This window comes from Daktulosphaira vitifoliae, unplaced genomic scaffold (assembly GCF_025091365.1).
Source record: "Daktulosphaira vitifoliae isolate Bord-2020 unplaced genomic scaffold, ASM2509136v1 Scaffold_1, whole genome shotgun sequence".
NCBI lineage: Eukaryota > Metazoa > Arthropoda > Insecta > Hemiptera > Phylloxeridae > Daktulosphaira > Daktulosphaira vitifoliae.
This window is the reverse complement of record NW_026099572.1, coordinates 32,123,249-32,195,337: the sequence shown is the minus strand read 5'-3', so window position 1 is coordinate 32,195,337 and position 72,089 is coordinate 32,123,249. Positions and strand designations below refer to the sequence as shown.

At 25.7% G+C, this 72,089-nt stretch overlaps 1 protein-coding gene across 2 annotated transcripts; it reads left to right on the top strand.

Annotated features, from left to right (window-relative positions):
- Window positions 1-19,846: 19,846 nt before the first annotated feature.
- On the top strand, window positions 19,847-65,520 carry LOC126895999 (lachesin-like). Of its 2 annotated transcripts, none has more exons than XM_050668389.1 (9): window positions 19,847-19,988; window positions 32,607-32,708; window positions 45,196-45,305; window positions 47,918-48,103; window positions 49,626-49,818; window positions 55,647-55,775; window positions 58,501-58,620; window positions 62,991-63,161; window positions 64,132-65,520. In XM_050668389.1, exons 2-9 carry the CDS (start codon window positions 32,651-32,653, stop codon window positions 64,341-64,343), a joined length of 1,179 nt encoding a protein of 392 aa, XP_050524346.1. In that variant the 5' UTR covers window positions 19,847-19,988; window positions 32,607-32,650; the 3' UTR covers window positions 64,344-65,520. The 2 variants fall into 2 exon arrangements, with proteins under 2 accessions (XP_050524346.1, XP_050524345.1); XM_050668388.1 differs by having other exon boundaries at window positions 64,123-65,520.
- Window positions 65,521-72,089: the final 6,569 nt, after the last annotated feature.

Sequence of the window (72,089 nt, the reverse complement as noted above, 5' to 3'; positions counted from 1 at the left end):
TTGTGTGGATCCATAAACTTTTCAATAAGTTATAGCATTATAAAGTTAAATATAATATAAATAATAAAATCGAGAATTTTCACACGAAATTAGCATTCAGTAGCCATTTTTGCCGCGAAGACAAGTCCAGAGGTCAAATTTTTTTTTCAAATTAAAGTATATTACATAAGCTTTAATTTAAGATATATATAAAAGTGTCAGACCTTCCGGAACACTTTCAAAAGTTAAGTTGAAAAAGTTCTACTTTCTATATGCATTTTAACTTTTTAAACTTAATTTTTGAATGTGTTCCGGAAATACTGACACTTTTATATATATTTTAAATTAAAGATAATGTAATATACTTTCTGATAGAAAAAAAAATTTTGAACTTTATTTTGTCTTCACCGTGAAAACGGCTACCAAATGCTATTTTTGTGTAAAAATTCTCGATTTTATACCTTACATTTTTTACTTTAAAATGCTATAACTTTTTAAAAAAATTTTGGATCAATACAATTTTTTCATGAAAAGTAGTATTTATATACATCTTTCATTTGGCATACTGATTTTTTAATTCGGACTATTTCCCTTAATACAGGGGGGTTCAAAACATAAAAATGCATATAGAAAGTAGAACTTTTTCAACTTAATTTTTGAAAGTGATCCGAAAATACTGACACTTTTATATATATATTAAATTAAAGCTTATGTAATATGTTTTAATATTAAAAAAAAAAAATTTTGGACTTTATTTTGTCTTCATGGTGACAATAGTTTCCGTATTCCAAAATATGATATTTTTGTGTTAAAATTCTTGGTTTTGTATTTTATTTTATTATAAGGGGTTTACACTGATTTTCATAAATATTATATCATTCTAATTGACATAGTATTAATAGTTAAACATATTTAAATTTTTTTGTTTCTTTGAAGTCGACAAAAATAACTTTAAAATTTGTTAGCTAAATTTCCATTTTTATTAAGTAACGAATGCGACGTACTGCTTCTGAAACAGTAACACTTGGGTTTTTCACGCCTGTGGCACTGAATTTTTTCTTAATTCTTTTTGAGTAAAAAAAAAATGTTTGACTCATTTGATTTTTATCTCATTTAGATTCAATAACTTCAATAAATATCAAGGATCCCATTACTGTAGTCTCCTCTCGTGAGAAGAAATTCATATATATATTATTTTACTATGTGGTTTTTTTTTTGTAGCTATCATTTATTTTCTCAGCTCTCACTTGATCTACATTTTTGACAAATTTTTTTTTTTTAAATTAAACACTATCTACAGATTTGCATCAAAGCGTTTTTTATGATAGTGATTTTAATCACTATAAGATATCATCTATACTGGACCCAACTATGCCACGACCCCACTGTGCTGGGTTTTTTTAATCTGCTATAACTTTATTTTAAAAACTCTGACTTTAATGAAATTTTAATAGAGTATAAAATAAACAAATATAATTCTTAAGGTACCCTTTTTATAAAAATGTATAAAAAAACTTTAGTACAGTAAGCGTTTGAAAAAGACTATCCATTCATGTAAGTTTTTTTCAACTCTATTTTTGAAAATGATCTGAACCAGTCGTTCAGACACATCTTTTAACCTCTATCAAATAAAAGCCTTTGATATGTACTACAATATTAAAAAACGGTAGCACAGTGGGGTCGCGGAACATTATGGAAGTGGCATAGTTTGGTAGATACCATAGATGACATCTGACAGTGATTAAAATCATTATTATAAGAAAGCTTCGATGCAAATCTGCAGATAGTGTTTAATTTTAAGAAATTGGACGATTATTTCAAAAGTAACAATAACTTTTATAATATATGAATAAATAATAATTATAGTAATTAAATTTAGTATGAAATTGATATTCAATAATTTAATATTGTAATTTTTACGGAGATATTAGAAAAATAATAAAGTAGTTGTATATTTCTTTACTTTTAACGCGTATAAAAATTTATAGGGCTTTATGCAATACTTTTCAAAAAAAAATGTTTGTTATTTATAACAAAGTTATAAGTTTTATACACTGTATTACAAGGAACTCTCATCAGAAACAAAAATATACTTTTCTAAATCAACTTTTTGCGATGTTTTCAAATGTGCAATTAGACTTTTTCTATCACTTCTAAGTTTTAATATTAATAATAATATTATTAAAAAATATGTATTTATATATAAAAAAATAATTAAGAACTAAAAAAATTGTTTTAAATTAATACTGATTTTGATTATTAATATGTTAAAAATAAGGAAAATGCACATATTTAACCTATTTTTTTAATCCTTTAAAGTTAATTTTTGTAAAAGTTTAAAGTAAAAAAAAATGTATTTATTACCATAACTTTTAGCTCAATTGGCAAGTTTGAAATTGTCATCATTAAATAGAAAATTTTATGAGAATTAAAAAAATTGTATCGTTAAGATTAATATACAGTCAGAAAGTTTTATAATTACTTTTTATAGTAAATTTATCAGAAAAGCTCAATATTTTTTTGCATTTTTATCGTAATAGATAACTTAAATAGAAATAGTAGTAATCTTTTCCAAGTAACTTTTGGTGTTAAAAAAGATTCTACAATTGAAATGTGAACTGAATAAATTTTAATGATTTATTTTAACTAAAATAACTAATCAAAAAAAAGATTTTAAAAAGTTCTAAAAATCTATTGTTTATTCAAGAGAAACTAACAATAATTTTTTTTAGAAATGATTTATATAGCAACATGTTAACAAAATAATTGGAATATTATAGTCTAGTAGCAGCACACACAAATAGAGTAAAAAAATTATTAAATTACAAAGTAAAATGATTAAATTTTGTAGTTGAAACCTAACATATCAAACTTAATTCGTCAATAAATATTTTGAAAACATTATAAATGGATGATTTTAATTGTCTGTATGGGAAACATGGGATAAGTAACTGTTTAATTGATAAATTAGAATTTTTTTTCAAGTTTTGAGGGTAATATCTTCAACTAGATACGAATTGTAATCATTTGACGTATCGTTGAAAAAAGTAGGTCAAGTTAGAGCAGAAAAAATAAATGATAGTCACAAAAAAATACCCTTTTAGCTTTGCATAGAAGCTAAAACCTAAAATATAGTAAAATAATTTTAATATGAATAAGAAATTTCTTCTTGAAATTTGATAAAAATTAAAAGAGTTTAAAATTAGTTCTAACTTAAAAAGAATTAAGAAAAAATGCAAAAAATTCATTGCCATACGCGGGTAGGAACCTTGTACCCCAAGCTACCTAAGATACAAGTGTTATCGACCGGCAACCATACATCGTTTTTGTCGACTGAAAAAATGGCAATTTAAGCTAGTTCAAATTTCAAAGTTATTTTTCTCGACTTAAAAAAAGCAAAAAAATTTAAATAAGTTTAACCTTCAGATATTTTAAAATAAAATAAAATACATACTCCAGAATTTTAACACAAAAATAGCATATTTTTAAATACGGTGGTCATTTTCACCATGAAGACAAATCTAGAGTTCAAATTTTTTTCAAATTAAAGTATTTTACATAACCTTTAATTTAAGATGTCTATAGAAGTGTCAGTATTTCCGGGACACTTTCCAAAATTAAATTGAAAATGTCCTAGTTTCAATACGCTTGTTTAAAGTTTTGACCCTCCTTGTATAAAGGGAATGATCCTATTTAAAAAAAAGTGTCAGATGAAAGAGGTATACAAAAATTATTTATAAAAAATAATAATATTGATCCATACATTTTTCCAAAAGTTATTGCAATATAAATTTAAAAATATAAAATATAAAATCGAGAATTTTTTCGCGGAAATCGTACGTTTTTTTTTAACTTTGGTGTCCGTTTTATCATAACGACAAGTCCAGAGTTCAAATTTCTTTTTTTCAAAATAAAGTATATTACATAAACTTTAATTTAAGGTATATATAAAAGGGTCAGTATTTCCGAAACATTTTCAAAAGTTAAGTTGAAATAGTTCTACTTTCCATATGTTATTTTAAAGGTTTGAACCCCCTTGTATTAAGGGAAATGGTCCGATTAAAAGAATGAAAGAGGTATATATAAAGTATTTATCATTAAAGAATAGAATTGATTCATGCATTTTTTAAAAAGTTATATTAACATAGTGTTAAAAAATATAAAAAATAAAATATAAAATATAAATAGCATATTTTTGCATACGGTAGTCATTTTCAAAAATTAAGTTTAAAAAGTTAATTCTTTGTGAAAAAGTTGCCATTTTGAAACCCTTCCTATGGGCTGGTAAGGGATCAAATGTTCAGAAAAATATATTAAAAAATAGATAAATACCTAAGGTATCTATAAAAAATTAAAAGTATATTTATTCGGTCATTTTTAAAAAAAGTTATGGCAGTTTTAAGTAAAAAAAAAATTGAAAAAATTAGCAATTTTTAAATTTGTAATTTTATGGGGAATATCCCCTTTTACGGGGAACGAGGGAATTTATTATAATTTTTGAGCGTAATGTCTTCGACTAGATATGATTTGTGATCTTTTGACGTATTGTTCATCAAAATCGGTCCAGCGAGAGCTGAGATTGAGCGTACAGATACGAAAAAATAAAAATAAAAAAAAAACACACATCATTATATAATTAATACCTTCTAAACATTGCATCGAAGCTAAAAAAATCAATCTACTATTATTCTTCTGTAAGAATTCGATCGTCAAAGTCAAACAAATTTTCTAGCGCTAATAGCTTATGATAAATTACAATTTCAATTTCATATTGATGAGTGTCAAACTAACCGAACTTATAATATAAGGGTGTTTTAATAAAACATTCTATATACAACTAATTTATAATTTTTATAATATCATCGTAAAAATTACAATACTAAGTTATTGAATATCAATACTAAATTAAATTTAGTTGCTGTAACTAAGTTATAGCAATTTGAGTAAGTAAGGAAACAGATAAATGTTTACAAACAATGAGAACAATAGAAACCCGTTTCCTTACTTACTTAAACCATATATATATTATAATTAGTCCTACATATTTAATTTATTAGATCATCCTTGAAAGTAGTAAATGTGTTGTTTTATACAATAAATATAAAAATTACATATAGTTCACCCAAATTTTTTCTTTCATAATGATATAAATTAAAGTTCACTTTTTGTGTTACTTTTGTTACGAAAGAGTTTAAATCATTTTTGTTCCTAATCGTTTTAGTTCGTTAAAACGCATATAGTTTTTATTTCTTACAAAAATATAATGTCTGCCTAAACATTTTGCAGTAAATTGGTATAAATATTACGTAGTTAATAAATCATATTTATGTGGACTTTATATATTTATGAGTTTTGATATAGTAATTAATTAATTTTTATTTACTTAATTATTTGACTTATATAAAGGAAAGTATGCTATTTCTATATTATTGAAGAAATAGCGAATCGGACCAATGCTATTCACAGGACAAAGTTTAATAACTGATAAAAAAGTATAATCAATTAAAATACTCTAATCTGATTATATTTAGCATATCCGAGAAGAGTTTGTGCGTTATATCTTGTTTGTTAATAGCCTATCGTATATTTTTCTATTTTTTTACAACATAACAAATATATACATTAAAATCAAACATTATTTGATCTTGAATTTTATTTAATTTAGGACAAGTTATTTTTTTTCGCAATCCTAGTCCTAGGTTCTCGTAGTTAAACAATCAATAATTTTAACAAACATCACTAATAAATAAAAACGTACAGTTTCTCGAGCCCATAATTCATTTTATTAATGAAGCTATACTTTATTTTTTTTAGTAAGGCAAACAAATGCATTCAAACATCTATCACTTATTTTGTTAATTATAAAATATCTACATCATAATTTATAATAATTGTCATTATGTACTAATACTATATTAATTATATTAATTTATATAGTAATATATTTTCCCTCTATTTAAAAAAAAAATATTTGCCGAACATAATAAATCTGGGGGTTCAATCGACACTGATATAAGTCAATTTTAATCATTTTTCATAAATATACAATGCACATTTTTTATATATTATACGATATTATGATTAAAAATATTACATTGATTTTGAACTTTCATTACATAATATGTATAAAATATATTATATTTTATCTAAAATTTAATGTTCACAGAATTGCAAATCATTAGTTTTGAATCATCTATTCTATTATTATATATTATTTGTGTTTTTTATCATCGGTAATAAAAGTATAAACTTAGGGTCGAATTGGTCAATATTATAAGGTCACTCTTAGTCAAATTTGATTAAATCACTTTTAAATAAAAATGGTTTTATATGATTCTGAAACTTTTTGTCTATAATTTTGAAAATGTAAAATGGGTATTCGGTCAAATATGAACCAAAAAAGTATCATATTGTCTCATGAGAATGGAAGGATAAATCAATCTAAAGAACAGATGTTAAACTTCACAAAAAGTAAGTAAAAGTACATATAATATTTAACTAGTAGAGGAAGGAGCTAACATAAATATCGGTAGACTTAATTCCTATATGCTAATTTTCATATATCCTTAGGATACTTCTATAAAATACAAAAAACAGTACACTATGTCAAGTAAAATTGGTAAATGCCCATTATTATATTAATTAATTAGATGTAAAATCTAAAATAACAAGATATTGACAGTAAAATGGTTCTGCCATGGGAGAGATAAAAAAATCAATTTAATAAAAATCATCATTGAAGTTATATCCATATTCCTTAGAGCTTTAATATCATTATATTTATTTACTATATCAACATATTATTATGGACTGCGAGGTATACATGAATTAATTTCTTCTATTAAGCCTATTTCAAATATTTAATTTAGAATAGTACTCCGTTGAATTTACCTGCGCATAAATATTAACCAAGATGTAAAATTTAATAGCCTAAATTTGTGGCATTAATAATTGTTTCATATTAATCACGCCCAAATAAATTATCCTATATAAATTTTCCATNGCCCAAATAAATTATCCTACATAAATTTTCCATAATATTGAATATATATAGTTGTACAAAAATGTTAATGGGGATTTATCACTTTAATCTCCTCCCATTTAACCGCTACAGCCACAAAATTAGGATTACTCATTATTTTTTTATTTAAGAAACTTTAGTCTTTAACAGCACAATCTACAAACAAAAAATAGCTTTTATTAAAAAAAATAAGTACAACTAGATCGAGCTGTAGTTCATGAAGTTAATTTTTTAAGGAAAGGTTCCAAACGGCAATATCTGTATAAATAGTATTATTTTCAACTATCTTCTATAAATAATCTAGTAAACCGGTATCTCTCAAACATCTCCATTTAAAACATTTGTAATAGGTTAACTTGTCTAAATATTGAACAATTAAGGACTTATTAAACTTCAAAATTAAATAACAGATTTATTATAACAAATTAACTTTTAATATCTGGATATAAAGTTAATAATTTTATGTACTCTAAAATTTAAATATTTTTAACGATATCAAATAAAAGTTCAAAAACCGACAGGGTTCTATAATTGAACGAATTTTTAAATGTCATAAGTGTTTTTTAATTTTTTCAAGTATATTAAATCAACAAAATTACTCAACTGATGCTTGATAATCAATATTTCAATCAATATTGATAGTGATCATTTATTGGGAATTTATTATTAACTGGGCCAGTTTCTTTATGCTTCATTACGAAAAAATTGTTATGCTTAATGTAGTAAAAAATCATATCATTTTTTTTTTTTTTTGTAAAGTTATACAGTCAATTATCTATAATAATAATATCTATTCTAGTATCCACTATCAGGGACTAAAATATATGTCATAAAAATGTGTCATCTGAGAAATAAAAATGTATTTTTTGAGTTAGAAATGTAAAAATCTTTATAAATTTTTCTCTTTCTTTCATGAAATAACACAATGCCGGCGAAAGAATTTACAGAGTCTAATGAAAACAACTTTTTTTTGTGAAGTTTTTAATAAAAAAAAAACCTTTTTTTAAACTTTTTAACTATGCTTAAAAGCACGAGGCCCTAACATTTGTATTAGTGGCTTTGCCCTTCTGTTGGCCATGCAACACTAAGAAATTAAAATAAATTACATGTAATTTTTGAAACAAACTATGTAACGTCATATATGAATAATTTAGTTCGATAGATTTCATTTTGACAATAATTTTAATATTTATATTACAATTCAAGAAGTCGTAAAAATTAATATTTTCAAATTAATCAATTTTTCAAATCTTTGAGCTCTAATTATTTTTATAATAATTTAAATAGTTTTACATTTTATTGAATAATGATTTAATTTAGTATGTTTGAAAAACATAAAATTGGAAGTGGTCCTTTAACAATTTTCATTATTTTTTTAATAGCATTTAATATAAAAGTAGAAAGTTTAATGGACTAATTAAAAGTCCTAATGACACGACAGCTATTATAAAATTGACTCATAAAAAAAGAAAAACGTCACGAATTAAAAAAAACCACATGTACAGAATAAAAAAGAGATGGGGAGGTTTTGTATTTCTGACTGGGTGACTCGACGGAAATTGTTTGAGAAAGGGTTGTTGCGTAATTAAAAAAGATTTACGACTGAAGGAAATATTTATCTTCTCTTTTTCTTCGACATATATTTCACAGACTTTCTATAGCTACGCAAAGCAAAATATATCTGCGACAAAAAAAAGTAAAAAAAAAACAAAACAAACCTTAGCATCCCGACTGTTTCTTTTTATTTTGAGCGCGATAAATCATATTTCGCTTTGACAAAACTTAACGCAGTAAACTAACCTTATAGTATTTATAAAAATAAAAGGACAATTTTTTATTTAACACTCTTATCGCTAGTATTGTTCTCTTTTATTGTTTGAGTTTGATACAGGTTACAGTAGAAACGAAGAGAACTACACAAAAGAAAATGTTTTACATAAACCTACAAGAATAACAGCACTTAATACTTATACCACTTGCTACATTCATCTAATTCACTTGAGCAAATACAACAAATACAACTATACGAATGAAAATATGAAGCGCTGTTATCATGTTGGTTATCTTTTTTACAAAGAAAAAATTATAGTCTTTATAACACTGAAATAGTTGTTATATGTATTTATTACTTACAACGAAAATTAAAATCCTTTTCGTCAACCTAATTTCTATTCAATAATGTAAAGCTAGTTTATTTATTGAGATTTTATTTTATCAAACAATTTTTACTATTTCAAATACACGGAAATGTAAATATGTATAAATGGTAGTGAAATTTAATTTATACTTTACGTGAAGTGATCTTGTGAATTTGTGTGATAATATTAAAAGCTCTTAACAAACTGTGTGTAATTAGCGATAATAGATCTCTATAGGTCAGTATCTTACTTAAATCAACAAATAACTCAGTACTTTAGTAGCTTAGTACATTATAAGTTATAAAAATAGATTCACCTTTACAATGATCAGTCGAAACTAGGCGTAAATACGATTGTAATGTTAACAACGCCTAATTAAGTAGATAGTTTAAAAATTCTTAAATGACTAAACATTTTTAATTTACATGATAAAATCATCGAATAGTATAAAATTATCTTTTAAAAATGTTTTGATTTTTATAAATTATTTCAAAAAATCAAATAGCTACTTTGTGTATGACTGCGATGAAATTCAGTTATACTCAGTGTTGACTCGTGGGTGCTGGTGGTGGGGGTGCGACTTTAAATATAAACCCGCTAGTCACGCCTAGGGGGTGGTTTTGGGGGTTCAAACCACTTTTAAATTGACTTTTTTAAATTTTAACCTTATTTTATCAAGAAGTAAAAATTATATATTATAGTACATTACAGTCACAGTGAAATAAAATTTTGTTTTTATAAGATTAAGTCTTCAAATGTGCTATTAATATTTGACAGTAGTATAAAAATTGTATGGGTTTTTATGAATACACTTGGGATAGTTTATTTTATACCTACTTATTTTAATGATATAATTGTAAATTTAATACTAACATCAAAAAATTAAAACCACATCCAAAACAAAATTCTAGGTACGGCCCTGCCACTAGTTATAGGTATAAAAAATTGTCAAATTAAATATAATAAAATAAATCACAATACACATATTGTTACTTTAAAGATCGCAGTAGAAAACATAAATGAAAATAATAATAATAGCGATTATACTAATATTACAATCGATAACGACAAGCAGATAATTCTAAAAATAAATGACCCAATATAATAATATACTAATGGACGACGGTGCCGGTCGTCCAAACACTGCTTGTGTGTATATGCGTACTCGCATATACTGAGGGAAACAACTTCAATCTTCGCACACGACAAATGTAGTATTGTATTATTGTACTATTTAAAAATTAGCACTTTTAATAAAAATGTAGAATTAAGAATATATAATTAATTGTCTTCTTTTAATTCATTTTAGTAGGGGGTGCGATCGTCCCGTCGTCCAAGCCACGAGTCGCCACTGGTTATGCCCTAAAGCTACAACCCCCAACATTGTCTTATCGAAAATTAAATTTATTAAAAACTCTAGTGAGTTATACAAATAATTATTAAATCACTTTAATTATATTTATTTAGAGTAATTATTAATCAGGCTTGATAGTAATTGGCATTACAAATATTAATAATATTGATGAAGCACTCAAAGAACAAAATATTTGTATTGAAATATAAAAATCTTTTTAATATCCGTACAGAATAAAACATCTCGGAACAACATATTAATACATTCATATGTTTTATTAATAATCAATACTTTGATGAACCTTTAGTGACATTAAAAACCAACAGTAAAAGTGTTGGCATACTGCACCATAACAACACTGATTTGAGATTACTACTTGTTGTAAAAAGTATAATTTATAACATATTAAATTTTAATAAAAATTGGAATATTTTTGAAGAAGTAAGTTGTTGATAAAACTGATTACTAGTATATATATATATTATGTTTTTTTATTGTATTATAATTTATGACATAAATTGTAATGTTATTGTAAGACATTTGTTGCAAAATATCAAGACGATATATAATACGGTTACCAGGATCATTAATCAAACTATGTTAATATTAAAGTTAACGTATCCAACATTAACAATTGGTCATTTTAAGGTACATAAGAATTGATAATTAATTTATATGGCTTATCATTTTAAATTATAACCTTACAAGTTGAAGAAAAACTTAAACATATAAAACACATATATGTCAAGGGATATGTATCACTTTAAGAAGAGGTGCTCTATATTATAATTGTTAAACTAAAATTTTTTTCTAAAATTCTGTAAAACTTTATTAAGTATATAATATAACTCTTAAATTATGAATTATTATAAAACCTTATAGTTATTTTTACTTTAAATTATCTTATAAAAAGTCAAATATAAAGTATTTGAAATCAACAATTTGAATTTACAAATTGTTGTTGCGACGTGTTCATAAATTAAGCCATGAAATAATAGTTTGCGATTGATAAATTTATCGACGTTTTAATAACTTGATGAAGCCTAGAGAGTATTTTTACTTACAAGGAACTCTAAATAGAGATCGACTCATCCTTAACTTGAGTTTGTGTCTCACTCATTTTTAATATATATAACCAGGCATGGATAAAGATTGTTGGGATGTTACAGAATCCCTCTGACCCATTGCCATTAAGTAAAAGATTAATGCTGAATAAAAAATTCAAAAGGATCCTAAATATTCGGGACAGAATTTTTTTTTTTTTGAACACCGGTTACGTTTTATAAAAAAAACTACTGTTTTCATTCAACGGCAGAATTCATAATTCTATTGAATAATGATTAATATTACTAAAATTATCATATAACTATAGGACATATAAAAAAATGGTGTAAAAAAAAATTTAATTTTAATCAATAACTGTACAAAAAAAGGGAACTTTATCATTAATAAAATTTGAGCTTAGTTAATGTTTTTTATAAAATTAAAAATAAGTTGATTAAAATTTAGCACTTGTCTTACAAAATTTGTCTTTACACTTGGATATGAATTATTAATTTTTTTTTACCTAAATTTATGAAATTCAATCAAGTAATTTGAATGGTTAACTTTTTTGATTAAAATTTTTTTTTATCCTGTTCTTATCTGCAAAACATTAAATTTTATAAGTCTTATTTTAATTTTAATTACTCGTTGATTGGACTATAAAAAGGTGACAGAACCATCTATGCACATAAAGATCCGTTGTTATAGTATTTTCTTGCTAGTTTCACATACCACCGCCGTCGCTGTTTGTTTTATGACTTGAATCGAAACGGGCTATAGTGTAGATACTTTTTTATTAACGACTGTTTTACTGTGCACGAGTCAGTAAAATATTTTACCGACATGTTCGTATAGAACAAAACGTGCCCTCGTATTTACTAGTAAACTAGTAAAATCCTCACTGTCAAAACATGGCTCGTAGAAATCTCAATAGTAACACCATGACGCTCCACTATAAAAAGTACTGTTGTGGGCTTTATTTATAGGTTAAGACGGTCTATCAGATTTTGAATTTTCGATAATTTTCAATAATGTTTGCTTTAGTTGGGAGAAAAAAACGGAAATTAATGATATACGTTTAACTGCAATAGAATATATTTTTGTGTATTTTTAAAATTGTTTTTTTGTGACGAAATCGTCTTAATCTACTATTGTAAGGGTCAAATAAAAAACGTGAAACTTTTTGCTCAGTGAATTGTTGGTGGACAGGTGTGGCCATTTTACGGATCGTTTAGACAACACATCACGGCAACACGCAATACATCATGATCAAGTCGACAGCACATAAGTCCTTTTACATTTGTGACGATTTTTTTCCATTTTCCAATTGTAAAACCATTATTTTTATTACTATTCGTTCCAAGCCATATGCTCCATTGGTTTCTCGCGGACACAACCGACCTCGTCTAAACTTTAACTACCGACCCTCATGGCTAACGTTTTTAATTGTCATTTTATTTCTTTTTCTTTTTGTTCTACACTCTTATTATATCCATCTTACCTTCTAGTTGGATTAGAGCTGTCATTACCGTGCATATAGGCTATTGTATGTAGGTACACCGTAGTTTAACGATAACTAATTTGTTAGTTGAGTACGGGTATCAGAATAAAACCCAGCCACAAAAACAGTATAATTGTTTTAATGTAACGTCATGTCAGTAATATTTTTAATTAATTACTTTGATTGAAGTTTAATTAATACTTGCATACCATACAGTAAGTGTATTTCGATAATCACGATGGAAGTTCTTTTAATTACCAATCGGATTTTTTTGGTTATTTTTTCTAATTAATACACAAATGTATCTGGACATGACAAGTGTATGATTAGGTTTTTTCTATATACTATTGAATAAAAAATAATTTTTTTTAATTACTTGATTTCACTATACGAAAATTCATGAATATTAACTTTTAGAGAAATTATGTTAAGCATTATTCATAAAATAACAACCAAAAAGAAGAATAATTTAGCAATTTATTTTAATTTTTACTTTTAAACTATCTACAATATTTAAACATACTTGAGTATAAATAATTATTTTTTAACGTGCTTATATAACAATATATTTTTTCTTATTTTCATTGTCAACATATATATGTTTTTTTGCTCTATCTAATGTTTAATATAATTACTTTAATATAGATACTCACTATGTGTTGCACAGTATCAAATTACATTTATTAACTTTTAAAAAGCTCATAGATAAGAATTGAAGATTCTATCTTTCGTTGGTAATTTTTGTTATGAATTAGTGTTGCATATTTATAGTTTAATGTTTGTTGTATAATTATATTTAATGTTATAAAATATTAAATCTGTACTAAAACATTTTCTTTTTCTGTATATAATAATGTTTATTACATGAATTATTCCTGTCTATTTTTAGTAAAGTTATAATTTAAAGACAATTGATATTGATTTTTACATAGTTTATTAGTCGTTTGTTGTAAATTCAGAGTTTTAATAATCACATAAATTTTATACTTGGAGACTTATTACAAAAGATAATTGAAATCATTAATTATAGCCTACTGTATTTATAAAACATATTTAATAGTAAATTATTATTGCAGAACTTAAACTGAAATTGAAAAAATTATTTAATTTCTAAATTAAATACAATTTATTCATAAATTTAATCAAAAAGTTTTATCTTAAAAAGCAATATTATACGAAATACTAAAATTACTCAAAACTAACTGGTCTACAAAGTTAATATTTCTCTTTTTATTTTAATAATAGGATATAATATTTATAATTTAGAAAAAATTTTTTTTACTTGGATATTTGCAATATATACAACAAATTGGTACTATAAGTAAATATGATGTTTAAAAGTTGATATTAACAATGACATGAATTATTAATGATAAGGAAATTAAAAAAAATTATACCACTTTTTCAAAAATATATTTTTAAATATACATAAATACATATGAACAATCAAATATATTTTGAAACCAATTTAATTGAAATTAATATTATTCACTTTTAATACTAAATGGTAAAAATTTGTTCAATTTTTATGGATATTTCATCTAAAACATTTTAGCTTAATACAAGAGAAAGAAGACTTATCCACTTGGGAAAAGCAGTGTTGTGTGTTATTTATATTGTTGTTTCAAGAACCTTCGTCAAGCATCCCAGTGTTTTAAGCATCTATAATGATTGCAAAAACCTTTTGTATAATGGAAGTCTTCGTTTAAAGTGCTATGGTGGTTTATCGATAAGACAAGATATCATAATGAAAAACTGTAAGTCCCTTATTCATCGCACGATTATGTAACGGACGCTAATGAGGCTATATTGTGTAAATTCTTGGCTTATATTTATTTTATTCTTTTGCCTTTAGTACACCTCTTTATGATGAATGCTTTGTTTTGCTCGTAGCTTAACGTTTCGCCGTCGTATTCCAATATACAAAAGGTTTTAAACTATAGAGTATGATACTCAGCTATTTTATCTCTTATTATTCATCCAGTAGCTCTGTTTATTTCTTATATGATGAATATAGTAGATTATTATGGTAAATCCATATTTAAATTATTTACTTTTTATATTATATTCTTTGAATGTATTTGTATGACGTCTAAAATTATTATGATTATTTGAACAAATAATTGCGTTACTCATAAAGTATGAATATTCAACATTTTTTGAAGAATACATATGCTTTAACAAATTCAGTATATGACAGTTTCTAACTAAGCCTGATCAATAAGTTTTAATTACTACTATAGTTGAAAATGCTAATAATATGGTGTATGTTATAAACTAAACTTTGAAAAGTCAAGATTTAAATTATGAATTTTTATTTATTTCATTTAGTATTTCAAAAAAAAATTTAATATTAAACTAGTTAAAGATTTTTATTTTTAAAATTGATATTCAACTTTGAAATGTTTTTGATTCAAAGTATTTTAATGCTTTAGCTGGAATAAATACTCTGTATGAAAGACATTTACTCCCAAAATTGCAAAATTAATTTTATCTGTGACCTATTTTTATTTTTATAATTATTATTATTTTTTTTTATTAAAAACAATCTGTACATAAAATTTATAAAAAGTTTTTTTTTTACTTATTTAATTACATAGCATAAAAGAAGTTACTCATTGTTAACACCTCGAACCTATTTTTTATTAAAAAATAATTTTTCTTTACTCAATATTATTTTTATTATAAATAATAAAAGTTTATTAAACTCAAATCAAATAACATAATATATATATACATATACATATTAACGAAATAAAAATTTAGTTAAGATTACAGTAATGTACATAACAAAAATATTGAATTAATATATCTATGCTATTTCTATATTGTGAGTTTTTTATCATTCTTTTTTACACTTTACAATTAAAAACACGTGTTACTGCTACTCATATAAAATATTTGAATGCACAGAATGTCTAAAGTGACTCGCCTACGATGTGCTAATATAAATTGCACTGCAACATGTTACAGACAGCTTCCCATGATGGTTATAGTTTGTCAATTTTACATTTTTATGTATAAAATATCTACCTACGTGTCATCTGTGAAATAAACATGATGTTAATTTATATTAGGGTTTATAGCCTACAATTTTCCCATATATCATGTACATTAATTAAAAAAACAATTGTTATGGTGTTAAAAGAATAGCGTATTTACAAAAGTGATAAATCATCTTCAATAATTATTATATCAAAGAGTAATACTCATATTATGAAAACGCCTGTATTGTAACTATTATTATTTTTATGGATTTAATTTCCCAATAATTTTAAGTTTGCAATCATTTCTAAAATATAATCAGAAAAGTAAAATTGTTTATTATAGAAAACGAACATGACAAGTATTTAAAGAAAACTTAATACTGTAAATTGTTATTTATTCGTATATTCACCAAACTTAAATTTATTTAATTAATAACTTCTCGACAATTATCTGTATAATTTATAGATTTTTATTGGGATAACTTTTTCTAAAAAAAGAAAATGTGTAATACCGTCAAATGGGCCACTTTGGAATGGTGTTTTAAACTAGAGTCAGTAAAATATTTTATATATTTCATCACTTAATACAGCTACTAATGGTTAATTATGATAAATTATAATTTCAATTGTAAAATTGAAATTATGAATAAACAGCAAGTGATTTAGACACTTGCTTTTTATTCAATATTATTATTATTATTTAATAAATTTATATTTACAATTTTAATAAATGTTTGCTATAGAGATACCAAATATATAACTACTTTATAACTTTTTATAATTTCTTTGTTAATTGTAATTGTAATTTTAATTTATTGAATATCAATACTTTATTTTATTTAGTTGCTATAATAACTACATTATAATTTATGTTTATTATATATATATTATAATTAGACCTATATATTTCTGAACTGTCTCAAAAACTATAAACCACCGTGCATGTAGGTTAACAGAAAAATTAAAACGTTTTTGGTGAAGAAAAGGTTTTGAAAAACTTAAAATTTTATATCATTCACACCGTTTTTTACTATAACAATAAAATAATGATGACATTATTATCAATTTTTTTACATATAATATATTATGTGAGATAATTATTTTTTTTTCTAATAACCTAAACCTTAAAACCACTAATTACCAAGTGTTGAGGCACTCAGTGTTTCTCTAAAATCCATTAATACGTTACAGATATATATTAAATGGTTCTATTATTTTTTTGTTTTGTGAAAGTGGTTTCAGTTGGATTTAGAAAAGAGATTTACTAAATTTAAACGCGTTTTACTTCATATTTTTATTTGTTGTACGTATTTCAAAACATCAATATTATGATAGAATCATATTTTTCCATTTTATTATTTACCACTCGGGGTCACATACACTAATATGTATAAAAAATAAAAATAATACGAGGTTTAAACTATATTTTCATTTATAGAATTCATCGTGTGTTGATACGGTCGAAATCCATTATGTTCATTTGTTCCAATGCAAACATTTTATACCGCATGCACTCAATAGATTTGGTATAAAATAATAGAGTCCAACACTTTTAAAATACGGGTATAGGACACGTGATTGACGATAGCACTTTTGCCGACTGCCTTCCCCAACACCTCGAAAGGAGAACTTAGGCGCTAATCAACCCTACGTTTCGTGTAGGTAATTATTGGTATTTGACTGTAAATTGCGTTAAAATAAAGGGGATAAACACACATACAAACAAATTAGCATATCGGTTATCACAGTATAACCCAAAGCTTTCAAACACTTATTCGACAATTATATACCTTCGTTATGTTACCTGATGATGTATGTCGGAAAGAGTACTGAAAAATAGTTCATATATTTTTCACTGAAACTGCATAGTATTGTGTGATTTATTTTTTTACCTATTATGTTTAATTAATATTTGTCACTGGAATAGGTTATAATTTTACGAATAAAATACTAGCCTATAGCTGTTATTGAAATGTCGAAATTAAATTATTAATCTAATTATAAATGTGCGGCTATGCATTATTCTTACGTTTCATTTAAATATATATTATCATAGAATACGTACTTTATTTAAATCCAACGTATAAAACAGGAATCGCAATATCGTTGTGACGTGAATTAAAACTGAGTTCTTCTTATGCTGGGGTTAAACTTAGTCGATTTACATGATAAGAGAGAAACTTTCACTAGTACACCCAAAAGTCCAATTTTTCATTAACGCAAAGGAGTTTGGAATTTGATAGAGAATTATACTGCCAAAGAGTTTTACAACTCAAAATTTCCATTCAAAAGCAGAATACAGTACGTACATTGCTGTAACATATACAGCCATGTATTATCATATTAATTCAAAAATTAAATCACTTATTTTGTTCAGAAATCAGAATTAATATGGTATTATTAATGTTAAGAATATCATTTAAATTTAAATTTGATCGATTTAATTTTTTGTCAATTTATATAGATAAAAATGTTTGGAAATACATTTTAAAAGGGTTAGATTAACATATATCAAAATACGAACATTTAACTAAATCGTAAAAAATAAATTACTTTTCATAAATTATTCATTGGATACATCAACAAAAGATTCATTTTTTAATTGTTACCTTTAGTCAAAGTAGTAAGTATCAAATGTAAAAGTCCTTTTTATTATTAGCTCAGTTGACTTAGGATTTATGTCAACTCTAAACCACAATACAGAAAACATTTGTTTGTACAATACTTTGTTAAAATAATAAACCACTTGCATGTTTAAAATGATATGAATTAAATAAAATTTTATCAAATATCATTATGATTACAATAATAAAAATGTCGGAATTAAATAATTCAAAACATATTTAATAATTTTCGAAAAATCAAATTTATTTTAAGTATTATCAATTTTTTTAATATATTCTCAATTAAATAAATATATTGACAATTTTTATTGTGATAGATAGCTGTCATAGACATATATATATATATATATATTTAAATTTGTATTTCAATGCTATTTATAAATGTATCGGTTAAAAAAAATAATACTATTTATAGGTACTCTTTGCACTTATAATTGTTGACAATAAATATTTGCACATAATATTTCATATACAATTTTTTTAAATCCACTGTACTAAAGCTTTATAGTTAATTTTGAAGTCTGTAGGTTGTTATTTAAAGGACGATTTCGAGGAAGAAGAATGAGTGACATTTAGAACAGTTTATAAATGTTTGACATGAAATATATCAAGAGAACATTCTTAGAAGGATAGCTTGGATTAAAAAGTTTTTAGTAAACATATTACGATAAATGATGGTTTTAATTCGGTAAAATAGTTTCAAACAAAGAAACTTGTTTATACATTACTAAATGATTTAATTATACTTACCTCACATTATAGTTCTTTTAATGTTGTTTTGTACAGTTGATTCATATTTTTTATATGTAGTAATTAATATTTTATTTCATTATCAATATTCAATGTTTAGTTAAGTTATATATTTTTCAAGTTTTCAAAATTTATTCATCGTTGAAATATAAGATAAACTCGTTACACAGATTTTGGAAACAAATAAAAAAAATAATTTTAAAACAGTTTATTTAACAATATTTTCACATTTATTTACTAAAAATTAGGTAAGCTTTAGTTTTTAAGTTTTAAAACATTGTTAAATGAAGTTTATACGAACTTGAATTTTTTGTTTACTTGTCAATTTGTCAAAAACGAGGAAATTTAATAGTCGTAGGTTTAAGAATAATAGGTGGGGGCGTGTTTACACGTAGGCGGTGCTCAGCTGAGATGGCACATGGTTATTACCGAGGCAGTGTGCTTTAAACTTTGGTAGTGACGCCCGTCCGTCGCAACCGTTCGAAAGTCTGTTTTACGGTCCAAAATTCGAAATACCATTAAATCACGTGCTACGGAAATTTCACCTTCGGTGTTTTCTCATCCAATTAAGTTGCGATGTTGTTATTCAGGTATGTTTAAAATATTTAAATAAAAATAATTGTTAGCAACTTGACTGTACAAAATCAAAAAAAAAAGAAATATGTATACACGTGCCGTAAGTGAATAATAAAACAAAATTAATAGGATTAAAGTTTATCTTGTACATCATGCACTTTACTTGGATGAATAATTTGTGGTTTAAGTGAAATAAAATCCGAATGCATCAATGAAACCTTAAAAGTCAATGTAAAATATAAAATGATAGTCTAATACGCTTTGAAGTGGAATTGGAATAAAAGATTGGACGTATTTTCGAGCTTAATAAAATTAAAACTAAGAGATATTTATTTAAAGTAAATCATATTTAAAAGATAACATTCTAGCATTGCATTTTTTTGATGTAATAATATAAATAAGTAATAATACGTTTGCCAAGTTGAAGCGGACTGTAGATTTTTTTATTATAATGTAAATTTGTTTTAATTTAATAATACTTCTATTAATGTATAATTTAATGAACATTTTATCATAATAATGTTCAACCAAATTAACCTTGAATTAGAATATTAACATAAATATTAAAAATATTAACTACAGTTTTGTTTATATTTATGAAAAACTAAGAAATATAAAATAATAATATGAAACAAGTATATTTTATTATTGGATTAAATAAAATATATGACTTAATAAGTTAAAAACTAACTGGTAACAATTAATAGTTTCTTATAATCTTATAGTGCATTGTGGTAATAAATAACATCCAGTAACTAAATTATATTTTTACAGTCTATGTTATATTTTATATCAATAATAAAATATATATTTTCTTATTTAAAAACATATTTTTTAATATTTAAAGTTAATACATATTAAAGAGTTTTTTAAAGACATTTAATCAACTATTAGGGTTTTAGTTAAAAAAAAAGATTTTTTTTATTATTTAAATCATATTATTTGGATATAATAATATATAACAATTAATTTATTACATTAGAGGTGTTTTTCTGAGTTTTATAACTGATAATAATTTAAATTTTCTATTATTTTTTATCTCAATATATTACAAAGTATTAAAAACTTATTAACTCTTTAAATTTATAGAAATTTGACTTTTTTCATATTAAACTTCAAAGTTACAAGAGTTTTTAAATGTAAAATGTAAAGAAATTTCATGGTTTACATAATAATTTTTTTCATTAAATTTTATTTTATTTAATTTGTTTTAGAATTCTTTCGGAATGTATTTTTTGTTATTATTTACTCTCTATTACAATTTTATTCGTTTAAGACACATTTGAACTATCTGAAAAAATATATTTGTCTATTGAATAACCAAGAAATTACATTTTTTTTTGTAACACGGCTTTTGTAACAAAAGGTCTTATCAACCCTTTGTCCTAAAAAAATGTCATTGTGATTCCCATATGTTAGTTTGTTAAAAAAATTGTCTTATTATAAAATTATGCCAAGCAATTTTAAGCGAAAACTGTGTTGAAATGTCATCATTCATCATGCTTGATGACAGTAGTAGCAGGAAAATTCAATTTAAACAATCTTTATAGTGACAAACCTTTTGGAGTTAGGTGAGCTATGCCTTTGTACTTACAATTTTCGTATTAGTATAAAAAAAAGATGAAAAAGAAAAAATAACAGTAAGCATTTATTGATGAGTTAAGTTTTTCATTTTCATTTTTACTGTTTACAAGAATAGTATGATTTATCTTTATTCGACGTAACCACTTTTGGGTACTGTTATAATAAAAAATAATAACAATGAATACCTTATGAAAGACCTATACAGAGTGATCGCTTGAGGATAAGACACTCTAGAAACTATTGTAAATGTTAAATTTTTGTAAAGAATGATATTGTTTGATTTAAAAACTCTATAATAATATGTAGCGAAATAATTTTTTTCATTAATTCAAACACAAAAGCCTAAACTTTAATTTTCTTAAATGGAAATCCTTATTTTTGGTTTGATTATATGATAACAAAAAAATGTTCAAAAAATTTTATTCTTAAAATATTTTGTCTGACAAACCGTTTGTGTTTTAAAATTTTATAAGTATTTGGATTTTAAATGGAAAATCATTATATTGTGTTTTCATAATACTAATGTCTATTAAAATTCGTTTAAATTATTATCATGATGAACCAAACGGTTCATTAACTAAAAAATATTACAAGAATAAAATCGTTTGAACATTTTTTTCTTACATCTATAAACTATAAACTAAATACGATTTTACTAAATATATCTTAAAAAGAAATAACATTTATAATTATCAAATGAAAATAAGAAGTTGACTGTATATTTTTTTAAATTATTATCAATATTATTGAAGTTAATATTTTTTCATTATTGATAAATCTTAGGGTGATATAGGGAATCGAAAGTTTAAAAGAGATTTAGAAATAACTCATTTTTTTTTCTATAATAATATCTTATTTAATGATGTTATCATTATTAAGAAAATAATATTTATGTAAGAAGGTTGGACAAATCAACAGTTTACATTGATTTTATTGAATTATTCGAATTGATTATAATCTACTACAGCTACTAAAATAAAAAAATCTAAAACACTAAATTAATTACTGAATAAATTAAGTATTTTATGTTATATCACAAGTAAAATATAATATTATGAGTAGCATAATTGAAAAATTAATGTAAAGCTAACCAATAATAAATTTTCAATTACGGTAGTATTTTAAGGACAACTAAGTGCACCCACACATTTTCGTATCTCAACTTAAAATTTATTTTTTATTAAGCTAAGTGAAATTATTATCGTTAGTATTTATTTTATATGTTTAAAGAAATATTTGATACATAAAATTAGTTGTTTTTGGAAATGCGGCGTGATTTAATTTTGAAAGAGTATGTTTTCATTTGTTATGTATTTATTATTTTTTAACTTAGCTTATTTGTAAACGTTATAATAATAATATTGATAAAGAACTGTTTAGAATAGAATAGAATAGTTTATTTTATTGTTGTACTTTTGTTAATTATTGTATTCCAACAATTACACCAATTTAATGTGTTACTGTGCTTATGAACACTCAATTTCTTTTTAATGAATTAAATGATTTAATGAATGTTTTGCATTTATAACAACTAAGCAACGTGATATTCTTAGAAAAAATTCGATATATTCAATTTTTAAGCTAATTGTTCTAAATTTATAACTCTTAAGAATATACTAATATTAATGAATAATGCGAAAATTTTAGTTACTTTAATTTAGAATGTATGCACTTCATGCTTTTTAATGATACCGGTTCTTATGAAAATTGTACTGTATCTCTCAAGGGAACATTGTTGAATGAGATTAACACTTTTTCAGAATGAAAAAGAAATGTCCTGTGAAACACAACGTACATTTTTTAGTGTTGTCCCAAAAGCGCTGTATTAGGGTCTTATGAATGCTTTAGTGTAGAGGGATTTCCTTCTATTGTAAATAAGGTACAAAAAATGTGTGCACGATGTTGTTAGTTTATCGTGCTAGAGTCACTTGCAATTTATTAATATTGCGACTGCATATAACCAAACCATATATAATCATATAAACACCATAATATGGTTTTAATGAAGTTAATTAAAAATTAATATTAATCATATTGAATTTACTTCATTAAAATTTACTTACACACGTTATACATAATTGTATTTATTTATTTATAATTAATACGCCGAATATAGAAAACTGAGCTTCAGAAAATATATCGTGTTAATACGTACCTTAAAATTAGAGCAGAGTCGTTTTAAAATGTATAATATGTTATCAAAATTTTTAAAAGAGATAGATTTTCATAAAACTGTGTACTCAATTAGGATACAAAGAAAATTAAATTCTTGCTTACATATTAATTATATGGATTAATCAATCAATTAACATATACACTAGGTTTTTAAATTATATTTATTATCAATTATTAAGTATTCATTAAATTTATCTATGGTTAATATGGTATTTTATTAAATAGAAAGCATTACTCTGTTTAAATTATATTTTTACTAGTTAGTTTTTTGCGCCTAGCCTTTACAATGAAAAAAATTTATAGTTACGACCGAAAATAATGTTTAATTTATTGACGAAATAATTGTATAGTTAGGAGAATTATTTATTTAATTGATCCAATTATAAAAATAGTTAGATACATTTATTTTAGTAATTCCAATTAGATATAATAGTTGNTATTTTAGTAATTCCAACTAGATATAATAGTTGTCCCATTTATATGAGTTAATTATTCTATGATAATTTTGTCGCTATATTAACAAATTGTTAATAGCTATAAAATAGATTTTACCGTGTAACTAGTCTGTATAAAAGTTTTATTTAAAAAAAGATTTTTAAAATAACAGTTTAATTTCATAATTTAAAAGTAGATTACTTTTTAAAATACTAACATTACCTTCAAAATATTTTATTGCATATTTGAAGATGTCATAATGTTAAAATAAAAGCCTGTAATAAAAAATAGCTTTATTATAAAACTTATTGTTGATGTTGTTTGACACCATTTTACATTGAAAAAACTGTTGAGTTGAAACAACCATTTGAAAAGTTACCCTAACCAAAAAACATAGTTAATATAGTTTGAAAACTAAATAATATACATTGTTCAAATCTATGACTAACAACTATAATTAACTCGTATGTCATCTATATTTTAGTTAATCAAAGTATAAAAGAGCAATTAAATGTATTTAGTAATTTCAAGAAGATTACTATAGTTGTGCCAAATATAATTTATTCAACTATTTTAGTAAGGTTTTTCTCTACGACGCATTGGGTCGCGGGTTCTAATCTTGTTCCGTGTCTCTTTATTTCACATGATTTTCGGTATACTCTCGATGACCGGCCGTCAATCCTCAGCTTTGTTATAAATTATATAAAATATCCATAAAAGGATATTTGTGTATATTTTATACATATATAATATAAAGTTTATCATTTAAAAAAAGAGTAAAAAACTTAGAGACTTTTTAAGAGAGGAATGTACTTCTTTTATGGTTTGGTAAGTTTAACTTGATGACAGTTTATAAACTATAACTGCAAGTTTGTATAATTTGAAATTCTTAATATGTATTGTTCAACATAATTTTGCTAGAAACAATCCTTAATACTTTTGTAAAAACGTTTTGTTTTACCAAGAAACTGTACCTGGTTTTGTTATCCTAGATTATCGTTTATCGTTGAAAATCCAGCACAGATTAGATGCTTTTTATTGAGTCTCCTTTAGAATAATAAGTAGACACAAATATGGGGTTATACATCGGATTAAAATTAAAAGTTTTTACGGATAACCGATGGGATGCGTTAAGTATATAGTTTTAACAAGTTTTTTTGATATTTTTTTAATACTTAGAATCAAAAGAAGAGTTTAAAGTTCTTTTACAGTATAGCTTTACTCAAAAGTAATATTATGATGTCGAAAAGAGACATTTTTTTTTTCTAGAGCAGTCATCAGATTGCCCTTCGTAACTTAATTATTAAGCTTAGGTAGTGAAAACGGAAACGTGGTTTAAATTAGAGAGCTGAACTCTTTGTCTATAGAAGATTATAATTATACGTTGAAATTTTACTCTTTTAATTAAGATGGATGGAACAATTTTTTTAAAAGATGAAAAAAGCTTTTTAATTATTATTATTTTATGTAGTTTCTCTGATTGGAATTTACATTATAAAGTTATATAATCGTTATTTGTTTTTTTATTTCCCAGTATTATACTAATCTTTTTGTTACGTTATGTTATTTAAAACAATAATATAAGAAGTAGATATTTATAGAGTATAATTAAAAAATGTAAATAAAATAAATAAAATAATTTAATGTAGTAATTTAAAAGTTTTGAATTTCACTAGACAAATATTGTTTTCATTTAAGTTTAATTATAAGACACGAAATTATCACGAGTGTTATTATTTAAAGTTTTAAAAATTTAATTTTTTTTTCAATATTCTGTTAATAAATTATAAACGAACAGAATTATTTCAAATTTTCATCGATAGATTAAAAAAACTAATACATATTAAATTTATAATAAATTTTTAACTAATTTTCAAAAAATTACAATTTGTAAGGAATACGTGAGTAATATAGTCCAGAATGAGTAAATATTGGTATATTCACGATAAAATATATTGTTAACTTGGCAATGGCTAAAGAAAAGTGTTTTTTCCCCATTTGGTACTTGCACTGTTTTATTTTAACAAACACTTGTTTGCATATCAATAACTTTTAAATTTTTACTGAAAAATTCTTCTTACAGAGAAGTGAAGCGAGCTTAACTCATTGTTGCCATATTCGTCATTATTATAATATCTCCCTACAAACACCGTTGTTAATTTATCCTCTTGTAAAGGTTCCCCTTAGGTTTTACAAGCCATTCAGTCGTTCAATTACCTTTTGGGAATTTATCATTCGGACATCGCCTTGGCGGCAGTAAATAAATCTGGCATCGATGCACATCCGACGTGATGTGTTACGGGATGTCTTTTTGCGGTTTAACCAAAAACGAATCCCGCGGGGTTAACTATTTTGCTTTCACTTGATATACGTCTTCAATTTTGTGACACTCTCCTCCCCATCAGAGCTACCCAAAATTTACTCAGGCCATCCTTCACGGTAACTTGACGCACAAAGGAACCAGAATGTGACGTGGTGACGTCGTCCTATTACTGTCAATAGAACTGTTTTCCTCGCGTATGTACAAACACTTTGCACGAACTTTGTCGATACTGGTGGTGGTTGAACAATGTTCAATTAGTGAGCGACTTCGTTTGTGGCTCTTGTTTTGTCCGCACGAATGACAGAAAACTCTGCAAAACGGCACCGGAATGCCTTACAATTCACAATCAAATCAAATACATATTATTTCCGACGACTACTTCTAATACAATAGACAAACAACAAAAAAACTAAGGCAATACAATTCCAAATTAATTCTCGACCGACTTGCGAAAATAATTAAAAATACCTCCAGCTCTACACTGAGCGCACTGAAAGTTCTATACAGAGCTATTAGAAATACATTACACATTGATATGATTTGCTAAACCCAAAGTAGTTCATCATATTTATTTAATTTTTAATTATTTTTTCAACTCCCGTCGTGTCATTGTGCGAGCCGCCGAGTTACGCCAATAACTAGAGGACGAAAAAACTTCGCGACAATGGGAATGGCGATCCTTTTAACGAGTCAAGAAAAAGTTCGTTAATTGAGAGAACGATAACAACTTAATAACGGGCAACGGCTGAATGAACTGAGTTCCGAAGGGTTGTGCTCCTTGCCGTTGCTGAATACACTCAAATGCTCACATAAATCTCGTCGAGAAAAAAATCCGACTGCATTTTTTCACATTCTTTGGTGGATTATTTTTATACAGGGTGTATTTTTATGGCATAAAGTCACGTTTCTTTTGGTCGATATTCCAAGGTAGCATTTGTAATCAAAAGTCGTCTGTTATAAATAAAAATCATCGATATTCGGACGTAAAATTATACGTTCGAACATTGTCTAAAAGTATCAGAATTATTTAATTTTAAAACTATTAATTTTAACATTCAAACACTTTTATGAATAATAGTAAGAATACAAAAGAAAAAGTTTTGTTACATAACGTTCTTAAATCTTTAAGTGCGTATTGTTAAACAATAATTGTACTTCCCTTCACCCTATATACATCAATAGTGTTTTATTATTACTCTTATAATATTAAAAAAATTTTAACACTGGCTTTTTCCAGTTTTATTTATTGCCCCAGAAGTTCGAGAAAAAAATTTAATCAGCATCATCCAGAGTTTAATTCGGTTATAAAGATATAAGTTTTTGATTCCGACCTTTTTTCTCCTCCCTTACAGTTGATTTTGTTTTGTTTTTTATTTTGTTGGCAACTAAACCGAATTTTTTCATCGCCATCGGTCTGTCTACGGGTTATTACGTGGCCTTTTCACCGCTGGCTGGTAATAAATAATATTTCTCAAATCCAACCATCCGCAATGATAATAATATGGGCCCGGTCAAATAATTCATATTTACTTAACAATAATAAACTATATTAAGCAAGTTAAAAGTTTTCCGTGTTTCAAACGCCTGAAAGCAATATTTAAACGACTAAGTTTGCGCGAAAGTCAATTCCATTTCCGTCTGGAATGACGTTTCGAATTATTATTATCTGGACATAGTTTATCTTAAAAAATAGCTGCATTAAACTATATCACACAGGAATTATTCTATAGGCGTGCGCAGAAAGTCAAGTCGAGGCAGCAAATATATAACAAAGTATGATAGTTTTTAAATCTTTTAAAGTCTAACATTAAATTGGCATTTATTCTTTAAGTACCAATTTAATAAAGTTAGAACAAAAGCACTATTTGATGTCCCTATACGCACACCTATGAATTATTTATTAAATATCTGTAGATTAATCATTCAATTATTATATTATGATATATATGAATAGTAATATAGATGTGGTTTATATTTAATTACTGCACTTAATTGTATCCACCACCGCGTAAGAAAAATGAGAATATAACATTAATTTTTAATAGATAATACGTTAAAATTTTTACAAAATTAATTATTTTTATTTCATTTATTGTAATAGGAAACGGCGAAAACAATCAATTTTGATATTTTTATCATTTAAAAATGAATAACTTAACAAGATGATTATATATTAAATTATAAACATTTAAAAACGGTAATATATCAGTTTGTAAGTTGTATCATAAACTATAATACATTCCAGTATTGATTTATTGATTTGTTTGATATATTATTTTAAATATAAACCATTAAAAATTTATTTTAAAATATTATTTCTATGAATATTGTTTATATTATATTATAGTTTTAAATAATTTTACCGAGTTATTTTAAAATATATTAGTTTTTCATTGCAAGCGAGTTAGTTGTTATAATCTCAATATAACTAAAAAAAGCTCCCGCAAATCATAGTAACATACAATCAATAAAGATAGAATGTTTAATTTTTAAAATTAAAACGTTTAATGTATACTTACTTTTCATTGGAAAAATATTTAAAAAATGTTAAGTTAAAATTTAAATTCCATTGTGTGTGACCAGTAATTTTCTACGTTGGATCATTTTCTAACATTTAATCTATTCGAATATGTTTGTTTTCATAAAAAAAAAACGGTTCACGTATAAAGGATTACGAACATATCTAAAAAATATTTAACCACTTATAAATAGATAAATAACTCTTAAGATATAACTTAGTAGACTTATGTTAATGGTTTTATAACCATTTATAATAAATGTGACTAGCAAGTTTATTCACTTTTTTGAAAATATATCATATCTAATAAAAAAAAAGTGGTCTTATCTATTTTATATTATAACTATAGACGAAATTTATGGAGAAAATTTGAATAACTAGTGACATGCAGTCAAATGAAATATAAACATATCAATGAAAATTTAGCGTAATATTAATGGGATCAATGTAATATTAATTATCATAAGAATATTTAATTAATATTTATATATATTATACTATTAATTATTAGTAAAATATTCTTATATTATAAAAAAAAAATAAAAATAATAATTTTATTAAGAAATTTTTTTTTTTTGTTTTGTTTAATATATTTTGCAATCCTACACACATAGAAATCAGCAGTTAATTTAACAATAATTGATGTTAATGTTATACACATCTGAACATCGTTTTTGAGCTAAGGATCTCTTGCAGTTAAAATAACATCAGAGTTAGATTAGAAATTCATAAGCGTTAATTGTATGCATTCACATGAGTTTGGTGTTGTTTTATTGACAGTATATTTTAAAATAATTATAGTTTAGTTTTAAGTTTAATTCTACTTGTAGTATTGATTTAATGTAAATATTAATTCAATTCAAAGAAATATGCAGTAAAGATGTGTTAAAATATAAAGATCATTAAAACCATAAAAAAAAATGACGTCCTGGTGTTGTGTATATATTCCACAACACCCATAATTTTAGACTTAACCTGTTACAAGTTAGTTATTTCTAGTCAAATAATATCTAAATTTATCAACTATGTACTGAAATATTACAACGAATAAAAAATGTGCATATGCCATATTGCTATAATGTCTGAGCTCAAAATTAAGTATAAATAAATCTGATATGATATGTTATGTATCGATAAATATTATATAAATCAGTAGTGGGGATTGTCCACTACTCGCGAGTGCGGTCACCAGCACATACGTCTTTAACAATTATATTGTTTCTCAATAAAGACTTATTTTCTATTTGATATCTTTAATATTAAAAATACAACATGATATATTAATATAAATTTTAAAACCTGAAATAAGATAAGTATCATGTTGTAAGTTTGATAAAATGTATAATTTTCAATGTTTGTTAATAACTATAATTTTAAATATTTCATAATTATTGAGATTGATTAATCTTCAATTTACTAAGTTTATAAAATGTGAATTCATATTTATAATTAAATATTAAAATATCGTCATTTTATCAATATACATAAAATATTAATTATTAAATTTTAATAATATTTAAATATTCGTCAATATATGTTCAATGACAGTTGATGTGTAAGACGAAAACTTAGTTTAGACAACACAGTTTCACAAAATCGTATGTATACTACTTAAATATGTTTCCTATTAAATACATAGTGTAATAAAAATTAATTATGTTCATTGTTTTTATATATTATTCTACTTAATTGGGTGAATATTTTTATGGAATATACTTCTGAACTACTAGAGAGCATTTGCTTTGAAATATATAATCTAGAGAGTATCATTTCTTTCTATCATTTTCATCCTGATTGGATTAATAAAACACGAGATATATGATTCGCAAATGCTTAGGTTTTTGTTATCTTAATGACAATTTAAATTTGAAAAAGCTATAAATTAAATTCTCAATTAATAAATAATAAGAGGCAAATTTCTTATGTGAAATTTAAAATCCATAAATAATAATTTTTCGTGTAATAATAACTATAGGGGTGTTCATAATATACAATAAGACTATTTATTGTGTGTGTAGATAATGGATTTTGTAAAGCGACGTAATTATATTTATAGTTGTTCATTAAATTCGGATTAGCAATATAAACAATGTTTTAAAAAGCTTTGTCTTCAATTATTTGACTATGCCATAAAATGTGATGTCAAAAGGGGTTTTAAACGCCTTGTAAGTATTGTAATTAATTGTACTTATAATAAAATATTCTGCTAAAATGATCTTTCTTTAATTGTTACATCTAGCAACTTAATCGTCTTGGTTTAATTTTTACGGAGATTAAAACTTTTACTTTTTTATTTTTATATTTTTCGAGAAACTATAATATCCATTTGTATAGAGTTGTACAAAGCACGTTTGACTTGTATACATGATCCTTTTTATTTTACATTATATATTCAACACAATAGTATCTTTACCTAACTCATACGTCGTCGGTCTATTTCAAAATGGATATAATATTTTTGCTATGTTTGTTTTAAGTCGTTCTCTTTTTTGGCTTTTTATATTTGTATAAATATACATTTCGCAAAACATCAAACTTGCTGAAAATTAAATTTTTTACTCTAGTTTTTATATTTTTTAACTGAATATACAGGGTGTTCAGTAAGTCTGGAAACGGGTTTCTATTGTTCTCATTGTTTGTAACAATGAGAACAATAGAAACCCGTTTCCTGACTTACTGAACACCCTGTATATATATATATATAATTTAATGACTATTTATTATACACGCGTACTCAAAATAAGTACACTTAAAAATACCTTAAAAAGCAGTTTTAAAAATAATATATTTTAAATATATATATAAATATTTATATTCAGTATCCCACCATGATTTACTAATTTGACTATACAAACTCATGTTAAAAATTGTAAATCACAGTGGGACACTATACATATATTAATTTTGTACTATGCAATTGAATTAGCATAAAATATCTTTTAAACCACTTACCAAAAAAAGTAAAAATAGCCAAATTCATAATCAAAAAAATAATATTTCATTCATTCTTCATTAATAAAGAACAAAGATGTTATATTAATCAAAAAATGACCTCAAAATGGTTTGATATCTGTATTATCTAACATTTTATGAACATTGTTCATTCAAATTTTATGAACTTCGAAATTAACTTTTCGCTCATCTTTACTTTTTTTTTACAGCATTTTTACTTATGTATGTAAAAAGTGATCCGTTTATCATAACTCACATTAATTTTACACTTGTAGTTTTTTCTCTAGCTAGTTTTGAAGCATTTTTTAAACATTTTTTAATATTGACTACTATTGCGCCCTAGAAATTTAAGGTAAGAATAAACGTAGTATTATCGTGTGAGTCTCTTGCCGGTTTAGGTACAAAAATGAGAATCCATAGAATCAGCAGTTTACTTTCCTAGTTGCTACGAATGCCTAAGAACTCTATAATAATTTTTAAAAGTTCTGCAGAATATAATAAGTATAGTAACGGTCGACTGTTGTTTATTTTGTTTTTTAGCTTGTTTCACCTTCGACCGATCTGCTTGAGATAAATAATAATAACAATAATAAATTTTTAGTATTAACATTACCAATAATCTAATTTTTCTATTTTTACTTGTAGAATATTGCCAGCAGATTTTAAACCTTAATATCAACTTGTTAAGAATGTGCATCTTCAAAGTGATGTTTTGGATAGTAGTGATTTTATTATTCACATCAAATGGTAAGTCTTTGTATTTTCTACTTGAATAATATAGTATATGTCACCCGATTGATTGATATAATACCTGAGTTTGTTTAAAACAATGTTTCGTGATTGAAATTTATTCAGAGAAACGGTTGTAAATTAAAGGTGGTCTCTGTTGTAGTTTTGTTTATTTCACACTTCGGGGCTGACTTCTCAAACTTAGTTGTTACTTTTGAGCTTATACATTTTTAACTATGTCACAGAATGTCTACGAAATATTAAATTAACTATAAATAGTTTTACAGTATCAAAGAAGAATAAATGATTTACTTATTCATACAGAAGAGAAATGCGCGTATTGTATAATGTAGCTGTGACCTTATTTTAGTAAGTACAACAATTGAACAACTTATTGAAAAAGGTGTCCAATTTGATTTTTTTTTTTTGCGAAACGCGTCGGTTTTCAATGTAATTATAACTATTTTTTACATGACATTTTGTTAAAATGTTATCCTTGATAACGTATAATAATTTACTATAGCTATCTAACATAATTATGTTTGATATTTTAATCAATCAAATTGTTTCTATGTTAATTCTATTAAAATAAATATTGATTTTATTAAATGTGTTATATTAAATACTCAAAAAAAATTGTTGAGCATAATTTTTCTTAAAACAAAAACAAATATATACTTTTTGAAATTTTTGTTAAAACAAAGTCCTAATTTTGAAAAAAAAATAAATTATTTTACGAACAAATTTAATGATAATAAATAAGAATAATTAAAATATGCTTATAAAATCGAAATTTGGAGTTGGGTCCTTATTCAAGTGAGTTATTCAATTAGATAATTAACATAAAAATGTATATACATTTATTTTTTATAGGCATATAGTCAAAGTTGCATTTTATAGAAAAATGTAAACGTGGAAAATTTTATTTCTAGGAAAGTTTGGCTCTTAAATTTATCTGGGAAAATAATTTGTGCTTGGATATTGTTATGTAAACATTTATTTTGAAATTATGACTTATACAGAATACAGACATAAATTATTACTTTTTCATAGCTTAAATAAATTGAGTTAGGTTTGATACTTTTGGACGTGCTACACTTGCGATTCTCATTCTATTTTATTAGATATTTATGACATGTATAATGAATTTAATCATTGGCAATTTTATTAATTTAAATATTTATCAAAATAAATAACGTTTCAAATAAATATTGTTATTTCAATAGTTATTCAATTTATTTATAAACACTTAAAGTTGTAAATTTCACAACGGGATTTCATGTTAACATTAAATGATCAGTAAATTGCAAAAGTAAAGCGGCCTATTTAGTTAGATCAAGACGTCGTGCTATGATTTGTAGGTACTAAGGTTCGATTTCATAGTACTGGACTATGTAAGTTTTCCCGCCATCTTTGTCAGAAGCATTAGTTTTATTTAAATTACCGTTTGATGTTTAAATTTAATTCGTTTTACAAATTAAGATCAGTCAATCTGAGATATTTTTGAGAAATTGTCTTGAATATTTTATACGTCTAGTATTATCGAAATTTCATTTAAAGTGAAACTTACGTATTATCACTACTCTGGAAAAACACGTCAATCGTCCCCAAATTGATGTTAAAGTTTTCCCTCGTTTTTTTTTTTTTTTTGTATGCTGTGTACTATATAGTATTGTTCTTTGTTGTAAATTAGGTTTTTCCTACCTCGACAACAATGTTAACACAGGCATATCATCTCACCTATAACATGAACCCAAACAAGTAATACAACTATTAAAATGTTTACTGTTTGTACGTAATGTATTTATTCTCTGGAATAAATGCGTCTCCTCGATTACACATAAAATCTCGCACAAGTAACAAAATGACAGGTATAAAACATCAAAACTGTGACATACCGCATGACAATAATCATTATCATTTATTTGACCTGTATGTGTACATGTGTAATTCGTTTAATTATAAGAATATTTGAACACTACAAACAGACGAACACACTGTAACAGAAGGGTTACAATAATAAACGTTTGGCATTATTTTGACTAAGATCGGAGAATGGCCAATTAAATAAACAGCTTGATACAAGTTTTTAGTAAAAAGATTTGATATTACTGACAGATGCGGTCGTCATTGTACGGACAGGCTATGGAATAGCAGCCGAGGTATCTTCTTTAGACAATACTACGCGGCCTCACTCTTTTTCACTTACCCACTGATTTACCGTGGCTGTTTGAGTAGAGAGAGATAATATGCAAGAAATCGGGTAAGCTAAAAAGAGAAAGTTATGGTAAGCAATGGTTGTAGCAATTAAATTATTCGGATTGAGACTTCTGGTCGGGCGGAATATTGCGGGGAACCACTTAACATGGCGGCGGCAACGGCTTCAAGTTTTATTATTAATTTCCGACCAGCTATTGCGTGCCCGCAACAGATGTTGGCGGAAGACGTCTGTTAGATATTTGGATATTTCGGCGAGCGCTTTGAAGAAACTGAAGAAAAACCGTCTGTTTTTCTACCGTTAAATGCTAAATGGGTATTTAATGTCATTTTAATTAAAATGCGCTAATTGAGACACTAAGTAAATATCATTAATTTATAGCCGATAGGGTTTATTGAGAGTAATCGATTTCATAATTACACAATGTACAGCATTTTATCTTATGGATTACTATAAAGAATTAAGTTTAATTTAATTTTTAGAATAATGAATACAACGCGACTATTATTTAAAAAAATTAAATTTCAGAAATAGTAGTTTTAAATTATTTATTGTTTAAAAATGTATTTAAACAGAAATAAAAAAATAGGGACTAGAACTATAGTTTTTTATATGTTGGCGTTCGGGTTCGCGTTCTAAAAAAATGCATTTTAAATATAAAGTCTGATACTTGAAAATTAGATTCCGAACTCAATTAATTAAAAATTAATTTAAACATAGGTTTGAGAGGTGTTCTTAGGAATTTTATTGAGGGTATGAATAACAATTTTTTTATTAATTTCTTCAAAATATTTTCATCATAGGGAAAATTCTATCCCACATATATCTATATAAGAACACTCATGTTCTATATATTTTACAAGGAAGTTCTTAAATTCTTAATATCAGAAGAAAGTTGTGAGCTACTCAAAAATTCGGAAAATCATTTGCATTATTTCTTAAAAATATTTGTTTAGGAAGTAAGGAAATAAAAATTAGCTCCTCTAATGCTACAAAACTACCCTCTGCTTATGAAGAAGGTAGATGAGAAACATTTATTTTGTTGTGTAGGAGTATTAAAAAAATTAATGTTATATTATAAGTCATTTTATAAAATTATATAAGACCTTAATTTTGAATTGTTTTGGTTCGGTAGCGGTTCTGATTTTCTAAATATAAAAATTCCTATTTCGATTTGGGTTCTAAATATTTATGATGTTCTGGACTAAGGACCGGACTTTTTAGGTTCTGTTCCCATTCTCTGGATAAAACAAACTAGTCATATTATAGATGATAATTTTTTTATTGGTTGAAGCTAAAACAATCACTGATTTCAGCAATACATATGAAACAATTATAAAAAAAAATAAAAAAATGTCCAATAAAACTAAAAGGTAACATCTAAATTCTAAATCTTAATACAAATAGTTACCAAAAACGACGAATAGCACAGGCTTTAATTGGAAGTGAAACAGAAAACTGAATACAATGATAAGTACTTCTATTTTTTTAGACTAATTTTAAGACGGCGTTTATTATAGGCAATTCTACTGCATTTATGATTACAATCCTCAACCCATAAGTGTTGCTTTTGGAAACAACATATGTCTAATAACAAATGTCTCATTTGAGATTTTTTTTGTAAAATGGTTAATTTTAATCTGTAATATTTTTGCACTCATGCTTTAGTTTAAATTTTAATTACATAGTATTATTTTGTTTATTATATCGTATTGGCTATTAAGTATAATATCCTCTTGTTGGCTAGACTATTGGACATTTCAAAAGATTTATTAAAACTGGTTAAGTTTTCTTCATAGATTTCCTTAATTGTTGTCACAATAAGTCGGAAAAGTTAGTATACAGCTAATAAACTATATAGTTTCGGGGTGTTACAATACAAGACAAATAAATTCAACTCGACTGAGTTTATCGAACGTTATTGTTCCTTTAATAAATTTGATTATGTATATCGTATTGATTGTACAAAGGACAAGAAGCCGTTAGAAGACACACGATTGCACAAAGCTAATTCACTTTTGTCTATGTTCTTATCAGTAATATTGGCCTACGTGTTGAAAATAATAAATTATGTAGCTAAACAATATATTTCTAATACAAAACCATAATAAAAGAAAACTATTAATCAATGGTAAATTAATAATTTCGTAAATTTATAATTTAATCAAATATGACATATGTGTAATACTTCTCTTTAATTAAAATAAGTGAAAAAAAAACAGCTAGGTTATGGTTAATTTTATGTATTAACATGTTTATGATCCCTCATATTTAAGTACTGCTAAATATTTATTATTACCTCATAATTTAGTTAAAAACTTCATCCGACATTATTTAATGGTACAATTATTAATATAAAAATCTATTGCATTCATAATTCTAATAACAATTGAATGTTATTTATGTAACACTATTTAATCACGTATATCCAAGTTACACAAGTAAATCAATTTAGTCATATAAAAACGATTTTCGCCTTAGTTTTACAATNATTTAGTCATATAAAAACGATTTTGGCCTTAGTTTTACAACATACATGTACTTTCATGCAAGGTTCTTTTTATAAAGTAAAATATTTCCTTTTTGTCAAATCTTAGCGTCTAAGACGTGACAACGGTAACCATATTATTATTATATTTTTTCTTCGTGGCGGTTCAAGAAAAAAAAATTATGTGGAATCCAACCGTTCGAGGTATAACTTTTCAGATTGAGATATATAAGAGAAAAGTTTTTAACTATATTGTCTAAAGGAAAAATATAATGCATATTAAACCCTGTAGTATTTTATTCCCTACTATTTTACATTGGATCCGTTGGTATCTATATGCTCATATACATGTCATATACACTATTTTCATGCACAGTATTCAAAGTTTCATAGGCACTCATGTTTACACTTTTTCTATGTGTTTTTTGGCGTAAACCTGGTTTTTAGCAGTATATTTCAGTCACTTTTATTTTTCCCAAAATTTGGTAATTTTTGCATTAACATTTATTACGAACAATATTGTTTTTAGTTAAAATCAATAAGAAGAACGCGAGGAGTTAATAACTAACGATGATTAATCNGAACGCGAGGAGTTAATAACAAACGATGATTAATGACTTCTATGAACGCTACTTCAGGGTCTTGTAAAAACAAAAATATTCCATTCTCCATCGACTGGCCCGTTGTCATGTCACACACTTGAAAAAACAACGAAAAAAAAAATAATACCGATATATTGGTGTGAAGTGTAAGAAATTGATATGTTTGGGGACTTTGGGAAAACTAGATGCGGTTGACAACCAGATAAGACGCGAGCTATCACGATATCAATAGAGGATGTTTTTCATCGTATGAAAAGTGAAATCTCTGCTACACTACTACTTACAATATAAACGAGAGTAAATACACTAGCTAATGGTGGAGAAGTGGAATAGTTGTCGTTCTTATTCAACCGCGTAAAGATAATTCACTTTAAAATAGCATGACATATACTCGTGTATTTTATTGTGTATGTAATAAATTTGTTTTATAAGAAAACATTTTAATATTTTTAAATTAAAATGTGATATATTTTTATACAGAGTGTTCATTAAGTAAGAAACGGGTCAACTGTTATAAACAATGAGAACAATAGAAACACTTTTTCTTACTGAACACGTTATTACATGTACAAAACGACCAGTAAAAGTTACAATTAGACTAAGTAAACCGTAATTTTTTGATTGTATTATTCCAAATTTGCATTAATTGTAAAAATTATTAAGTTCTTGAAAAATACATTATACTAAAAATAAATCAATTTTTAAGTATAGTTTACTAGGCGTTTCAAAAGAAACATTGGTTTTAAACAATGTTAAAATAATATTTCATTAAATTCCAAAACTTTATCCATGAATTAAGTCAGAGTTACAATAGATGTATAAAAAATATGAAAATTAATCGAAATTGAATTTATACTAAACAATATTAAACCTTATTATATTCATAAAAGAATATGCTTTTATAATTCTTACGTTCCATGGAAATACATTAAATACTTTTCTTGGGATTTTATATTGACTAAAATTAAATGAATAGAAAAACAGAAAACAGCTCAATTGCTCTAGTTTATTTTTATTGTATTTGAAACAGCGAATAATTTTCTTTTTGCTTATTAATAGAAATCCCATTGAGCATTACTGCTTATAGATATCAGATTTATTCTAGANTATTACTGCTTATGGATATCAGATTTATTCTAGAAAAAACGTTTGGAAGATAGTAAAGTACTCTACAGCTTGAATGTATAAATAAATAAATATTCGTAAAAAGTACACTTAAAAATAAATACAAGAAAGAGGTGGAACGTTGAACGATCGTCAAGTTGAGCATAATGTTTATAAGACTAATACTAATGCTCAATCGCATCAGTTTTAATAGGATACAAACTTGATGTTTTATGTAAAATGCGCATAATTAAATGTTTATCAAAGTTTTTGAAATCCTTTCTAAATGGTGTGTTAACGTTAATAAACTATTATTAGTTCAAGAATTTTTCATGTTTTAACTTTTTTTTTTTTAATAATAATAATAATCATTTGCTTTACATGTCATAACTTAGGTTGAATGAACTCTCGCCTCATATACATGTTTGTTAAAAGTATTATTATACACAAACTTAACAATTTATTATTTGGATGTACAGTGGAAACTGTTACACGTTACGATAACGTTTTCAATCCTTAATTTTAGCGATATGAAATCATCAATTTTTGTTGATAAACTTTATAATATTTTAATATTATGTAATCTATTATGTTTCATTAGTTTATATAACATTTTGATTAATTTTTTGCCGTTAACTAATTACGGGAAAATATATCTCGTAATTTTTTTATAATGTTGCGCTTGAAATCTGTATAATAATCAACGGGAAAGTCAATGGTTCAACTTTGTTAAACTGTTATCTGTTTAAGACTCGGGAACAGTGAACAAATTTGCCCTACTCTTTTAGTTTTTGTTAGTGTCAGTTATGTTCATTAATTAAAACCTCACTTCGATCCTTCAAAATGAAACTTGAGAGTAATTTTTTGACGTAAGCTGGTGGTGAAATCGTTTAATAATTGAAACATACAATTGAAAATAGTTAGTAAAAAAGATATTCTTCCTATATTAGAAAATAATTATTATTAATTAAATGAAAGTGTTTTTGATGTACACTCATGAGTCATGGCAGTTAAAAGTGTAATTATTTTAATGTTTTGTCTGTTAATATTCTGTAACACTTTTAAAGTAAAATTCGTTTAAAGTAATCTTCTTATAAGATTTTTACTTTCCTTTCATAAAAATTCCGAACAATAAATAAGAACAATTTCAAGAATCAAAAACTATACAAAACAGGAGTAAACTACAGACATCAATAATTTTTGATTTTTTGGCTATTTATGTCATGTCAACATGTTCAATTTTTTCTACAATTAATGTATTAATGTATTATGCGTACAAAAATTTTTACAATTTAATAATGACCATCTAAGGAATTTTTTAATTACAAATCCTTTGATTCTAGTTAAACGCTATGGTATGTCATCTTCTGGTGCATTCGCAATATAGACTAGACGAAAGCAGATATTGGGATTTTTATTCCTTCGATTATCGACGTTCAGATTTAAGAGAGAACCACGGAAAAAGTTTTACGACTTAAAAAAAAGCGAAGAAAGTTTCTGGCTGTTTGTGTCCGGACGTGGAATCATCCAATTAGAAGTTAACAAACAACGTCAATGTGGCGTTATCATCGTTCGTTACGTACCATTCCAATTCGATATAATGTGTAAAAGACACGTTATTGGGCTCCTGCACTTTTTCACATTTTATTCTATTGTATCACAATCACATATCACGTTATTAGTACTAAAGAATCTTCACTTTTGATCATCATGATGATGTGATGTGTAGTCTGCAGCGGAATTACAAATGGTAAAAATGTTTCTTATCTGTAAATTTTTGTCGTTAAGAACGAATGAAAAAAAAAACACATTTCTAGTAAAGACGTTCCGGAAGGAAAAAGTTCTGTGCTGACGATAACGAGAACGTTATGTTTTCTTTGCCGTCGACACCGCGAGAATAACACATTCACATAAACACGTGTTTATGAAGACGCCCAGAGATTCCTTTTTTCTCTTCATTATTCTTATCAGAACGTTTTCATAGGGGAAGTAAATCTTTTGTTGTATTTGTATTTCCTATTAACATGCTTATAAATTATATTGTTCTTATTAACTATATTTTTTGAATTTTTATGATTAAAATATTTTATTTAACATACTTATGAATAAGTTATTTTTCATAATTGCCTTTTTCGATTGCGCCTCTACAATTTTGACGTTTTAAAATAAATATGTGTTTTTATTAAATTAATATACATATGATCGTTAAGTAAAGGACAAGCCAATTGTTACAAACGATGAGAACGATACTTACAGAACACTCTATGTAATACTATTCATATTTTAAACTTCTCGAAAATGTGTTTCTTCTCTTTATTGTCGTAAAACGTTTTGAAGATTCACAAAGTTCAATTGTAACATAAGAGTAATAGAGATCTTGTTATACTCGTGGAAAGTATTTTCTATATACATTTGAAACTAATCCATAAATATAATAGTGCGAACGATTACTGTACCAGTTGGTGTGTTAATAATATCTACTTATTATATTTCTATATCCTCATGTATCAAACAATCTATTTTTATTTAAACTCAAAATAGTTTTATTCAATCTTCAGTTGGTAGCATATGATAGAATATTCCCTTTGGTTCTATACGACATATTATATCGACAAATGTTATTTAACACAAAGATATGGTGAATTATTCCTATCGATTTTAGCATGTCGAATAAGAAAAAATTTAATAAAAAATACTAAATACTGTAAGAAAGCCAAAAAACATGGGAAATTTAAAAGACTCGAATTTATAACAACAAATTATAAACAAGAACAATGGTAAGAGGGTTGAAATGCATTTTGACATTGGTATCATCTGACGTGTCATAATGTGCAACTCTATTAGTCCGTTAGTCGAGTCTCCTATTCGGAGGTGCTTTTGTGCATTCGAAAATAATAATGTGATTCCGGTCACGCGTAACAAAAAATAGTATTGCCGTGAGTTTTTCTGATATTCGTCTCGGTACGATTTATGAGTAAGGAAATGACGAACGAATTGCAAAAAATGGAAGCTAGTTCAGACAGACACGGCGGTGAATAGTGTACCATTGGCGAGGACGTGCGAAGCTCAATTTGGCTGTTCAAAGATAATCAGAAATAGAATGTTGGTTCATGAAAGATTGAAATGTGTTTCCTTCACAATAATACGGAATGGCCTTAACTAACGTTATTGCCCATATTCAGACGATAGTAATAAACGCGGCTATTGAATGCTATTTATGTCTTAAACTATAAACCAGTGCAAACATATCATGAAACCAAAAGTGCAGTAAAATATATATATATGAGTCGTTTAATCATTGAGCAAATTATTGATATATATTCGGAAACTAATAAATTGTAATTTTATAGGTCGGGGTTTGAAGTTATTCTCTTGAATGATAATTATATAAAGAAAATCATTTTTGGCATTCTTTTTAATTTTATATAATTCTCGATTTATTGATTATTAATTATTTTTTTAGTTCATACTCTTTCACCCTCTAAGGGTGTCGACTTTTTTTTTTTTTAATAGCAGCATGAATATTTAACCAGTTCATAAAATAGGAAAATAGAAACTTAATGAAAATGTTTCAATTTTTTATTTAAATGGTTTACACTCATTTATAATGTATATTATAATCTTTAGAGGATCAAAAGTTAAAGTTTGAGACATTTTAGTGTAATGTTTTCTAATAAAATTTGACGAGTAAGATGTTTAACATAATTTTATGCTTTTAAAGTTGTCATGTCTTCTCTTTTCAGTTTTTTCCTATGTTCGCGTACATTATAAAGCATATAAATTTATAAAAGTACATGTTATTCTTTTTAATGCCTTATTTTACTGAAAATACATTTATAAGGAGTACAAAGACTATCTTACAAACAGCTTTTGGAGTTTACAAATATTACTAAATATTAGGTACCATAAATTATTCGGAAGCACTTTTTCGTACAGTAACTAGAGATTTTATAGTAGGAGGGAGAATATACAAGGTCTAGATTTGTTGCTAAACTACTAAAAGTAGAAATAATTCAGTTTAAAGTTATGAACACGTGATGTTTTCATCCATTTAAGATGTATTATCAAAAAAATTCTTATTTGTATTTAAAAATNATTTGTTGTTAAACTACTAAAAGTAGAAATAATTCAGTTTAAAGTTATGAACACGTGATGTTTTCATCTATTTAAGTTGTATTATCAAAAAAATTCTTATTTGTATTTAAAAATACTGGCTTTTAAAAAAGAAGTAAATTTTTTTTTAATTTATTTTATTTTATCGGTATTAATACGTAATTTTTGTTTTTTTTTTGTATAAAAATGATAAATCTGAAAGAGTGTGTAAAGAATTATGGATACTTAAATTCTAAAAATATTCATTTTTAATAAACGTTGAAAAATTTGTCCAAGTCCATGGTTATATAAAAAGAAAAAAATAGTACACTCGAATATTAAACGTGTACTTCTAACAGAATCTCTAAGTAGCTTTTGCGTATAAGAACTGTGTTGAATATTGTCTTTTTATGACATGAAATGAATGAAATTTAATAACACTAACCTATGCAAGACGTTTTACTTTATTATATACAATAATATATTATTGACTATTATTTATGATGTAATAAAAATGATAAAAAACAAAATCGATATAATAAGGATAACTGCCATTAAAAACATCTGAAAGGATGTGCATACATAATTACTTGGGTTTCCTATAAATGAATATTTTTTGCTTATTGTAAATTTTGTTTAATATTACTTCAATAAACACAGAGACATATTAAATTGTAAATAAAGCTTTTCCGAGAAAAAAATGTTTGAACGTATTGTGTTGTTACTTGGCGCATTGATAGTTTAGCCAAGATGACATCAAGATGCCATTTATATTGAGAAATTAGTTGCTTTTACCCCAACCATTAGAACTATCTTTCTTAAGTCCCCTTCATTTTCCGGTCGAAAATCATCGTACCGTAACCAAACGGCAGTGCGCTCAATACTACCCAGGTCTTGAGAAATCCATTAATTTAGGCTCAGTAAGAGGGAGTTGTCTTGAACGAAAGGATAAAACGTCTCGTCGGAAGAAAAAGCCAAAATGTCTAGGGCTATCTATTAACGAACGGAGACTAGAGGGTTAAAGAGACTTTCAGTATTTAAATTATATTATAATTTGTATTAAAAGGTTTGTGAAACACATACTTTCGGATGAAAGATTCACTTCTGGTGACAGCTGTTTGACGAAAACCTCAGTTAAGATTCACGGACAAAAGTTTTTGAAACTAATTAAAGTTTTTATAAACCATTTAAGGTTACGTGTGTATCATAATACTGTAAATACCTAGAAAGAAAAAAACAACAAAGAAACTAACTCGTTAATACAAAAAGAGTCTTATTACTTCAGAAAAAGTATTACCATAACAAAGCAGAAGATTTTCTGAAATTCAATTGCGATCATTGGCAATCTGTTACTGTCATTTTTTAAATATTCCTTTTCTGTAGTTATACTTTTATTAATTTATACATGATAAAAAAAAATCCATTTTGCCGAATGCGACAACGGTTTAAAATCGAATGAGGGTTGATTTAAAAAAAAGAGAAGGTCCCTCACAGTCGACGGTTATGTAAAAGTATATTGTCAGACGAAAACAGACTTTTTTGCATAATTTATTGAAGAAGACATTCTGAGTAGTCCGCAAACCATATTTGCTTTTTTATTAGGTAAACTAAGAGGCAATCGAAAATAAACAAAAAAAATACTTTGTCGTTCAATACAGCGTTTATTGGAATTTATATTGAAAAATATCGAAGAAAATGACAAAAGCAATGCGGTGATGATAATAATATGTGCACAGTCAATTTAATAACAAGCATGAATATAAAGCTACAACAGTATCAATGACATAATATCTACGGTTCAAAAAGACGAGATAAATGTTATTTGATTTCTTTATTTTCCCCTGAATGTTATTACATGATTTTTGTAGCTGTTTCGTCAAAAGGCATCAATAAAACGTTGACAAAAATACGTGAATTACTGAAATAGTTTTACGTTTACATATTTTTGTTACGAAAATAATATATCCTTTGTTAGTAATACTGAATATATATTTTTTTCAGAATGTTTTGGTTATCAGCCGAAATTCACCGAGCCGATCGGTAACATCACAGTACCAGTAGGACGAGAAGCTATGTTTACATGTTATGTTCACAATTTAGGAGGCTATAGAGTAAGTAACAATTTCAATTACATTTTTATAAATACCACGTAAAAATATTATAACTGCCATCGATGCTTTTCTCTCGCACTTAATGATTTACACTATGTATATGGTTTCGGAATTTAAGTATGATTTCGTTTAAATTAAAAGTTCGCATTACTCGTGCGTGTAGTACTGAAATGATTTTAGGCACTTGTATAATTCAACAGTTCATTAAATATTGTACACAAATCAAGTGTAATCGACAGTGCGTATATAATTCTTAGAGATTTCACAAATTCCATTAATTGACATGTTTAGATTAAAAGTGATAGTTTTTAGATAATGTTGAGCTTAACTAGTTGACATAAGATAAAAATAATTTTCTGCAGAGGTTGAACTTTCAAACATTTTCCATAATTCAGTCCTAAAATGATTTAGTTATTTACCGTGGCGTTGAAAATAATAATGCTAACAAATACTTTATTTAGTTGATGTACTGTAGTTTTTCTTTTTCGTCATTGTGCATAATTGCGTTTAGAATTATAATTATCTCGTCGTGTGGTGGGTGAAATTATTTTTTATACNGTCGTGTGGTGGGTGAAATTATTTTTCATAAAAAAAAGTTTATAATTGATACCTGCGAAGCGTGAAAACAACTTAGATAAACCTATTAAAATATAAACAACGCAAAATAAAATGAACAGATGTTCTTTAATTCGGCGTATTATTTTCAATCTTATTTTACTCGGCGAAAAAAAAAAAAAGGTTTTTGTTTCAAGGAAATTGTTTTCAAAATGATTTTGTTTATATCAATAAGTGTACTGGCGAGTATGCGGACTTGCAAATAAGGGATGCCCTACTACGGTGGGGAGTCAAAGTAACACATGTATAATAACAGTGCAGCGTTGCAGTATAGTCAGTTGGATATATTATTTCCGACCAGGTACATAGTTATTATTATTTTGAACTTGTTTTGTATGGTAAACGATCAGGACGACCGAGGGAGTCGACGAAATTCCTTGAATACCAAAACAGTCACACGTGTGTTTAGNAACTTGTTTTGTATGGTAAACGATCAGGACGACCGAGGGAGTCGACGAAATTCCTTGAATACCAAAACAGTCACACGTGTGTTACAGGCGTACAGAGCGACACATATCATATAAACGGTAAACAAATTATACGAATCCATCTAACGAGGTATTTATGCAACATGACGACTGTAAAAGCATTTTTCGAACGTTTGATTTTTTAAAAAACTTAATAAGTACGTTGAAAATTTGTTTCTATAAAATTATAATAATCATCAAGTAGATAATTTCTAAAAAGAGAGAGAAATCGTACAGTATTATCTTTAAAGGAAAATCTCTGCTCTAGTTTAGTGTTCGTAAAGTTCTTCAAAAGAAGAAGTTCGACAAAGTAAAACAATAATATTTCGTTAAGTACGTTGTAAATATCAAGTATTATGTAAAAGTTATTGTTTAAACTGTTTTAGTGAAACAATGATTAAATTTGTTAACAACTTCCTAAAATATATATAAATTACTTTTATATTATATTTTTTAAGTATTAAGAATATATCGTTTTATATTAAATATTTCATATTCCATTTTATAACTCAATTCATTACATGAAACTGATATAGATTTAAGTGTTATTATGAAAAAAAATATACAATTTAGATAGATATTTGCTATATACTGGATTGAAAACAATTACTTAAAACGAAACAAGTGGAATTGTAAAAAAATATTTTATTACTAATGAACTAGTTAAAGTAGTAAAACTAGACGTATACTGGACACCAAAGAAAAAATATATTATGCTTATTAATATTTTCAAAATTCTCGTGTACTGTCTTATACTTTAATATTATCTCTATTTTTCCAACGATTATAATAATAAAAAAAATAGAAATTGTCAAATGCGTTCAATTATAAATATTGGAGTAAATAAATTAGACCATAGTAAACAAATATTATATTCTATGTTTTACCATTAAAAGCTTATGGTAATGATTTAATATTTGATATTATTGTTTTTCTAGAATTAGTTTAGTTAGGGGAAGTGAATTTTTATTACTATTAGTTAATTTCTTTAGTATTTGCTAAACATTAAAGGTTTATGCCTAAGGTACTAAATATTAGAAAAGCATTTTGTTAAAATGTGTCAGGGGCGCGCACGTCAAAATTCAAATGACCGTACAAATGATAGATTGCGTGTCCGTTATAATTACGACAACTTCAGTGACGTTTATATGATTACATAGCATAAATCTCCATTTATTATTAAGCTATTAACTCGGAAGTAGGCGAAATAATTAAGTACGTTATTTATTAATTCTAAAATTTCCATAATGCTCTACTTAATAACTTATTTGTTTTCTTCTCCGTGGCTTAATTGTTGCATGAAATGTTTTTCCATTATGTAAATATACGTATTCTGCAAAATACAGACAAGTTTTGATGCTTTCCATTGAATCAGTCGTTATTTTAAGTAATTGGACTGTTCAGATCCATATAACGAAGAATTATTAAAAAAAAAAATTATAGCACTTGGAGTAAATACCTACTATGAACATTTTCCGGAAAGATTAGTTTAATAACTAGTAGGTCATGAAGTATGTTAAATTGTTGCAGGTTGGATGGGTAAAAGCAGACACTAAAGCTATTCAAGCTATACATGATCATGTGATTACACACAACGCTCGAGTTTCCGTGTCGCATACTGATGATGCAACATGGAATTTGCTCATAAAAAACGTACAAGAAGAAGATCGAGGTCAATACATGTGCCAAATCAATACTGATCCCATGATAAGTCAAGTAATGTTTATTTCCGATAATTACTTCGCAAAACTCATAATGCTGGTATAAAAAATATAAAATTTAATTCCTTATTGTTCTTTGGTTGGGTTGATACATAGTGATTTATATCTCGCTGTGCCCATTTTGTGACTAAGCAGTAGAAGCTGTGCTATGAAAGTTCAAAAATATAAAAAATCCATGGCGGCGATTTCTTTTAAATTTCTAAGTGCTGCTAAATTAATTTGTGCTTAATTTTTAATCGTTATATTTTTTTTTTTAAAGCTTAGGAAGAACAAAGAATCAGTACTATTTTAATGAACTTAGCTATATTTTCTTTTTATTTCCTTTAATTAAAAATAAATTATTACTTTTTAATTTTGTTTTTCTTTATTAACAGATACATAATCTGTTCCAAATAGATACAATAAGAGTATTAGCTAAAATATAAATAAGACATGAATACTTGACAAGAGACGCCACCATTGATGACACTTTTTAATTTAAAAAAGTTTAAATGCATTTATTTAAAACTAAAACCCAAGCTAACTTTTATTTTAAAAGAATTAATACAACTATCTTGAAATTACTGTTAACATATTCCTAATCTATTATAATTATAGTATAATTAAAATTATATACTTCTTCATTAAAGTTGACATTATCTTAGAAAAGATTATTTTTAGTGGGCTTTAATGATTTACCCAAGTAATTTCAATAATTTGTACCCAAACTGGCATACATTTTTCAATTTACATTATTAGTTAAAGACACATAATCGACCAGATTACTTAACACTTTTGTAATAAATGTGTCATAATTTTAAACTTGATTGTATGCAACATAACAGCATAGTATTAAATCAAAACGTGTTTGAGTTAGAAAAAATTAGTTTATTTTTACTTAAGCAACACAGTTCTAATTGTTTGAACGAACCTCATTAAAACCCCTAAACTGTTTTACACAATATTTATTCCACTTGGCTAATTAATTTTTTTAGCCACAATACAAATATGATAAATCAAATCAAAAGTTATTATCAAATAATACTTATTATTTATTAAAATAATTTGAAATTTATCACACTGAAAGTATTGCCAAAACATAACTAATTTTTTCATTATAAATTCCCTTTTAAATAACTTTAATATAATTATCACATTGGCGGCTATAATACACTTTGGTTTCTGTCTTGCAAATATGAGTATAAGTTGATACATGGTAAATAAAGGAGCGATAGCTTTCTAGTCTACCCTATTTCACCTATGGTGATTTAAATTTAAAGTTATATTAAAAATGTTATTTTAAAACTAATAAAATATTTAACTCAAAATAACTTACCTATGAGAAAAAGAAAGTTAACATTTTAATATTCACACTCTTCAGTGTTATAACTGTTATAGTTTATTGCTTATTTAGGGTTGTTCTATAAATAAGAGATCAGGTTAATTTGTATGAATAACAGAAACAATGGAAAGTCTTTTTACTGCTTATTGAACTACATACATATATGATGTGGTAATCAATTTGTCTTTGATTTTAGATGGGTTATTTAGATGTTGTAATACCCCCTGACATCATTTATGAAGATACATCTGGTGATGTAATGGTGCCTGAAGGTGGTACAGTCAAATTGACGTGTAGAGCTAAAGGATATCCTAAGCCACATGTTCTATGGAGACGAGAAGACGGAAAAGACATAATAATTAAAGATTCAAATAGCATAAAGACAAGAGGTTGGTTGCTAGAAAAATTAAATAATACATTTTTTAGTATATAATACATACTGTTATACAATGACATTATTTTTAAATGTGTTAATTCAAAATATAACATTACATCTCACTTTAAGGCGTTTGAGTACAGACATTTTTTTAGAGGTCAATTATAGGCAATTTTACGGTTTGTATTTGGTGTGCATTGTCGTTGTGTGAGAAGTAAATGATTATTAGAGTATGTGTCTATTATAGGAAGTATTTCCACTGTGTTACAGTCGATAATAAAATAAATTTTGTATACCTGCCTTACTTTTTAATGTGATGTGAATATATTGATTTAATAATGACAATTTTATTACTCATACACACGGCTCATTTTTTCACATATTAATTATTTTTAACCCTGTCCTTTTATAATAACACAGAACAATAGCCAATTTTTGTCTACAATATTTAAGTGAATTTTCTATAAAGTCCGACTTCAGATTTTTTCCGTCATATCTAGTTTTTGAAATAATTACTAATTTTTAATAAAGAAATAAACTATTAGATCAATAAAAAAACTGAAAAATAATTTTTTTTTATGTTCGGAATTGATCCACAGTACCTACGTACAAAGGATTGTGTTACCGACTGAGATAGGTAAGCTTTGATGATGTTAAAAATAATCGTACAAAATTTAGAGCTTATCCTTTAAGTTTAACTGCTTCTGTAGGCCTTTAAATTTGAGTTAGATAGGAGTTTTTCAGAAAACAACAACCGAATTTTCCACTATAACTATTTTTAGATTAAAACAGAAATACATAAAGATCAAATATTCGGAAAATTTGCAATTTTATTTTGTGTCGATATTTGGCAAATTACGATTAATTACTAGACTAAAAATTTAAAAAACCAACTGAATATTAAAATAATTATTTTAAGATTATAACTATAATGTTTAATCATTAAAAAAGCTAATAATCAAATTCATGTAAATATATATATATATACAGTATCAAGTATGTATTTATCTGTAACTATTTTTAGGAAGTCAGTTCTGCTCTGCGTAACTCGATGGGCAATAAATTATCAAATTTAAATAACACACAAATGAGAATTAACGTGCCAAATATGGTGCTGCTGTTTGAAAACTATTAGTTTGGACATATAAAACTACCAGTTTTTATTTCATCAGTACGATAACTATACTGATTAAATAAGAATTTTAATAACAACTTTGAATTCAGCATCATGCACTTAAGTATTGGTGTTAGTCCATTTGTTTGAAATTGTGTTAACTTAAACACGAAATTTTAATCTGATAAAAATGAAAATTTTCAAAAATGTAACTAGTACATATGGGTTAAAGGAATGTTTTCAGAGTTCTTATCGCATCAATTGTTCTGTCGTACTGATAGAACAAGAATTAGTAGTTTTTCACAAAAAAACAGTCAAAAACGATAAACCTCTTTAGTTAATGTATTTTTTTTAATTTTAGAGATACTTACTTGCTTACTTTGCTTATTATTTGGGCTTATTAAATTAAAAATCAATACAAATAATAATAAAAGCTTACAGTTTATTTTTTAAATTATATGAATTTATAAAGTTCGTTATTGAAAACGTTCTTGTCAAAAGTATTTTGTCAGATTCTGATAGACTCTAAGCATAGTAGTTGCATTGCCATGTTTTGTGAATCCCACTACTGAAAAACTAAGTTCAACAATTCGAAGCTCTTTGGTTTGAAAAAATAATCATCAATTTTTTTTAAGCCTAGTTTTAAACTTTGAGTTTGCAAAAGTTTCACACTTACCCCTCTTCGATCCATTCAATTTCTGTTTTACTCTAAGTTGAAATGAAATGCATTTAAACAAAAAAAAAAAAATCCAAGGAGACTGAAAACTATTTATTATATATTTTTTTATTATGAGTGTAGTGGCACTGGTTTTAATATTCATTTTTAGTTGATATATAAAGTAATTAACAAACTTCTTGGCAAACTAGTCAAAATTATATTAATGTTATCTAATCAATAACTCATTAATTATTGAAATTTTATAAAATGTCTGGAAATAATTAAATTAAAAATAAAGTTTTTTTTTTAAATAGCTTATTTTTCTTAAATAGGTTAATTTGGTAATTTTGGATTTTCAGATGGTTAAATTAAAACTATACGTAAAAACTCAAATTATTGATAATTATTAATTTAAAAAATTTACTTATATAGTGTTTATTCAAACTTCAAAACCACACAATAATCAATTATAAGTAATTGGAACCGCAAACAATTTATTTGGGGTTTACAGTTATTATTGTTTTGCTACTAATGAACATTCTTTCACACTATTAATGGTTGAAGTTAGTGTTAATGTTAATGATTAAAAGTTAGTATCATTTGTCTTACTGTTATACAATAGAAAATGAGGAAATTAAAATATGTTAAGTCGTTATAAACTTATACGTTATTTCATTACATTTTATTATACATCCGAACTTAATTGTTATACTTGTGTTATAATTCTTAAAAGTTATTTAGAGTAATAAAAGTAAAAACAAATAATGAACTTATTACTTCACTTTGATTCATGTAATTATTGAGTGAATAGAATTCAACAATAAGAGAAGAGAGTAGCATGAAAATATCTAATAATTCAATAAGATTTATATAAAACAGATATTTTAGTTATACTAATATAACTGTCGAACAAGAAGGATATCTGATTGGTTATTCTGAAAAAATAAAAATTCTTTCTATTAGTAGAGGCATTTGAAACTTTATTTTATAAGTTTGATGGAACTTATTTTAGATTTGACTTCGTTTAGCTGAATTATTATAAAGGAAATTCGATGCACAGTTTATAAAAATATTTTTATTAAAATTTGCAAAATACAAGCAAAAGCTATTTTGTCGTATTTATGGAAAAACATTTATATTTACTATGATAACTGATAATTCATTGTTTATAGTAAAAATATTTACTTTTTGAGTGAAAATATTCATTAAAAAGATACTTGTCAAATTTACATTGCTTTCTGAATCGTTTCATTATAGTATAAAACTTAAACAATAGTGGTGTTATTCAGGACTTGAAATCAATATTCAATTTCGTTTATCGATATTCCAAAGAATTCCATTATGGGACCAACTATTTTTTGTATATATCAAAAAATATTTGATCAATTAATCAGACCACAGGAGAAAACTAATATTTCAATTTCTTATTAGTGCAGTCCATTTTCGATTATATTTGGACAGACTGTTACATTTTTACCTTTACTAAATAAAAAATTTAAGTAATTTCCTACAAAAAAATTTTCTCAACGACTTAAAAACTAAATAGCTCAGAGTTGACGCAATCAGGTCAAACGAATATTCATATCTTTCTTAGATGATATAGAAATGAAAATAGATGACTAAAATTTTTCATTTTTTTTTTTTATCCGACATAATGTACTAAAACGCGCATAAATGTTTTATTGTTAATAATTATAAGCAAGAGCCTTTAAATGACTGCAACGTGCTTTCCTGTTAGCGTCCTAATAATTAGCAATGTCGATCCTAAATGGGGCTATACTGGCTCTGTATAATTTATACTTCCCTAGAAGGACAGTTAGCGGTTTCGTGACCAATTAAATGAAAACTTTCAATTAACAACGACAACAAGTGTTTTGTCCTACATAAATATTATGTATAACATGGTAACGGTAGCAAGCGTTTATATAACTCCGTTAATAATACTAATAATTATAATGATCACAATAATAGCGATAAGTTATTAAGTTAATGTATAAGAATCAGTTACAACGAGAGTGGTAAAATAACGACTGACTTCGGCGTGTTTTTAATTAATTCAAATAATGAAAAATAATTCTACTATAAATTATAATAGATATTTTTTATCATATTTATCTTACTTAAAAATGTAAAAAAAAAGGGTTCATTAATTACTGATAATCCTGAATATAAAATATTGTTATAATCTAATGATTAATAATAAATAAAATGACAGTAAATTTTATACTGATGACATTACAGTAGGATACTAATTTCATGGTATCTGGAAACCTATTCACTTTACATTTTATTTCGATATAATTTATCTTTTGAAAATTGATATACAATTTATTTCAATATTATTTAAATTTTGAAATTGATATTCAATTTATTTCGATTTTAATAACAATTTTACAAATTGATTTTCTTATTTTTCGAATTTTATTTCAAATTTAATTTTAAGTTCGATTTTTATAAAGCTCTGGTTTTTGTTTCTGAATTAATATTTGCTTTTAAAATAGTTTTAATAGAAATAAAATTAAAAAATATTTAATTTTAGATAAAATATGTATTATTACAAATTAATTAATTTTATGTAAGATAATATGAATTTTTACAGTGGTTTATTAATCAATAACTTAGTATCTTAAAAGTATGAATGTGTTTTCTGAGCAGTATAAGAAGCTTAATTATAACTCAAATAAAACAATTATTCTGTGCGTTCTAAGCAACGATGTGCATCGAGTTGGGGTAATTTTAACGAGTTTAAACAATTCATCAACAAACTTCCTTTTAAGAAAAATTTCGTACTATTATTTATGTACCTAGTATAGATCATAAATTATTAATTAATTCTATAACTTTAAAAATAAATTGACTTTTCAAAGTTATTTATATTTGAATTTTAACGAAACTAAGATATTTTATATCATACAGCTATGTATTTTGCGCTGTTCAATAGATTTAAATAAATATGTTATTAAGTGATTCATTGAGCTTGCGCCATTTACATAAATCTTTGTTTAAAAATCATGTAAGATAAGTTTCTTTAAATTGTGCTGTAAAAATTACTAATCATTTACTTGTTTGATAGTATTCGTATTGGTTTCAAAGAAAAAAAATGAACATTGCTCTCCTTTTTCCAATGTTGAGTTTTATTTGTACTGTAAAATAAAAATAACTTAACAGTAAATCCTCTTTTTGTTCAAAGCATGTATACAGGTGTGCTGGGTCGGTAGTAGAGAGAAAAAAAGGAGAGAGAGATTTTGAAATCCGATTTGTTTCGGCTGACGCGAAATGACTCAACGCAATCACCTCCCGACTCTGTCAAATGATAAAGAGAGAAGAATTTAAAACACGATACATCAAAGAAAAAATACAGATATAGACAAACGGTATACATGAAGATCCGTGTTTTTAGTTTGTTCTCGTGTGGAGTGCGAAGTAGCTTTTGAATCGAAAATAAATTGGTAACGTTTGTGATTTCGCCGAAGCTTTGAGACATTGACTTTTGAATCTTTGATGTCATGATGTCGCAGTAGTGTCATTGTCATTTTTTCAAATATGTGCGGCAAATCATATCTGTGTTAGGTAAAAATGTAAGAAGTGTGAGTAAATTTTGATTTTAATGTTGCTGTGTATTATTATAGAAGATATGTCTCACATTTGCCTAATAAAATACTAAATTATTGTTTTGTGCTAGGATTGGCTATTTTAATATGAGTGTTTATAACTTAAATAATATTAATTCAAAAAATAAGGTTGTTGATGTATGTATTTACATTCATGCATATTAATGTAGTATAAAAATTCGAGTCATGATAAAAAGGTTTGTATTTAAAAAATAAATCATACAACCAAAGCAAATAATTTATTAATTAAACGTTGATTGAGGTTTATGATATATTATTGGAGAGTTTGTACCAAAAACACTTAATAATAACTCCTTTATATGATTATTAGATTTTAGTATTTGATTAAATAGTTCTTAATACATTTATATTCTTATTGCGTTTATGTACGATTTAAGATGATTTGTTTTATAATTAATTTCGATTAAAATCAATTTTATCATACAAATCTGTTTCAGTGATAACACATCAAGGAGAGTTATTGAAGTTGATTAAAGTTAGTAGGTCTGAAATGGGCGCTTATCTCTGTATAGGATCAAACGGCGTACCACCTTCAGTTAGTAAACGTATCACTGTTAGTGTTCATTGTAAGTATAAAATAACTATCAAAGAATTCATTAAGTATATATCTTGAGGAAGTCAATTAAATGATATTTAATTATTAATGACTATAAAAAATATATCTTTTTAGCATTTATAGAAAGCACCTTTTAAAATTGCATGTCTTTATATTTAGACTCATAAAAGTTCAGTTAATTAATTCTATTAAACTTATCTTATTTTGCAAAACTACTTCCTACACTACATTTAAAAATTAGTCTCTTTTCAAAACCTTTTATTCCAAGTTATTGATTTCAAATTTTAGTTGGTATTGAAATATTTTATTTTCATTAGTATTTACGGTTTGAACTAAATACGTGGAACTGCTCTAAGACTCGATTTGATTTATAATTTATAAAAATATTTTTCTTTAAAAATTGTTTGTATTATTTCCTTTAATATATTTATTCATCGGAATATGAACACTAAAGTCATTTTTAATTTGATGTTACGTGGTTTTAATCTAAATAAAACATATTTCATTACTTGTACCTATAGTTCAATATATTTATGAATATAATATCTCAAAAGCTTTAAAAGTCATATTATTGATTAATAAGATTAAAACAATTATATAACATCAATCATAATTATAATTATCATGTATAAAATGGAATTCACAAAAAATGTAGATGACTTGTGTAGGTTGCAATTTTTAATTTTAGTAGTATGTATCCGACTCATTATTGTTAGAATTTACTTTTTTTAAAACAAAACATTGTACACTATTATGTTCTCTCTGGAATATTTTACGAATTTTTTATTCCACAGCAGTGTATCATCAGGTGTTTGATTTTGTAAACATCTTATTAGAGGCAAAAGGCAAATTTATGCATGTTATCTATCTATTACACTACCGCTATAGCCACCACAGCATTATGAATGATCTTGGTCTTGAACCCTTCTTTTCCGTATATACGCATGCTCAAATATTTCATCTACGTTTATTTACCCCTCTCATGCATTACATCGCGGAACGGGCTAACACGTCGGTTGTGGTANAATATTTTACGAATTTTTTATTCCACAGCAGTGTATCATCAGGTGTTTGATTTTGTAAACATCTTATTAGAGGCAAAAGGCAAATTTATGCATGTTATCTATCTATTACACTACCGCTATAGCCACCACAGCATTATGAATGATCTTGGTCTTGAACCCTTCTTTTCCGTATATACGCATGCTCAAATATTTCATCTACGTTTATTTACCCCTCTCATGCATTACATCGCGGAACGGGCTAACACGTCGGTTGTGGTAAAGGGTTTTAGGTAGAAATTGATAAATTACGACACGCCAAGCCATAGACGCCACTTCGGTAAAGTCTTAAGTCTTCGTGTGTATCCTCACTCTGAAACTCGTCTTCATTCGCACAAACTTTACCCTTAAAATGTCTCCCTTTCCTCGTCTCTTATTATTTTGAATCACTCCCTTCGTTTTGTGCATTTTGTTAAGATTACATTAATAATAATTAAATGGCTATACAGCTTCTTCGAATTTCTATATTACATACCTAGAAGCCGACCCCAAGTAGTTGGGATTAAGGCGAGAAAAAAGAAGACATACCTATATTTTTAAGGAATTACCTGGACAAAAGTACTCTAGTTGATAGCTCAGTCATGTTCTCAACAAACAAGGAGCAATATTTTTACACAGGTCTTCAACTAGTTTTGTGTGTGATTCACTTTTAATTAATACTGATGAAAACATCAGAAATTAATGTAATTTAAGACATTATTTTTTGTTCGATTTTAACGTTGTTAAAAAAAAATGGCTCTTTAAAGTACGCACAAACTAGTATCAAATATTATAAAATCAATACACAGTTGTTAAAATTATTAAATATTTTTTAGTTCAAATTAAAAAAAATTATTTATTAATCCCCGTCGTATACCTTTATAGTAACGAAAAAGTAAAATTTTCATTCAAATGTTTCATTTCAAATTCATACAAATGTATTCTATACACATAATTATGCAAAGACTTCTATGTATAGTTTAGTAATATTCTTTAGTATACTCAATGGTAATAGTAAGTACATCGCATAACTTTTAAATATTCTTAAAAGCCTATCATTCACGATAATATTATACATGAATTAATGAATTAATTGATTAGTTAATCAATTTTATAAATATTGAATACATATTTCAACTATACTCCGTTGCTCTACGAAATTTACTGCTCAAAGAATATAACACGTGAATATATTGATGGTACCACTAAAGTTTAGGCAGTAATTCGTTAGATGTTTAAAACTTTATCATGTATTACTGCAAGATAAATTAAGTAAAAAACAGTCAAGCAAAATGTTACTAACAAACGTGCGCATTATTTGCTACTTAAACTAAACTCATGTCTGTAAAAAGGAATAAGATGTCGTATGTCTGATTTATTTATAGAGCGAGTTTTATTATTTCTATAAATCTTTCTTTCTTAAAACTTTTACGATAATATCAAATGATAATTGAATCAGAAGCCTACAATATTATGTCAAAAAATAATTCTTTAATGAAAATTATGGAAATATAATATGATAATTTGTCATATAAATTTTCATTATGTATTTACAAATACTTATATATATATATATATATATTACAAATTAATGTTTGTTGACTTCTCAAGAAGTATACAGAATTTCAATAAACAAAAGTATGCAAAATTCATTATAATAGATTTTTTTAAAAATTATTTTCTTATTTTTTACAGTTCATCCAGTGATTTCTGCTCCGAGTCAACTTGTTGGTGCACCAAAAGGTACTGAAGTTAAACTAGAATGTAATGTCGAAGCATTTCCAAAATCTATCAATTATTGGGTCAGAGAGAGCGGTAAGTTGATTTTAAGCTAATAACTTTTTATTTAAATTGTAACAATAACATTTATTGTATAAATATATTTTCAAAACATGTAGAATTGAAAGGTTCATTAATTAATATATAATGGAGAATACAAACACATGTATTTACAATCACATATTGATGATTCTTTGAGTGATAAGTTTGTACTTATCACATATAACATACTTATAACATATACTTTGATAGGTAAATATAATATGGAAAAATTATATAATGGAGAATACAAACACATGTATTTACAATCACATATTAATGATTCTTTGAGTGATAAGTTTGTGAATATTAATTAGTCGGTTTTTGGAATCCAAGATATTACATATACTTTGATAGGTAAATATAATATGGAAAAAGAAAAATTATCTGCAAAATGTATGGTCAATTAATTATAAAATCATTAAATAAATAAATTTTAATTTATGTAAGAAATTCAAATACAAAATAATTTAATCGTTATAAATAACCAGTTTTTTATTTCTATGATTTTAATCTTAAATAATTGTTATTTTTAAATGTTCAGCAAAAATTGGCTATTAAAATGAATTTTTTTAAATTAACAATTTAGAGATAATAAGATTAAAATAGCTTTTCTGAAATAAACATAATAATTTTTAATAAAAAAAGAAAAAAAACAATTTATGTTTCAAAATGTTTTGTTTGTTTGTTTTAAAAATATTTTTCGGTGAGGGTATCTAAAATGGTAAGATAAATCGTCCGATTTCTGTCTTTAAATAATAAGAAGTTATAATGGTTTTTTCTCTAATGATCCACCCGCATTATGATTTATTTATTTATTTTTTTGTGAAGAAACACTCCTCTTTTTATCATTTCCATCAGAATGCAAATGAGATTTAAAACAAAAAATAATGCTAAAATATTAAATAAATTTATAGAAATCACAGTTTAAAAAATATCTGACATACTTTTAATAAAAGAAATTCACTGAAATTTTACATTTTTCATTACAAAAATCATTTTTTGTAATTACGATCTATTACACTAATTTAATTTTATATACTAATATAACTTAAACTCTGCTTGTAAATTCTATTTCGAATACATATTAATCTTATTTATTATAGACTTGTTTTTTAATGGCATAAAATCAAAAAATCATTTTTTGTTTTCTATTAGCTCAAAAACAAATAGTCTTTTTACTACCCACGAGCAATTACGTAGATTCTATTTTAAAAGTTATAATTGTATGAAAAAATCGCGATAATTTGAAAACCTGAAATTCAATCAATCTATTAAATAACTTTAACTAAATTTAAAATTGCATCGAAAGTTTTTTTTATCAAATTTTATTTAATATAAACATATGACTTATAAAACATATTGTCTAAGATACTTGGTTGTCAAAATTAAATTACTTTGGATAAAAGACGTTTGAAGATTCTAAAAGAAATGTTTATTTATGTTATCGATGTAGACTGAAAAGATTCCCGGAGAAAAACTTTGAATACAAAAAAAGTTTATATTGATATTAAATACTTATTATTTGGTCAAAAAATTGTATGAGGAACTGTTGATGACAGCTTCTTGGCTAAAAACCAGTACTCCACTCTCCTTACCCTTCATTTATGGTTTTGCCAAAATAACCGCAGTTATGTTTTTAATCGACCTCGCATCACCCTCAGAATATTAAGCGACTAGTCGGTCTCGTTATTTAATTATTATTGAAGCCAAGAATATTTTTCATTATTAAACTTGTCTCTCTATATTCTCATGTATAAATAAATTAAATTAAAGACAGTATTGTTTTTGGTTTTTTGAGAAACCTTAGGCATTCTATTATAATATTAAAGACATTTTTAATTAGATATCAACAATGGTCGCCTACTAGCACCTTTTATAAATCATCTTTAAAATCAACACTTTCAGTCTTTACTCTTATTTCACTAAAAAAGAGTTCCTTTTAATTATTAACTGAGGTATAATTTCTTTAGACATAGGTATTTTTTTGGCTAATTTTAAATTATGATCTAACTTATTTCAGCGATGAAATATACAGAATGATTCAATACTTTCTTTTTTTGGCTTTGTTTTTCTAGTATTTTGTTTAAATTTATTAATTGTTAAATATTTTTCAGGTTTACCCATTGTTTTTTATAAGGGGAAAACTTTATTACTTTTAAATAATAACATATTTATTTTGCTAACGTAAGTTTTGAAAATGACTAGTTTATAACGACTCTTAATCAAATATTTTTGAAGTTATGAATATTTTTTATATCTATTATAGGAGGATGAGCAGTGTAATACATAGCGATAAAAATAATATAACCCAAAAGTCGCCTGCACTTTATATTTAAAAATGTTAATAACTTCTGAAATACTAGTCTAAAATTTGTTATCGACCGGCCATTTTTTTAATTTTATCATTTGCTAACATTTAAGCTAGACACATATGTATGTTACTACTTAAAAAAATTAAATTGATATTCTAATGGGTAAAGTTAATGGGTAATTTTTTATGAATTTTGTTAAATGTATAAATTTTTATTTTGAATTTACATTTAATATGATAGCAACATATATAAGGATCAGTACGTTTAATCTAAAATATAATTACTGTAAGAGTAAAAATGATTTTACCCCACTTCACTCTAAAAGATAAGGAATGAACCTAAAAATATTTAAAAAATTACTTATAAAAATATAAAAAAGACAAAATAAAAAAAAAAATTCACAAAATTATAACAATTTTAAGATATCTAATGTTCAATGATAAAGCAGTCACTTTGTAAAACATATCAAAAGGATTATAATGGTAATACTATAGTTATTTGTTTGTATCATACTTGTAAAATATTCAATTAACATTTTTCTGTTATTTGTTTTGTTGTACCATCAAAATAAAATAATTACATTTATTTACTCATTTTTTTTATGTTCTTGCAAATATCTATTATTTCGATCTAAATTCAAATATAAATTCTCTAATAGGAGCATTAAAGTAATAAGTACTCAAACATGGGGGTTAATCATTTCTTGTTCTGTGCTAATATGTACCTAATAATACAATATTGAAAATCTCTTTAAATTGGCATAAAGCCATACTATACATAAGCCTAGTGGATTTTCCTCGCACATGACATTATTAATACGTATTCATTGTATTGTTCACAATTCCAAAAAACGATATAGTTCTCTAAAGGTCTTGAAAATTTCAATATCCTATTTTCAATACATTGCATTCCTTTATAACAAATTTAAAAGTGTATCACTATAAAAAAATTGTCTTAAGCTTGTTAAGTTTTGTAATCAATTACACCCAAAGAAAAACCTCAATCAAAATTGAAAGAGAAATTTTATCAAGGGTTTATGATAATGTTTTATTAATACGAACAAAATAACTATTCTTATAAATAATTATTGTTCAAGACAAGAAAAAAAAATATCATATTGATAAATATATCATTGATTCAATAGTAATGATATATTTATCAAATTGAACAATGAATTTATTATATAGATCGAGGTTTTTCTCTGGGTGTAACTTTATGCTATTAAAAAACAATATCAGTATTATGCAGTTAAATGTATTCTTAAACTTAGAAAATGTTATAATAATTTCTTAAATAAATGGAACGTAATGAATAGTGTTTAGTCAATAAATAATTTCATCATAAGATAAATAATAATCACTTGGCTGTAAATCATATCAAGTTATAATTATTTTCCAAAACAAACTGTGCAGTGTAATAGTGTAATATACCTTTGTTTTATGGGTTCAACAGGTTTATTTATACATCTATGATTTGAATTTGTTTGCTGTCATTTCGTTCCACTGTATTATATGCCACATTTATTACAGTATAGAGGGAAAAATACACAGCGTAAACAACTTTAAGGACGTGATGATTTCCATTCTATTCGAAATCCCTTCTCTACTCTTGTAAAGAGGGTAGATCGTGTAATCCTAGTAAACAGAAAAAAAGTCTTTGACTTAGCAATGACAAGACTTACGACTTACGGGATAATATTCCCTTGGGGTGGTGTAGTTTGGCTTTTTACATCTAGATTTTATAATAATATGGCATAACATAGTGTTGTATATAAGAACAATGTAATAACTAATAGCTGTATATATCAAACGTTTTTATTTAATGGTTTGCAAATAGTGAAAAGTAATTATTCAAACAAATTATCAATGTTTATTATTTAGAAATAACAAAAAATTGTATAATTAAATTGTTTTTTTCAAATGATTTTTCAGTTGTTTATTATTAATATTCATAGATTTCATTATAACATTGTTATAGTCAATATATACAAAGTCGCTATAGATGATGATCGTATCAATATAATTTCAAAAAAAACCATTTTATTTTTTTAAGGTGATATGGTAATCACTAGTGATAAATACCAAACAACTAATACTATTAAGTCAACATTTGAAGATCAGATGGTGCTCACTATTAGATTTGTTGAAAAATCAGATTTAGGATCCTATAGATGTATAGCAAAGAATTCTCTCGGCGAAGTTGAAAGTAGCATCAGGTTGTACGGTAAGTGATGCATAGTTAAATATTTTGAATAGCTAATGGAGTATGGAATAAAAATTATCATGTATATTATAATCCTAAAAAAAAATATACAAAAATTAGAATTAAATTTCTAATCATTTTAAGTAATATTAAAAGTATAAGAATTTTTTGTAATTTTTATAAAACATTGGTTAGACAAATAATGTGATTTATAATGTATCCTATTATAAAAAAAACCTAGCACATAGGGGACGTGCCATAGTTGGGTCCAGTATAGTTATGATATCTGACAGTGATTAAAATCACTATCATGAAAAAAATTAACTTGGATGTCCGTTTTCACCATGAAACAAAATATAGTCCAAATTTTTTTTTTCCATAATGAAGTATATTACATATGCTTTAATTTAAGATATATATATAAATGTGTCAGACTTTCTTGAACACTTTCAAAAATTAGGTTGAAAAAGTTCTACTTTCTATATGCATTTTTTTGTTTTGAATCCCCCTGTATATAGGTAAATGTTCAGATTCAAAAAAAAAAAATTAGTCAAATAAAAGTTGTATATAAATACTACTTCTCATGAAAAAATTGTATTGATCTATACAATGGTAACAGACACACAAAAAAAAAAACATACTATCATAATAAAACTAATACCTTCTCATCTTCACATCGAAGCTAAAATTATACAGAATAATTGATCATAATTATGAACAGTGAAATAAGACATTTTTAAAAGTTATCAACATCGCAGAATTAAATTCTGCTAAAGCGTTTGTAACATCCTGTTATTAAAAAACTCTAGATTAATATCTATTATAATTTATTTTACTATTGCCATATAACTTATAAGTTAATAATAAAATAAATTACTCATCTCTTAAACAGTCAATTAACAGTATGATAATGAAATTGCGTGGGGTTTTAAGTCTCAATAAAGCTGTTTGGTAATTGACAAATAAAATTTACCTGTTATAGAAATTCCAGGGCCCAAAGAGAATAATGATGACTATGATGAAGATATAAATATTGTAAATGAGTATGAAATATTTCACGAAGTCCATCACAATGAAATTGACGGTGATCGAAATCGGACTAAACACAAACACCAAACTAACGGTGACTCATCGGTGTTGCCCAGTCCAAGTGTATCTATCCGTCCAATGCCACCATTTTATTGGACTTTGAAGTACCTCTGACATACAATTTTCGACTGGTAGGAAAATTCAATGAAGTCTTTATCCACACTTACCAGTTAAATGCAAAAATAATACCGGTTCCTTTATTAGTGGTGATAATGTTGTTGACTTTACAAAAAAGGTGAATTTTGTGTAACATACATTTGAATGCGCGAAATCTTCAAAATTTGATGATAATAATAGTTAAAAATAATTTTATAAAAAAAATAATCTTTACCATGTTAAATTTTGTTATAAGCATAAAACATTGATGTTCGTTTTGTAAATAAAGTAATTGATTTTGAATTATTACTTTTTTTTACCACCAACATGTTACATATATTTTTCATTATTGATGGTTTCTATTTATATTTGAGTATTTAAATTACACGTAATTGTGTCATCAAACTCATTTGTTAAGTCACATTATGAAATAATCCAAGAATATTGTCGAAGTAACAATTGTACAATTTTAAAAGGTCCTGTATATAATTATAGTGACTAAAAATTTGTTTATTCAACAACGATGTTTGTAAATGATATTGTTTAAAATTATATTGTTAATTAAGCATCTCAATAATAGTTATATTCTAATATATCTTACTCGCAAGTATTTAAATGAAAATTAAACGCAATATTTTTCTTAGTATCTGTTGAATAATTTATGGAAATTTAATAGTCGATTATTTTGTTGAATTTAATATTTGTAAATGTCCCTTATATATTACTTTGTATTCATTTAGTTGTCTAACTTTTCAATCATTTAAATAATAATTAGAAAAAAACAAAACGCATTTTTATTTTAAGCGTACAAGAACTATGTAATAACGTTTAAATTTAAAAAATATGTAAGAACTTTTATTCACTTCCTATATGCTTTAAATCAGAATAAAAATCATGTTATATTTTTATCAAATAAAAATAAAGATTCTGTGTTTTAGAATAACTATGTTTTGTATCAACCATATAAAATAGTTACTATACTAATATATATAGAGTGTTCAATATGTAAGAAAACGGGTATCTATTGTTCTCATTGTTTGTAACAATTGACCTGTTTCTTTACTTACTGAACACTCTGTGTATTGTAAACTAGAAACATAGTCAATATCATGTATCAATGCCATACTACATATTTATTTTTAAATATATGAATATTTATAAATTTTAAAAGTAAATGGAAGTATTATTGTGACTTATAATAAATTGTATAATAAAATTTTAATAATAATTTTTAAATAGTCTTTTAATTTTATCGCCTTCTCGAATCCAAATTCAATTGTACCTTACTATTCATAATCTTTGATGTTTTTATTCATAAATAAGACATCAATCTTACTTATGAATAGAGCCATATATTTATACATGTATAATATATGAACAGGTACATTTATTTATCAATAAAAAGATGAGCTCTATGCTGACATTTAAAAACTAGCAAATGTATATGGTAAATATTATGAAAATCATATTATAAGAATTTAGATGGCAGCTAATTTAATTACTAAGAACTCATATGAATCAACGATGTTATTGAATATTATTATTGGCACCATATTATTGAATAATGTTGGCAAAACGTTCAACACTTCACTTGACGTTAAATAGGTCTATGTTGGTGACCACTTAAAAGTCACTGATAGACCTTAAACATGATCTCATACGTAATTCTTTCCGACACAACTGTAATTGTATTTAAATTTTTTTGTGTTGGTATGTTTTATGTATTATGATGTAACCATGTAATGAGTTGCACTTGTCGCATAAAAAGCTATCGATATGGTACAGTTACGCGACTTAACGGCTCTTAGGAATTGTAACCTAGTTATGCACAAATGATGTGTGATAACATTGCAACTTCCTCCACTGGTGGGTACTCTATGAGGATACCTACACATGACGATGTGATTACATACATTTGACCATACGATACTAGATAATGATGATTGTTACAAAACTCTGGTAATATGTTAAATGTAAATTGTAAAACTCTCGTTACTTCTTACTATATGAATTCCTGGTACGAAATTTTAATTATGGAAAATCTATTAACGAGGAACGGGAGCACAATTGGGAATTGTATTAAAACATAATTTACACAAAGACGTGTCTAAAGGAGGAAGTAATTGTCGTACACATCAAGCGATAATGATAAGTGTTTTAAGATACAATTTAGAAGGGGTAATAACAATTTTTCTTCAATAGGACGGCCAATAAAAAAACTCTAAGCGCACCACTTCTGGTAATACATATTTTAAATGCTAGACATTTATTGAACCGAATTTTCAAGAGCCGCAGCAATGCTAATTTTGTTTGAAGGGATATTAACACTGCATTAGGTCCTAATTTTCTTAGAGTCGCCTATTTTAATTACTTATTAGGTTTGAAAAATTCGCTCACATAATGGTCTTGCTATTATAATAGCATGAAGTATACTTCATGTCAGTCTAGTTCCTTTTCTTCATGCTGAAAATGCTGGGGGAGCTAAAAATAAGTTATGTTCATTTTCCGGTTTGTCATATAATCAAAGTTTTGATTATCAAAATTATTTGTTTATTGTGAATTACTGATGAAAAAATGAGAAAAAGGTATTTCACAAAAATGTTGTAAATCAGAACTGGAGATATTTATTTTTGACTGGGGTTATCGATTTAGAGCTAGCAAATCTTAATTAAATACATTATAAATTATTGCATTTTTTTAATGCAATGCTACCATTTAAAAAAAAAATGTATTTTTAATAAATTTACTAATACGCATTATTAACACAAAATTATAATACATAGTTTGAATATTGTAGGTTTCTGCAAACCAATAAAATTAGTATTGCTATACACAGTATCATTTAATTGAGTCAACCACGCCGTTGCTAAGTCTTAATATACGCTTTATATGGTACTTAATCACTCTCCCCATTTCTTCCCTTGCAAACAAATGTTCATATGCGCAGCTAGATAAATTGGAGTTATCGTTGGCGTTATTTAACACCAGATGATTCTATAGACTTGTATGATATTCTTGGATATGTTCACAATATTATCAATTTGATAGATTAGTTTTCCTATTAATTAAATACCATTAAAATAGGTTCTTAACATTTTTCAAACCGAGACCATTTTTAATAAACTAAAATGATCACAAAAACTACACAATATTTTGTAATATTTATCACTACTACTAGAATGAGCTAACTATAAAGAAATTAATTTAATTATATAAATTATACGTGGCTTCGATTAAGAACACGCCATTCATTGTTCAATAGTCATATTGCGTCGTAGGAAATCAAAATCATATTTTGCAGGCACAGGTGTACTTTTTAAAAAACAAGTGTTCCAAAGTCAATTTGAAATAAATAGGGATAAATTTGTGATCTTAACACATATATAGTTCCTGAATACAATAGCGTTTTAATTTAATGAGACGAATTACATATAAGCTGCAAAGGCGTTTTGTGTTTTCGGCGGAATTGTATTTTTTATATTTAAATAAACTTTTCAATTTAGTTTACTTTGCAGAAGATTTATGCATTTTTTATTCGTAATGACAGATATGTGCTGAATTTCGTTTAACAGTTCCTATGCTCGTGAATCATGTTCGGCATGAAATGAAAAATAACAATGCATATCAGTTGGCCCATGCCGTTTAACGCTCTTCCACTTAAATTCAATCAGCTTAATGTCGCAAAGGATTTACTAAAAACTCAAAGGAATTTTTAATAAAACAAAACTGGCATTTATTGTACAGATAATAGACTGTAAAAAACAAACGAAAAGCAATAGAATCCGCCAACGAATTATATACAATTTTATGGGTTTCAATTGGCTTATACTATTATAGATTAGTAATAGGGTGTCTTATGGGCGCCAGTACAGTATTTGTGTTTAGAGAGTACAAAAATGTTTTTATTTTCCATCAAAGCATTCGATTCGATAATTCGAGTATAATCTTGGCGAAAGCAAACTTTACTTATATTTTACACTGTATGTACGTGATTCCCATACAAACGGTTACTATTTGACAAACACTTTGGATACACTTCTATAATATTACTTTAACAATATTCTATTTTTCCAAAAAGCTAGTATGATTTTTCGAAACACGAAAAACCACTGCAAACGCATAATGTTAGGTATGAAAATGAAAGTTTTAACAAGCATTTCAAACTCTATTATATTATATTTTGCCTAATATAGTTTAGTTTCAAAATGAAAGCATCGCAATTTTATTTTTATCATCTTATAAACAATTTCTTTAAAAAAAGAAATAATTCAAGCATTACTAATTTTTAACTGTAACGTTAAGTTATAATTATGAAACGAGTATTCGTTTTCAATTGAAAATATTATTTTGAATATAAGCGTAATTTAAAGATAATTCTATATATATTTTTTTTTTTTCTGAACGACAAGATGATAATATAGACGCTTGATATTATATTTGTGGAATACTTTTACCTTGTTTTTATATATAAAAAAAAAAATGAACACTTTTTGTTATAGTAATAAGTACATATTTAATTCTGAATCTGTATCGTATTTGGTAGTAAACTATTTGCTAGGAATATAATTTCACTAAAATTTTTGCACAACGNTACATATTGAATTCTGAATCTGTATCGTATTTGGTAGTAAACTATTTGCTAGGAGTATAATTTCATTAAAATTTTTGCACAACGTCGCTCGGAGATTAGTAAGTCAATTTTTATAAATCCACCACATTTTTTATGTGCATAAAATTGATTTTTTTTCGAGATATGTCTTATTTGACCCCATCGACTATAGTTGACTTAAAGAACCCAACCTTAAGACATAAAAAAAAAATCAACTCGTTAAAAGTTCAATTTAATAATTCAATTTAAAATACGAGTTAGACTAAGAAAATCTCTTAAAAATATTACAATATTGAAGTAAAATATTCATTATATTGAAACCATATTGAATGGAGTTAAAATGAATTATAAATATTAAATGTTTGAATTGGACGTTAGTACAATAATAAGTTACTGTCATACTGAATACGTTGTCTTTGATGGCAATAAAAATAATCCAACAAAAAAATTTAATTTTTAAGACAATTATTTGTAATAAAAGTTGAATCTAGATTTTATAATCTGTTTTACCTAGTATTTTGGTTTAATTAATTTTTTGCTATATTTTCGGTAAAAATGTTTATTCCATGCAATTGTTTTTTTAATTAAAGAATGTACACATTTGTATTGCGAAATCGATCGCTCTTAAAATTATAATCTGATAACAAATAGCCATCAGGAGATGTTAGTGGTTACAGGACAGTGAAATCGAATGTCGCTGAAGTCTAAATGATAGGAGATTATTTTAGATAGGGATAAAGAAAACGTAAAACGAAGTTTTAGTCGTTTGTCTGCTGATGCCGAGATGGAATGGAATGAGACGGATGCATAATAAATTCCCTATAGCTCAACAGCATAATTGAAACGCATTTGGTTTGTATGATTCCTCTGGCGGATGTATTCGACAATTCAATTAGTCTGTCGACTGTCGAGTATCCAATTAAAATCGTCAATCACTTACCTTATACAACGTGTCGAGCTATTAGGATAATTCGTGTCTAAAAGAACTCACGTCTGCCTTCAAAAATATCCATCAGTCAATTATAAGCCAACAGCTAGCTTTTATTATAATAATAAATAAGGAGTGTTATAATTTACTGATTAATAATTCAAATGACCAAAATTATCAGAGTCGAATGTAAAAGTGGTTGATATTTAAGTAATTTAGTAATTATTTAGAATTCATTAAGTTAGTCACACAAGATAATTTTATAAAAGAAATATTCTTTATTCTAAAAGATATGTTTTCTAGCGTTACTGTCTAAAATTTAAATACATTCTATAATCCAGTTTGAATGTTTAAAAATACTGAAATTAATATCTTTCTAAAACAGAAAATTTTTTTTTTTTAATAGGATTTTATTTATTTTTTGTTAAATTTTGAAAAAGTAGATATTTTAATAGTACTCTAATAGTAAAAATTCTAATAAATATGATGTTACAGGAATCCTGTTTTTTAACAACTCAATAATATAATCACAAAAAATATGACATTTTTCATTTGTGCTTTAGTAATGGTCTAGTCGTTTAAAATCACTAATTTGCATTATGATAATGTTCAAAGGTGGCCCTTTCAGAATTCAACAGTCGTTTGTTCAAATATACTTAAACAATCCATACTACTTCAAAAAGACTTTTCGCTTTCCCAGTACGAGTAACTCTTGGTTTTTTATTCAATACAAGCTATGAACAGAGTAAAATAAAGTGCTAAGTTTGTCACTCGTTCATAATTTAAATGATGCAACTATGATAAAAATGATACGTTAATTGATTAGATCTATATTTCTAGCGGTGCAATTTTTTGTGAACTTAGAAGTTTAAGTATAGTTAAACTACTATCATTCTACTTTTGGTGTACTAGAACGGTATATGAATATTTAACACATACATATATTTATATATTTTTATTAAAAATCTTGTATTTGTTCGGTTCTACTGAGTAGAGAAATTAACTATACAATAGTATTTGTATAATTTATTATTGTATTAGATAAATATTGAGGAAAAACTAAATATTTTCTAGGACACACTTGTAGCCAAGTTTGCCATGACGATAGTCGTTTGTTTCAAGAGATTTAGGCTTATCGTGACATGCCATCATTGTATGGTGGCAATGGCGCCAAAGAAAATCAAGTAACAGAAGCAGTGGAATTAAGGAAGCAGCCGCTTAATTGAATATGCACCAGGGAAATCCCAAAGGACATAAGTATATGTCTCGGCTATAAAATCGAGATTTGCTTGACCACTTTAACACATTAACTTGAAGAAGGAAAGGGATAAAAGGAGTAATACCGACCAAAATTAACGACTAGTCTAGCAAAATAACTCTCTCGACTCGTTTCTTTACACAGACTCTCTTCATTATTTTAGTAGCATATTTGTTGGTTATGTTGTAAATTAATGTATGAAACTATACGAAGTGCTTTACACCCATAACTTATTTAGTGTATTTAGATTTATGTAACACAATAGTTTTAGTCTTGCATACGGTTAGTAAAACTTTCAAATACTTCTATAATTTATTAATTAAACCAATGTTTACACATAATACTTCTATTTTCTATCAGATGATAAATTGTCAACATTTATTATTTTCAATAATTGTGTATCAAGATAAAACGGTAAGAAATTTCTTTTTAATTTATTAAATTTTTACTGGAAACCAAAAGCTCGAATTAAAATATTACATAAGGACACAGAAATAAAATGAACAGTTCTCTTTTATTCTGTACATTTCAAGTGTTGAAAAAATGTTCTTTTAATTATCATGAAGAATTCTGAGAATATTTATCATTTTTTAAAGTTTCCGAATTATAATAGTAAATACTAACCATCTCAACTTTTTTACGGTAGAAATTTCACACCTCGATGTTAATACCAAATAGATTTTGCAAATCATTCAAGTTGAACGATTCGTATAGTTTTCGATTCATATTGTTCATTGTGCTACAATAAGCCGCTGTCTGATATACCTCAGCATTCTTTTTTTTCCTCTTCCGTTTGATAATACTGTCTTATCTATTTTTCGCTTGAGAATTATATTCACAAAAAAGACTAACCGAACTGTATCGGTACACACAAGACTCATTCAATTTCCTTTGGACTTGAGCCAGACGTTGAACAACAACAGAAGACCACCACAACAGCAGCAGCCGTCCGACGACTACGAAGTCCTA

Bases quoted from the DNA above. Each gene is read 5' to 3' on its own strand.
- LOC126895999 (XM_050668388.1), top strand. From the start codon at position 32,651: ATGTGCATCTTCAAAGTGATGTTTTGGATAGTAGTGATTTTATTATTC. The intron at 45,306-47,917 runs GTAAGTAACAAT...AAATTGTTGCAG, and splicing joins ACAATTTAGGAGGCTATAGA to GTTGGATGGGTAAAAGCAGA. The intron at 58,621-62,990 runs GTAAGTTGATTT...TATTTTTTTAAG, and splicing joins TTATTGGGTCAGAGAGAGCG to GTGATATGGTAATCACTAGT.